At 31.1% G+C, this 72,089-nt stretch overlaps 1 protein-coding gene across 2 annotated transcripts; it reads left to right on the top strand.

Annotated features, from left to right (window-relative positions):
• The first annotated feature begins 36,508 nt into the window (after nt 1–36,508).
• Nucleotides 36,509–71,017, top strand: para (sodium voltage-gated channel paralytic). 2 transcript variants are annotated; one of them, XM_077429305.1, is made up of 37 exons: nt 36,509–36,651; nt 39,035–39,147; nt 39,346–39,452; nt 39,658–39,834; nt 40,338–40,370; nt 43,159–43,314; nt 43,400–43,605; nt 44,476–44,604; nt 45,512–45,603; nt 45,897–46,109; nt 46,193–46,253; nt 46,415–46,559; nt 46,882–47,046; nt 47,124–47,447; nt 52,748–52,825; nt 53,298–53,541; nt 55,169–55,383; nt 55,459–55,564; nt 55,651–55,719; nt 58,243–58,520; nt 58,595–58,768; nt 60,132–60,294; nt 60,444–60,631; nt 60,723–60,927; nt 62,917–63,081; nt 63,172–63,296; nt 63,479–63,620; nt 63,690–63,955; nt 64,042–64,215; nt 64,911–65,033; nt 66,473–66,595; nt 67,429–67,551; nt 67,628–67,822; nt 67,901–68,146; nt 68,224–68,494; nt 68,584–68,888; nt 69,061–71,017. In XM_077429305.1, the coding sequence occupies exons 4-37, from the start codon at nt 39,688–39,690 to the stop codon at nt 69,919–69,921; spliced, it is 6,510 nt and encodes a 2,169-aa protein (XP_077285431.1). In that variant the 5' UTR covers nt 36,509–36,651; nt 39,035–39,147; nt 39,346–39,452; nt 39,658–39,687; the 3' UTR covers nt 69,922–71,017. The 2 variants fall into 2 exon arrangements, with proteins under 2 accessions (XP_077285431.1, XP_077285432.1); XM_077429306.1 differs by lacking the exons at nt 40,338–40,370; nt 52,748–52,825; nt 62,917–63,081; ... (10 more) ...; nt 68,584–68,888; nt 69,061–71,017 and having other exon boundaries at nt 47,124–47,333; nt 58,270–58,520; nt 60,723–62,697.
• Nucleotides 71,018–72,089: the final 1,072 nt, after the last annotated feature.

Raw genomic sequence — 72,089 nt, 5'->3', positions numbered from 1 at the left:
ATACTTTGTGTGGACCTTTTTTGCGGTCGTGTCAACACGACAGGACGCCACTGCAGGCGGCGCCTATTCACAACCTCGTAAAAACCCAAAAAGGAAACGTTTCCTTGTCACGTGGCTCCCAAGGACGGACCAAAGTCGTCACTAATCCCCATACTAAATTTTCCTATTACGAAACAGTAGATTTTCGTCTATCCAGCGATGGCGAAAAATTAGCATTTCATTGTTTGGGAGACGCTGTGTTTCCATTCCCGCGGAATAATCCCTCTGCCTCGACTCGCCTGGAATCTGGAATCGCTCCGAGCGCGTCCAAATTATTTTCGCTGAAAAGCTCGCGAACATTCGAAAACGGATATTAGAAAAGAAGGGGGTGATGAGGATGAGACTAAAAGAATGGTAAAAAAAATCCGAGAAGTCTGCGCTTAAAACCTTTTCTTTGTATTATTACCGCTGGGGGCATCGAAAATGGCTCGCCGCCATTTTCTCTCGTGCACTTTTTTATAATGTGTATATACGAGTGGCCCTTACTTTGAAATCATTTTTTAATATTTCAATAAGTGAATAAAAGTTCCATGCTAAAAATTATTTTTTACTTTCACATAATAAGCTTAAATTCTTTATTTTTTTCGGTATACTTTGTATTCAAATCAACCTAAATACTTTCAATTTATTATTATTTCAATTTTAAAATAAATAAAACCTTATTTTTGATGGGCCTTGAGCGCAAAGATTATTAAAAAATTGATCAAATTCCGGTATTTTTTACCCACCGAATACTCACCATATCCACAAACTCACTTTTTTCATTTTATTATTTTATAAATAATTTGCCTCATATTTTACTAGTTATAACATGCTAAAAATGCCCGTCATCATTGTAATTGAATAACAAACATTAAAGTCTATTACTCAATTAAGTCGTTGAAATATTCAATGCTATTAATCGCAAGTCAAAATTTAAAAAATCATATTATACTTAACAGGACCTTATAAATGTTCACATTCAATCACTGATATGTAAAATAGTTTCCCTTTGAATTTCAATAATCATGATTTGTAGCGTTGCCTCATAAATCAGTTCCTTTTAAAGTTGACACAAACGAAAATTTTACAAAAAAACACTCACATTTTTACTAAAATTCCTACGTATTGACAAACTCTCTATTTTTCGCATTTTTGAACTCACACTCAATTTATCTCGATACAAATAAAAATTCTTATTTGTGTTTCCACTCGTCTCGATATTGTTCGCCCAGGATGTGGATCGGATTTGATTCGATTTGGTTCGTTATAGACGAGATCTTGCAGTTCCCTCTCGTTATATCCGCAATCACAATTGATTTCGACTAAAAACCCCTCAAATTTATGATATATCGAGTGAAGCTCGAGTTTTCCCGTTACTTACTCCTTTTGAAAATTGAATAACTCAATTACTTATGTATGTACATACTTGCGACGTATAACGGTTTAAAGTTTTCCTAGGGAAATTTCCAATTCAATGGAAAAATTGCTTTTCAACTTCCGATTGATGTTATTTCGCTCTCTTGCGCTGCGCAGTAAAATTGTTTTTACATTTTATGGATATGTATATTTATCGTTAACCCTTTAACGTCGTGCGTGTCGACCGCATGTATCGCATGTCACACTAGTGGAATAGAGTACGGTCGAATAAAATCGATAATGTCCGCGTTTCGTTTTAACAATTGCGTGTCAAACGCTTATGAAATCATAAAAAGCCTTACCGAGAAAAAGCTTGCAGTTATAGGCCATGCAGTGCCTCTGTGGCCGATTGCATTCTGTGTGCAACTACATATAACCACCACCTACTTTCCATCACCCCCTTCAACCTAATGCGGGCAACTATTATAATTATACTAGTAACCTAAATATGCTCACGAACTTCCACACGAAGTGAAGTATAGTTCTGTTATGTTGCGCCACAAAGAAATTTCGTTTGAAATTTATTTAAATATTTAGTATACGGCACCTCGAACGCTGTAGGTTGCACACTAGAGACCAGTGGGCAAATTGACTCGGTATAGTGCCGATTGCATTGTGGCGGAATAATTGCATTAGTCTGCTGCTACTTAACCCTAGGTATTGGTAATGCAATATTAATGTCTGGCACGCGTCGTTGCACTTGAACAAAAGGCTTCCCGGGAATATCCTGCACTTTGCCCCTATCAAGGTATCCTCACTTTAATTCATTTTCAATTTTATATTGCGTAAATTACAAAATGTTTCGTATGAAGCAGTCAATTTTAAGTTTTTTGAGCTGAAATTTTTGTTGAATTCAATATTGAAACATTGTAGGATTTAACTGTTAATTTTTAAGTTGTAAATTTTTATCCTTAACGTCCATAAAAGTAATACTTTTTATGGACGTTACCGAAAAAATTTAATTTTCTATGAAGACGATATCGATATCGATTTCAATTCCATTTTCGATTCATATTTTGATTCCGATTTCGATGTCGATTCCGATTTACGATTCCGATTTGCAATTCCCATTTCAGTTCCGATGTCCAGTTCTGATTTCAATTCCGTTTCCGAATTCCTTTTTCGGTTCCGTATCCGGATTTCTTTTTCATTTCTGGTTCGGGACTCCTATTTCAGTTCCGGTTCCGGATTCATTTTTCAGTTTCGGATCTCGATTCCTGTTTCAGTTCCGGATCCCAATTCCTTTTTCAATTACGTATCCGGATTTCTTTTTCATTTCCAGATCCGGATTCCTTTTTCAATTCCGTATCCCAATTCCTGTTTCAGTTCTGGATCCCAACTCTTTTTTCAGTTCCGTATCCGTATTCCTTTTTCATTTCTGGTTCCGATTTCCCTTTTCAGTTACGGATCCAGATTCCTTTTTCATTTCCGATTTCAGTTCCGATTCCCGGTTCCAATTACAGTTCCGATTCCCTTTTGTATTAAAAAAATCATTCGTTTCCGATCGGCTGTTAATTTTTTTTTTTTTTTGAGATTCTTTGTTCTTTATTCTGAGTCCTGGAGTCCTGGGTTAAACTCGATTGAAAATTAGTATTCCTGCAGTGCTGCTGGCCAGACTTGGATATTTGTGACTCCAAGTTGATCGTTTCATATCAGAGCTTGCTAATTTATCTGATTTCGTTGTTGAAACGGTTCGTCATCAAAATCGGCAAAACCATCCTATCTACTATTTGTCACTACTATTTGAATATGATTTCAAATTTACAATCTTTCAATTTGTATACATATGTACATATACAATTCAAGTCAATATAATATAATTTTGTCACGGTAAAATATAATTTTATCCCGTTTGGCAAAATTGCGTTCATTAATAATATGTATAAGCAATAGAAAATGAATTATTGCATATATTATTAATTAATTAGTTAAGTTGTTCAATTATCGCTCATATTTTGTGCTATATGTTATTTATTTTGTAAAATTGAGGTCCAAATACAGTATGTTTGATAGTATTATGATATTTTGAAATATCTAATCAAAATTTTTAGATTAAAACTAAATTTTAATCAAAATGTTTAAATTGCTCACGTTTGACGATCGCTTCTAAGTGGCCACTCGAATCGAGTCGCATAATAAATCGCATCACATTACTGAGAAGGGGATGAAAGCAGCCGTGAAACAATGCCGAGAGCGAGGGGCATGGGGGGAGGGGGACGCCAAGTGACAGGCAGAGAATTAGACCAGCGCTTCTCAAACTCTAATTTACGGCGGCTCGTTAAAAATAGCGTTGTCGCCGTTCATATCTTACGTCCGGTGTATATATTTTTTAACACTTTTTTCTTTTATTTTTGATAAATTCGGTGATTCTCTAGAGCTGAAAAAAGTGTAATATCGTTTGGCGCGCCGACGTTTTAATGCGAAATCGATATTTGTCTTAACGTGCGAAAAATATATTTATTTTTTGACGTACATACATATGTATATACATACATTAATCATAATGTTCAGAAATGGAAATTTTATCGAAAAGTGAACCAGGACACATTCTAAATTTGACTAATAAATTAATATCCAATTTTGGATGTAAAAGTTTCGTATTGAACGCGTGTTCTACTTTTTGTATGTGTCTGATGTACTAAAATAAGTGATATTAATAAAATTTCTTTATACCATCTTTTTTTTTATAAAAAAATTATATTTTCCCATGATGGCATTACGGGCTGGCTCTAAGTTAAATACCTATGGTATAAAACTTGTACATATGTATATAAATTTATAGATTATAAATTTGAAATCATATTTAAATAGTGGGTAGGATGATTTAGCCAATTTGATGAGAAACCGTTGAAGTTGAAACGGTTTATAATTAATAACACGTATTTCAAAGCAATAAAAAATCCCAATCAATAGAAAAAAAGCATCTGACTATTGATTACAATAATCACTTTTGACACAACAATATTAGATTTTGAATTAAAGATTGTAAAAGCCAATAATCCCACTTTTTAATCTCTTAAACGAGAGTAAGCTTATGAAAATTGTCATATTCGAGTTTAATGGGCCAAATTAAGTAAATATTGATTATCTTCCGTTCCGGTAATTTTATTTGTTGTTAAAGAATGTAGATTTAGATCTATTGCCCCTGTGCTGGTGAGTTCCATTAAATGGCATTATATAAAAAAAAATATCGATTTAAAAATAAATGACTAATCTCGAGTTTTTCGGGATTACGTTTACTAATCCCGGGATTCATTAGCATCGAAAAACGCCCGGGATTGGATTCCCTAGTATCAACAATTAAATAGGAAACGATCGACTCGAAGTCGCAAATACCCAAGTCGGACCAACAGCACTACAGAAATACTAGTGTGAACGAATAGTAGGTAGGACAGGTAGATAGGTAGGATAGTCTTTTCAAAAATGAAATTAGATAAATTAGCAAACCCCTGATATGAAACGATCGACTTGGAGTCACAAATATCCAAATCTGACCTGAGCAGCACTGCAGAACTGCGCTGCACTCTTTTGAATCGAGGTCAACACAGGACTTGAACCCAGAAACTCTTCGGTGGTTAACATTAACGCAACCACCGAGCAATACTGCAGATTAATTTTTGTTTAAATGTACATATATAAATTAACATATACATACATAATAAGTATATCATTATGTATAAATGTAAATCTATATATTAAAAAATTTAAATTTCTTTCTTTTCATCCTCTACATAAGACCGTATGTATTTCCACCCCTCCCTTGCTTGAAAATGTTATAGATATTGATATTATTGGTTATATAGAAATTTAGAGCAGATCAAAATTGGAAAACAAATAACATTGAACTTTTGAAATTACAAACATTAATAAATACAAATCAAACGGCGATAAATTGATTAATTGATGGGCCATTATAAATATTGGAATATTTCGAGTATCCGTTCTGTTTAATTTAACTTCGCCGACTGTTGTACTTAAGGTCGGCCGGAAGTTTTGTCTTCCTCCGTTCCCAGTTTGGAGATCAATTAATTAATCACACAGCTTTGTACGGCACTGAAGGGACGTAATGTGGCATTGAATATTGTCATTAAATAATCGGGAAAAATGATGTTTCAAGCGTCGGTAGAGGTGGTGTAGCTCGGAGTTTGTGGCATTCGAGGCACTTATGCAAATGCGATCGTCTGTTTAAGGGGCCGAGCACTGAGTGGACTAATTTGTTTGTACAAAGGGACCCCGGTGGGGTATCCGTCGTATTTTCGGCTTATTTGGCTTCCGTATCCGCATTTAACAATGGATTAATTTTAGACAACAATTCAATGATAAAGCGATTAAAGCGATCTCGGCCGTTAAACGAATTAAACCCTCCGCAGCTGTCATTTTCGCATCGATCATTTTTTATCGCCACTCTGTTCACTTTTATCGACACGTTTGAATTTCAATGATTTGTTTTTATTTTATCTACATATTATACGAAGTATCAACAAATGAAATATGTATTGTATGTAGTAGTGAGAAGATTTGAGCTCGAGTTTTGACTTATTTGTATCGAGCATCGATCCCTGATCACGTTTTCACGGTTTTTAAAATAATTTGTGTGTATGTTTGAATTTTGGAGGTGATTCTACATATTTATTATACTAAAACATTGTATTGCCTAATTGGTTCCCTCGTACGAAACGTTACGTTGTATTTTCTATGTACATACGTAGTAACAATAGATGAAGTTTTGTGATCATGCAAATATTCGACCTAGAAATATTGACTGATTTGAACTCTGAATCTATCACTGATTATATTTTCATGGTTTTTAAAAAATGTGTGTTTTGAAAATAATTCGAACATAGTTAATCTTATCAAACTGAAATTTAGTGTGTTATAATTTTATTTTTGGTTTTTTTTAAATGACGCTTCAAATATGTGATTGGTCAATATGTAATCGGTATTTATATTGAATCACATTTTAATCGTTTTAAAAATATCATGTCGTCTGTGTCTGTACCTTACAGCCCTACCAGAATTATTATCTCCTCTATAATTTGTATTTGCATCTTATTTTTAATATTATTTCAAAGTTTTGATTTTCATTTGTCCTGTGTATAGAAAATGTTGTAAAAACGGTGAAGTTTTTCATTAATTGGATGAATTTTCGTTTAGCAGTTTATTTGCTAAATAAAGGCAATAAATTAAATGGCTAGATTTTAAGTCAAATTTGAAATCTTAGTCAGAATTTTATTATTCAGGGTCAGAATAAAAATTTAATGGTAAAAATAAAAAAAAGCATATGGTCAGAATAAATGTAATGAATGCTCATAATAAATGGTCATAATAAACGGTCAGAATGGTTATAATAAATGATCAAAAATTGAGCAATCGGAATTGAATAATTTTTTCATAGACTGGATTATAGCTTGTAACAAATCATCCTAAACAGACAGATTGACCAGTTGTACTAATCTTCAACATTGCAGCAGTAACAGAGCGTTCAAAATAATTCTTTCCATTTGATGTCAATTATGACCAATCCATTTTAAATTCTGACCATTTGATATAAACTCTGATCAATCAGTATAAATTTTAACCATCTAATTTTTATTTTATCCATTTATATTCTGACCATATCATATAAATTCTGACCACAAACTTATTAAAATTCTAACCCGAAAAATACAAGCCGTAATAAATTAATAAAACAATGAGCAATAGTGTGATATATTTATTAAGTAATATAAATATATGTATTAAGTCTTTGCAATTACATATTACTACTACATATGTGCCAGCAACATATGTATGTACATTGTATGTATATAGCTCAGTTGTTAGCGTATAGCTTTCCACTGAATGGTCATGGGTTCGTTCTCTGGCTAGACCTTGGATATGTGACTCCAGGTCGATCATTTCCTTACCAGAGTTTGCCAATTTATCTGACTAAATTGAAATGGTACCACCAAATTGGCAACCTTTTCCCGCCTCTCGCAAAAACTCGAGTTTATGGCATTCTCGAAATTTGTTGATATATCAAATATAAAAATACAAAAATGTTTATCAAACTTCATCCATAGATGTATCTATGATGTAATTATTGTTATCGATGCTTGAAATTGGCTAGAAAGGCGCATTGGAGATCCACTAACAGGCTTTCCTAGCGGTATGCTCCGTTTTACCAACTTGCAATATCCCGAGACTCGTTTTCTCAACTTTTCATCTGCTTAAATAGGAGTTTGTATATTGTAAACAAACATGTATATATGTATGTAATATCTTAATATATAATTACGAAAGAGACTTTGTAAGTTTTTAAGTATTTTTGGTTGGGAATCAAAAACAAGTCATTTTCTATGACGACGATTCGATTGGTTGAATTTTGTTTTTTTTTTCGATTCAAATAAATTTAATAAAAAAACAATTGAATATTTACTATTAGATTCGCCATGTTTAAGCTGTATATATTACAAACACTGAGCGAAGCCGGGTAAAATAACTAGTCTTTAATATACGAGACATATTGTGATCATTCATAGATTATTAAGCCATTAATACATCTTTAAAATATTTGAATAAAAAACGTTTAAAAATTAATTCTTACTTAATATATTTTTTTAATAGTTAATATTTTTCTCGTAAAATAATTAATAATAGTAAAGCATTTTCTTATATGTGTTTTGTTTATATGTATGTATGTACGTATACAAACTCGACGATGAAATACACTGAAAAGGTTGGGAAAAACGAATTATTGCTAGTTGGTGGAACAAGGTAGAAACCCTTCCCAGTATATTTATGTATAAAAAAATTAATTGAATACAATTAATGATTAACAACTTTAAATTGTACAAAAATATTCAAATTAAGATAATATATTCATCTAAAAGCTTTGAAATATACATAAATATAATACACTCACGAAAACGATGAAAAAAGTCAAAATCAAACTAAATAAAGTAAAAATATATTTATTATATGTACGTATGTATATATATATGTACGGGTATCAGGTTCTTGTATGTATGTGGCTAAATTTTAAGTTACATATGTACATAATAATCAATATGCTAATTTTTAAGAATAAAAGTACTTTACATGTAAAGTATGCAATACATCTTAGCATGCTTTAAAGGCTCTTATTCTGCATGGAATAAATAATCGTGACGGAAAATTAAAACTGATTTGAATATCAAAAAGATTTACCATGGCGGAAAACGCGTCGTTCTGCGGCAGTAGGTAATAATGTAAACACCGCTTAACAACGAAGAGTTGTACTACGATATCGTAATAATTAAACGAAACAATGCGTTGTCGGATCCCTGTTGATTGTTGGCGAAATCCTTCCGAGGATTTGCAAGTGTAATTAAGCCACATTTCGCCATCGTGGCGGCAAAACTGAAATCGGGTGCGTTGAACTCGCGCACTTTCTTTGTACATTGTACATACGACATTAAATATTTCATTAGCTGCATGAAAAATTCACAACATCGTATTTTTTTTTTTTTGCGAATGCCGATACAAGCCTCTTGAACTCGCTCGCGTGGTTCTAAAATTAAATTCTGTCAAGAATTCACTCCCCGGCTCGGCATTTTCTATTATTGAAATTTCTCTCTAAGATGCAACTCTTGTCATGTTAATATGCAGCCTCGCGCCAGACGACTTTCCGTCGGAGATTAATTTGGAAAGCTTGGGCCGCATCTCGTACGTGCTCTTGCCTTTCTTTGTCTGCAAAGAAGTCAAAGTCAACGACATCGAACACTTTGAGCTCATGAAAAATCCACTCATTACCCCCCCCCCCCCCCCTCCCCCGGCTCGGAAGTTTAATAACACGTCAAGCTCCAGTGCGTCAATCAATTACCTCTGTATATTTTGTGAATTTGTACATAGGTACCTATATGGATGTGTGTATGAGTGGGTACATCAAAAGAGGCAATCGAACGACGAAAATAATAATTTACCGTAAAATTTTCCGCTTTTCCGTATGACGTGTTCGATCACAAATCAAAACACTCGCCATTACGAATTCATATCCGGGGAACGTTCGTCAATATCAATCGGAAAGTATATCACAAATGTTGCCATCGATTTTGACGGAAATAAAAACCTTCACCGTGAAATTAATCTAACGGTGGGTTGTATTATACATATATACACATACTGTATAATATATTGTACATATATTAAATTATTCAAAACAGTTTATCACGGTTCTGGTGGAGAACTCTATCTCTATAGTCTATATGCATACACATTGATTCATTTACTTTAAAATTGGGCCACAGTGGTTATACTTGTGTGCTTTACTACATATGTATGTACATTATGTAGGATATAAAGTCTGTTTGTCTGATCCTGAAGCCTCTAAACTTGAATTGAGTTGAAAAAGTTTTAGTGTGGTTTTCTTGGAAATTTTCATTAGTTATACGCACACACACACACATATTATTATATTTAGTACAACTTCAGAATAGTGAGCAATGAAGATAAGGGACGAACACAAGAAAGCATTTCAAAATTAAATTCTTTAAAATGAATACTGCGTCAAACAACGTCACTGCAATTACGATTAAAAAAATGCCAAACGTTCCTCAATTAACGTAGATTCATAAGCAGTTTTTCATTTTAGCTAGAACTCTGCATGAGTGAATTTTTTTTGCAAATCTTTAATAATATATATATTTATTTTATATTATTATACAACACCACGAAAAAGTCGGCCCCGACTATGCCGCGCCGGCATATCCGCGCAGGGCAAAAAAAAAATTTCTATAAAATATTATATTTTCTATCCAAATAAATTTAAACCATACTTATAATTAGACACCTGAGTCGCGTGAATGCAACATTAACAAAATAAGTTTTTGCAAGAGCCTAATTGAGGGCTTCATACTTTCCAGAAAATTATAAAATAATTTAAATTATACATATTTTTTCAAAGGTATCTACATAATATGCCGAATTACATTCATAGGATAGAATATACAGAAAAATGCCGACAAAAGACAATTTAAACATTCACGAGACCGTCATAAAAATTTATGACGATTGAGGTTTTAGCCAGATACATTGTTCAATATTTTTAGTAATTAAATTTTTTTTAAATATATATATATTTTAATTATTATACATTATATGTATGTATGTTTGTACGTATTTGTAAATAAATCATTGCGAAAAAAATTTAAAAAATAGTTGCATAAAATTAAAGGTACGCATCAGTGTCTCTCAATTTTTTTCTCCTATCCTCCTTTCTCTTAAAAATAACTTCTGCTTTATTAAATTTGATTTTATTTTGTAGTTTTTTTTTTCGTGATGTTGTCGGAGCGGGATTGTCGACAAGGCATTGATGGGGTCGTTCTATGCGGCATTGATATGCGCAGGTTTGTCGTGCGCGACTTTGTCAGGTCACTGTGTTATACATACATATGTATGTAATATGTGTAAGAAAATGTCTAGAATTTTATTCACTAGCTTTTATATTAAACTGAGTAGGGTGCGTGCTCAAGTGCCCAAGGAAATGTTGACGAAAAAGGAGTGTCTCTACATAACTACATACATATGTATGTACATATGTACATAGTAGGTAAAAGACCTATGAAGTGACCTAGAAGGCAAATGATCTCAATTTACCTTAGGATTGGAATTCACTGAAATTGTCCCTACGACAATTTCATATATGTGAACCTAATCAAAGTTTTGGGACACCAATTGACGTTGAATTAATTAATAAAATAAATTGAATTGAATTAAATTGAACACCAATTGAATTAATAAAATAAATTGATTTATTTAAAACCCGACTATAAACATACATATTTTGACCATAATGGTCAAAATATGTATGTTTATAGTCGGGTTTTAAATAAATCAATTTATTTTATTAATTCAATTGGTGTTCAATTTAATTCAATTCAATTTATTTTATTAATTAATTCAACGTCAATTGGTGTCCCAAAACTTTGATACTCGTATATAAAACTCAATCCAATACTTACATACATTATTAACAATTAAAGCACACAAATATCAACATAAATAAATTACTAAGCATCCAACATTTCATATTCAAAATTTCGCTGACGGAAAACGTTACCCCGCCGATAAGATTTGATTAAATTTCCGCATACCGGAAATGCGAATTTCCTTGCGAAAGTACAAACGCGGAAAACTATCGCGATCGTGATACCAACAGAGAATCTTCTTTATTCGAACATAAATAGCACACAATATATTATACAATATTTAAAGTATCTACAAATGAAAAAGCTTTGAAACTATAATAATATATCGATATATCGTATCACATTAAATGGATTATATGACGAAGCTCGCTCGAAACGGCATGGGGATAGTTTCGTCGACATTTACTTGAATTTTCATTATTATTACGTGAAAATGGCCGACACACGTGTGGTACTCAGATTGTGGATTCTAGATACCTTTGACTCAACGTGTGTTCAATGTACATATGTATGTATGTATGTTTGTATTTTCCCGCACATCCACACTCATCTCTGTACACTTGGCGTGAGTCTGTGGTGGTTTCCTACGTAAAACTTGGCTATTGATCCCCTGCAGGAGAAGTTTGGCGGAATCGTGACTTTGCCGCCATTCACTCTCGCACATACGCGTTTTATGTTTATTGTAGCTGGCCAAGATTCAAGGCTGGCGTGGACCACGAGCCCCAGTTTTGGCAACACACATACGGCATCTGCCCTGCTTGCTCTCTTCATACTTGCCACGACCTTGTCGAACGGATCCAATCGAAGAAGTGCCCTGTTTATCTTCAACCCCATCCCCTCTTTTCCCATACGCAAAAAAAAAACAAAGTGGAGCAAATGATGGAGGTCGTTGAAGATATCTGTTTGTGTGTGTGTGTGTGTGTGTTTTTTTGTTTTATTTGTTATCCGTTTAGGTCCTGTGATTAATTGATACAGAGGTTTGACGCGTTTGTTTCGATCCATCTTCTTTAAATTATATATAATTTAAATTGATTATTTAGTTGTTTGTAGAACGATTTTTCAACATATCCGGTATAAAATCGAAACAGAGTTCTTTTTATTTTTTTGTGACAAATCATTAGCCGTGTTGTTTATATGTCAATGAAATGGGGCTATAATTTATTGGAATAGTCTAACGGGCCTAAGCGAGTTTATGTAATAAGATCGATTTTTATTTCAATATCATTTTAAAATACCATTTTTTAAATTCAATTTTTAAAATAAAAATAAAATGTTAAATTTTTGTGAAATTCATAGCGTCGATATTTCGCCTATAACTTCATAAAACTTTATTTTTTATATATGTACATACATACATATCTATGTATATGTGTACATACGTATATATAAATAAATATATATAAGGAATAATTTGGACACGTTTTTTAAATGATTTCTATAAAAAATTCAGAAAGTTTTATGGCGAAAAAAGATTGTTCGCATTCATAAAATTCATCTGGAATAGTACCAACAAATATTATAGCTATATAAAAAATACAAAATTATAAATGAAAACTTTTAATTAATCAGTTCAAATTTTATAAAATTAATCAATTCAGTTCCATTATTTAGTATTGAAAGTTATCATAAAGTACATATATGTATATTATGTACCAAAAACTTCAAACTTCTTATATAATATTTATAATCTTATCCAACTTTGATCTTCGATGAAATTTATGTACGAGACGTCTTCTTGAAATTGATATATTATTGACATATTGTTTTCGTTATACTTTCAAGGACTGTTTGTTTCTTGTGTGTACGTTGTATCTCTCGATCTTAACCTTACCTATCAAAAATTAAACCCAGAAACTTCATGAATCTATTTTTAAATAATATTTTTTTTCTACTTTTATTGTTGACAACAGATAGTATTTGCTATAAATAAATTCTATACGCGAAACGTAAGATGATAAAATTCGCGTCAAATCGATCTCGTTTGCGTGCTTTAAAAATAATGAAAAATTACAAAAAATTTTAATTATTGTGACCACTTCTACGTCGACGGTCTTCAAACACATTAACCGCCGGCGTGCACTAAAATTTATATCATTCGGGTTTACTGTCGACGAATTCGATATACTTTTTAATGGGATATGAACCTTAAGAACTGCGTGTAGGTACGATAATATACAACGAGCCTGTTTTTGGATCGTTTGGCATTTTGTCACGTAAAGGACAGCATAAACTAGACGCGTGACTAACCGAAAAACGGTCAATTTACCATCGCTATTTATCCCGGGAAATAAGCTTTAAATTCTTCAGAGAATTATGATTTTTACGCGATATATCAGAAGAAATATACATAGAAGACATATATGTACATGTATATAATTTAGCTCACCGTTTTATTTCAAAAACGTACGTTTATATTTTTGCGGATTCCAGCTGAAAAGGTCAGTGCTCGTTAGCAATTGGGATTCGAATTTAGCTTTTTAATGTTATGGGTATATTTTTAAATACGTTCAAATTTAGAATAATACGTAGTATTTAATTCTCTTCTCGGAAATATGGTTTTTTGCACTATCTTTATATTATAAATTTAATTCTTTCGTCATTTCTCTTTAAACTCACACTAATAAAGCAAATAAATAAATAATCCGCTGAAATTCTATTCTCGCTTTTAAAATATGAATGTATTCGTAAACTGTACAATATGTTTGAAGGATTTCGCCAGCCGATGAGGATTTATTTGAAACGACCCAACTGAAGATGATGTGGAAAATAATAGATTGAAGCGATGCTGTATAAATCTACGTTCAATTTCACTCAAACTTTAATTAAATACGTTAAGAGACTCTTCATCAAACCAACCGAAATCAAAACCAGTATCAATTAGTATCTAACAATTTTTGATAGGTGTACTTCTCAAACTGCACTTGCCCTTCCTCTCTGCTATTCATTATTCAAAATCTTAAATCCTATCGTTTATTGTTAACCTTTTTTTCTTATATTTTACGAGAAGCAAAAAACTTTCTAGGAAAACGTTTCTTTGGTTAAATTTGATTAGAATATTGTTGTAACATTAAGTTTCCTTAAGAATCACTCGCAAAGATCATAAATATTATTTCGTCAATAAATGGAATTGATGTACATATTGCTGCAGACGTAAACAGTAATCCACTGCAGTATTTTCCCAAGACAATTATGGGTCTTCATGATGTTAACGATACTCGGGAATGAGACACACGGCTTCTGAATTTACATATCGAGAAATACACTCGGCGAATTATTTAAACAATTAAATGTGGAGCTCATATTAACTCAAAAAAATCTACCAGGGGAAAAACAACAGCCCCACAAAATAAGAACAATTGTATTTCAATTATAATTTATTTCTCTTTATTAGAAACAATCTTAGTTCTGACAATCGAAAATTTAAAGACCAAATTGCACATATTTATTTTATCTCTTTGGCAAGCATGACCCATTATGTACACATGTATGTACATATATATATTGTCTTTCGGTAAGTTTTCCTATGAAGAATTATCTACAAACTATTTATCTGCTGCTTCCTTTAAGAGACATATGAAATAAGTTATTACTTTGCGAATATGAATATTCTAAATAGCAGATAATATTTCAAGGTTTTTGAGCTTAGAAACTTCCATTGTGATTCTACGGTCGCTTAAAAGCCCACAATATTCCATAGTATCAACAAATAGGGTTTTATTTTAATTGATTTCAAAGAAACACACACCGATCTGGATTGCGTTTATTTTCAAACAAGGCATACGAGCGTGTATAAATGGGTCGACACGGCATTGTAATTAGCAGAACAATAGGCCAAAACAGCCGCGATGCGATGGTGTGCCGTGCAACAGCAGCAGTTCACTGCTGAACGATTTTCCACATGGATTGGATCGTTGTCCTCGAAGTGGACTCTCCCTCTGCAGTGAGGTGGTGGAGGGGGCGGTTGGCTTTTCCGCCCGCTTTTCCGACCCCTACCCGTCGCCGCTACAATACGAAACTAACCCTCCACCCCTCTACGTCTCTCACCGCACAGTTCAGCCACATGGCCAGTGTCCTCTTCACGCCCCCGAAATAACCTACCCTAAAGCCGGGGACTCGTAGTCGTCCAACATCCCTTCGGGTCACGATGCCGAATCGAAGTGATACATTTTTAATTCAGTGAAAATTTCCACCGCCTGTTTGTATCAAATTAGTTAAGTGTTTCGATTAACCTCCTTTCGAAGTTGAACCGTCAAGGGGACGGCGTAACCCAATTTTTAAAGTTGACGATGATGAGTGTTGGAGTACAAACTTTTCGCTGTGACTTGTTTGTATGAAAAAAGTGATCTCGAATTATTTTACGGTGTGTTTTGTATAAGTTAAATACGTGTACAAAATTAAAAGTTACGGTTAGTTTTTTTTATTTTATTTTAAAAGTGGAAAAAGTTAAATTAACTTTCATCGAGGTGAGACTTAAACGTCGTGAATGGTAAAATTATTGCGTATTTTTTCAACGAATTAAAAAGTAATCAAAATGAAAGTGTATGCATGTATAGGTACATATTTATTTATTTATTTATTACAATTGCAATAATAATAATAATAACAATAATTAAAGACCACTGTGACCTGACAGGTTACCCCAATGCGTCACAGCGGTAATATATGTATGTAACATACATATATTATTGGATAATAATCTATTATTGGACTCGGATGTTACATATATTATTTATTTACTTTTTGTTTTTTTTATACCTATCTCTGTACATCCTGTCTGTTGATTTTTCAATTAATAAAATAAATAAATAAATAAATACATATGTATGTATGTAATTTTTTTTTTTGCAAATCCATTAAGTTCGTAAAATGAATATCTTTTAATAAATATTATTCTTCAATTTTCATTAGGTATTTATAGATATTTATCATACATACATGTGTTTGAATGTTGCATATATACAGTACATACATACATTAGGTTAAGTTACATTATTCTTTTGAAAAGTTAAATTGATCTGATAACAACAGCTAAATAAATTGCTTTCTACAAATAGATATGTATGTACATGTGTATTTAGTATATGTAAAAATATGTATATATTATATGTACATATGTATAGGTACAATACATGCATTCAGATCAGTGACGTCCAATGACTTTTAAAAGATCGGATCAAACAAATATATTAAAATTTAATTTTTGAAATATAAATATGTTATCTGTCTGTCTATAATAATTTAATCTGTCTAAATAGGGTATAATTCTTCATTTTTGTGCTAACAAAAATATCCCAAGTACCCTATCTTTCTTAATAACATCTTGCTTTTCTTAATAACATCTTGTTTGTCTTAATATTTCTTGTCTTAATAACATGTTTTTGTCAACTCACGCTTGTCTTAATCTGAATGATTTGCCAAACAATCGATCGAGAATGCAACATTCCAAGGCCTCGTTATTTGTTTCCATGCGCTCCGCACTGATTTGTTCTGAGGGAATCGTTTCGTGAACCGAGTCTCTTGCCATGTTTGTACTCAAAAAGTTATGTGTAAATAAATTTAATTTAAAAATAAGTTAATAAATTTAATTTAAAAGATCGCCTATACATATTAAGTCGCCAGTACGGTGAAGAAAACAAAATTCAGACGGTTAAACCGTACAAGCGAACGACGCGGCGAACCATACCATAACAAGCCACTACCACTACCTCAATAGGGCTGATTCCGGTTTCTGAATATTGCTAATCCAAGTGTCCGAAAAATATTAACATGGACAACGATTGAATTTATTGTAATTGAATAGTTGATATTTTTAAATTTTAGGTAATAAATTTCAGAGGACTAGCCTGGTCCCACTGATGAGGCCATGCCACTGTTTCATACATATAATACATACAACTCTTACATATAAATTCATAAATATTATATAAAAACCCTTACCTATGTACATATAAATTCATAAATATTATATAAAAACCCTTACCTATGTACATATAAATTCATAAATATTATATAAAAACCCTTACCTATGTACATATAAATACATAAAGGTAGATAAATTTACACCAAAACACGTATCCGTAATTTAAATATCATTATATTTTTTGACAATTTTATGAAGTGCATTTAATATTATGCGAAGATTATTTTTCTCAGTAATACTAAATATACTGTAATATTTTTTTAAAAATTCATACATGTGTTTTGGCAACCAGGAAAAAAGTATAGTTTTTAAAAAGTTATTTTTATTTATTCCAATTTTCTTTTAACTTATTCTCAATCGATGTAAAAATTATTATTTTTTTTTTTTTGTAAAATAAAGTAAAATCCAAATTTTTAGAAAATGTTCTTTTAACTTCAGCAAGTTAGTTTGTTTACTAAGAAAAAAAAACATTTTTATCGTATCGTATACAATTTTCTATGCCATCAAATAGAGAATAAAATATCACGAGCGAAGGAATGCACTTCGTATCGAATGCGGAAATATCACATCGCAATGGTTGGCCATCGCTGTCGATCTCCTTCCGGCACCTTGCTCAGCCAAAGTGTCCATTATTCGCCATAAACAATGTTGACACACGTATACTACCCCTAGTGTACTATCCCTGTACATCTTGTTCTCTTCTCCACCTCTGCCACAATCCATTCATTATCTTGAGCCATTCAGAAATTACAACCCGCACGTACACAACTGACCAATTCATTTCACTCTCTTTATCTCATAATTCTCCCTTTTGACGTACAAATCAATACAAACCAAATTTAAAAAAAACGAACGATATACAAATATATGTACATATGTACATAAAATGATGGGTAGATATATCGGAACGTTAACAATATCATACTTGTCAAAAGCGCATTAAACTTCTACTATAATATGTACATCGGTCGTTAAGCTTCTGCTTAGCGTCGAGAGGCGCCGAGTTCGATCCCATGAGCTGACCTCGATTGAAAAGAATTTTTCTGAGTATATCTGTAGTGCTGCTGGTCAGACCTGGATATTCGTGAATCCAGGTCGATCGTTTCCTATCAGAGTTTGTCAATTTTCTCGGATTTCATTGTTAAAACGGATTCCGGTTAAATTGGCTAAATATCCTTCCTACCTACTATGTCACCACTATTTCAGATGGATTAATTTACAATAAAATTTATGAAAAATTCATAGATGTCTCGTTAATTTGCGAGTTTTTCAGTGTCTCGTAATTCAGCGACGTGTATAATAAAAAAAATGCTGCAATGTTTGTAATTGGCCAGGAAGGCACATTGGGCCTTCCTGGTATATATGTAAAAAATAATAAATAAATATGTATGTACATACATATATACTTCGATTCTAGGTATATAAAAAAAAAATATATATATATGTATATACATATACATATATATATATATATATATATATATATATATATATATATATATATATATATATATATATATATATATATATCAGTGGCGTGCGGTCCATGGATGCGGTGGATGCGGCGCATCCCCTATAACTTTAAAAAGCCAAGAGTATTTTTAATAAATATTTGAATTTCGCTTCGATGTATTCTTAGTGATGTACGTGATTATGATGTAGTTTATGAGTATATATATATATTTCACATATCACGTGTTTTTTGTTACATGATGCATTATATAGGATCTTTTGATAATTTTTATTAACGATTCGCATAGGCGGCCGGCCGGCCACAGGCGAGTGACGCTGGCGAGTAGACGCTGACTGAAGTGCGCCCGCGTCATGGATTCGGAGTCGATACCGATCCCATTTGCGCATGCGCACTATGAGGCTGTCTTATTCGCGCGGACGCGTTGACACTTGTTTAACCTCTACGGTGGATTCGGTTTCTCTGTTTGCTTATCTATTGAGTTTCACTTGGAAGCCGCTGTTGATCGATATTTCCGCACGCTACGCCCCAAGTTATTTATCAAAAAGCTAGCCGATTCATTTCTTTAGACGAAGTTAATCATTTATACTGTAAGTTGGTTATTTTTTACTTTTGAATTAAGTTTTCATTTTAATTAGTTTCGTCTAACTTTATTTTTAGTTTACTGTTCCACTACTTACGAGTTTTCATTGTTGCCTTTAATATGGATATCGAAAATAACAATGAGAGTGGACTTGTCGTCGAGATCAATAATAATTGCAATTGTTTAATTGAAAATGTGCTGAAAAGAAGATTTGCTTCTCTCCCATTTAATGAAAAGGAGATTATTGTTAAGAGCCCCAAACCCACACCAATATTAAATATTCAGTCTAAAACAAAAACATTTAAAAGGTATTTTAACACAGAAACATACGAAAAAATTTCATGGATTTGTGGATGTGCTCACTTAACGAAATTATTCTGTTGGCCATGTATTTTATTTTCTCAAGAAGTGAATGTCTGGAGTAAATTTGGATTTTCTGACCTAAACAATTTAAGTAAATCGCGCAAGAGACATGAATGTTCTCAAGCTCACATATGTTCTGCTGCTCAATTTAAAAAATTTGGAAAGGGACCTCGTATAGAAAATTTTTTAAGTGCTCAATTTAAAGCAAATATTGAAATGCACAACAAAGAAGTTACTGCAAATAGATACATTTTGTCGAAATTAATAAGCGCGATCTGTTTTTTAGCAAAACAAGAACAACCTTTACGAGGACATTTTGAACACCAGGAATCGTAAAATAGAGGGAATTATATTGAATTGCTGTATCTGTTGAGTGAATCAGACATAAAATTGAAAACTCATTTAGATAACTCTACGGTGTTTACTGGATTATCGAACCATATACAAAATGACTTGGTATCCGCAATATCAAAAGTCTTGCTAGATGAGATTAAAACTGAAATACGTGCATCAAAATTTGTTTCCATAATTGTGGACGAATCTACAGATATCAGTCGCAAAGCTCAGCTATCTACTATTTTTAGATATGTAGATGAAAACAATGAAATTCAGGAGAGATTAGTTGGATTTGTCGATGTTAGTCCCAATAGAACAGCTAATTCTCTTTTTCAGCACATACGTGAGACCTTGGAAGAATTTGGTTGTTTGGACAAATTAATTGCACAAACGTATGATGGAGCGGCTGTAATGTCCGGGGAGCATAATGGAGTGCAACGAAAAATTCGAGATATTTGTCCTAATTCTTTATTTGTCCATTGTTACGCTCAGAGATTGAATTTAGTTTTGTCGCAATCTGTTAAACATTTATCCGGATGCAAACGTTTTTTCAGCCGTATGTTGTCATTTTCAACTTTTTTTTGTAAGTCTTCAAGAAGAATTTCCCTTCTCGATTGTCAAATAAAAAAACGATTTCCCACTGCTGCCCCTACACGATGGAACTACAATAGCAAAATTTTAAATATGGTATTAGAATATCAAACAGAATTAATGGAAATATTTAATCAAATAATTAATGATGAAGACGAATGGGATACTGATGCTGTCATAAATGCTGAAGTCCTTCATCGTTATTTAAAAGAGTTTGAATTCAATTTCAATTTGCATTTATTTTCTGCAATATTTAATTCGGCAGATTTTTTATTTCAAATTTTACAAAAAAAAACCTTTGACATATCGTATTGCGTAAGTGAAATTAAAAAATTTGTAAAATATTTAGATAACAAAAAAGACGATTTTGATTCATTGTGGAACAAAGTAATAACTAAAAATTTTAATAGAAAAAGAAAATATGCTGAATGTGAAGAAGATGTGAAAACAACGTATAAACTTCACTATTCTGAAATTTTAGAAACTCTTTCAGTAAATACAACCAATCGATTTCGAGATATCGAAAATTTAAAATTTCTTTTAATTTTTTTTAACGTCAAAAAATTTAAAGAATATGAAAATAATTTTCCAGATATCCTATTTAAATCACTCCACCTAACTTATGGAAAATAATTTGATTTGATGAAATTAAAAAGCGAATTAATTTACATGTACTCAACGCAAGATTTTCATTTGAAATCTATAAATGACGTAAAGGAATTAATTGTGAAAGATGATCTAATAGAAGTTTTGGAACAAGTATTTAGTTTAATACAATTAATTTGTACGATACCTTCCACGAGCGCATCGGCTGAACGATCATTTTCGACTATGAAAAGAATTAAAACGTTCACCAGAAGTAGTCAAAGTGAAGAAAGACTCTCTGGTCTTACTAAAATTGCAATCGAAAAGAAAATAATGTCAAATTTAAAAAACAATAAAAAATTCTATGATGCGGTTATCGATGAATTTTGTAAAAAGGAACGAAGAATAAAATAAAATTTAAAAAAATAAATTGGTCGGTTTTTTTTTTCAAACAAGAGACAGCATCCCTTGTTTGAAAAGTCACCGCACGCCACTGATATATATATATATATATATATATATATATATATATATATATAGCCAGCAGCGTGGCTCGGTCGTTAAGCTTCTGCTTAACACTGAGAGGCGCCGAGTTCGATCCCTTGAGCTGACCTCGATTGAAAAAGAATTTTTCTGAGTATATCTGTAATGCTGCTGGTCGGACCAGGATTTGTGACTCCTGGTTGATCGTTTCCTATCAGAGTTTGCCAATTTTCTCTGATTTCATTGTTGAAACGATTCCCGATTAAAAATTGGCTAAAAATCCTTCCTACCCACTATGTCACCACTATTTGAGTATGATTAATGTAAATATTACAATAAAAATGTATGTACAATTCATAGATGTCTCGTTAATTGTCGAGTTTGTCAGTGTCTCGTAATTTAGCGACTTATGTATATAATAAAAAATGCTGTATTGTTTGTAATTTGGCCAGGAAGGCGCATTGGGGTTTACCTGTAATGCCTTCCTGGTATGAAATAAAATAAAAATAAATAAAATAAAATAAAATATATATATATTTATTTATTTATATATATATATATGTATATATATATATATATATATATATATATATATATATATATATACATATACAATATATTATATATTCTATGCGTGGGCTCGATGTCGTTCCGTTTCCGCTTATTATGGTGAATCGCCTCTCATTTTACATTCTTCGACGATTATTGGATTCACTTCAACTATCGTAACTATAGATAAACATAAAATACAATATATACTTTTCTTATAACGTAGGTGACGTATTAAAAGGCAAACGAAACGAATGCATTTATGTATGTATATTAACTTAAAAAAGCAGTGTTTTTTTTTTGCCCTTGCAATCCCATCATTCAGCTTATTACGGTTTGTCAACTAATTATTTCCTTTTCACTTCTCCCGCTAGCTCACAAGGTACGTTTTTGTATTCTGAAACACATGTTTGTTAGAATGAAATCTTGACCCACTGTTCTCATTCTTATTCTTCCCGTTTTAGATCGATTTTTTATAAAACCAAACTCACTGTAACGTTTTCATGTCGTTTGCACCGCACGTCCGGATGATTTAAGTTGTTTAGAAATTTATATCTATCTCGGACCTTGAAAATCTATTAAGACAATCTAAGCCCTGTTTTATTTACTTGATTCGCGTATTTGTGACATTTTTCAATGAAAGATGAAATAAGATTTTTCAATAAAATAAGATTTTTTCATTTAAAAAAAACCGAAACCACTTGTCGAAACACTGATTTGTGTAAAATGGACAATTTCATATATTTTTTTAAATAATAAACATCCAAGGAAGAAACAGTAGGATAAAACAATGGAGGAATTCCTAGTAAGATGAGATGCAGGTAGTGGGGCTGTTTCAAATATCCGAGTATTTAAAGTAGTTAAAAGCATTCTTTTGTATTTGCCTAATATATTTGTCCCACTAAACCCACTAAATTGGTGGAGAAATACTGCTTCATTTGCCATGTAATATATATATATATATATATATATATATATATATATATATATATATATATATATATATATATATGTGTGTGTGTGTGTGTGTATATATATATAATATAAAATTCGTTGATTAAACTACATATATGCTGTATTTATTATGTCATAAACAATTTTAATTTCACATATTGTTTCACATACTATATCCCTTCTTCAAACACTCGCTTCAATTTATGTAATGATGATTGAGCCACATATTCAGCTTGAACTTCCCCTTATTATTAAACCCCATAGACGTTCAATCCTATCATAACATCGTCGCTACGTCCTCCATTGACACGTCCTAAATAAATTTATTCGCGTTCAATCTTACGCCTCAAATTCATTTTCAATATATTTCACAGCTGATTTGAATATTTTCAATATGAACGTCACACGACGGGATACAAAACGTACACTCCATTGTGTGCCGCGTATTCTATTCGTATCGCACACAGTCAGCGATGATTTGCTTTCGCGTCTAACGAAACTTAATACGATCGCATTGAGAAACATTACAAAGTGAGTTCAGCTTAAAGAGATTAATACGGCGAGATGTGTTCGTGAATAATTGACGTGGAAAATCTCCGGGAAAATTCCCGAGTGGCGCGCATTCGCGATCGACGAATACGTACGAGATTTTCCAATTGAAACAAATATGTTTGTGCGAGAATTGATCGCGATGAAAATAAACCTGTGCGGAATTAACGCGTGCATGTTCGTTTTATTCGGGAATTTCCTCCAAAATACGGCGCCTTTCGCCTTTCTAAAATCAGTACAATATAATCGGGCAGCTCTAATAATAAATTGCGATCCTCGACTTGATAAACACTGACCTATGCCATAATACGCTCCTCGACATGACGTAATCAGTTATCGCGCAGCAGGCATCTCTTACATATTTTATATTTGGATTTTATAAGGGAGTTGAAAAATCTTACTACTCATCCAAATTACATAAGTATGTTGAGGATTTGATTGGACGGAATTGTGTTTTTTTTTATCAATATTTTGCATTATTTTAACATTATATATTAACATTATAAGTATTTTTAGTTTCCATTAGTTCTAATTACTTTAAAAATTAAGAATAATTCTAAAATAATTTCGCCCGTTGTTTCATCTCAGTGTCACGGCCTTCCAACTTTTAACATCTGAATAATCCTTCTATATTCATCTAGATTTTTACATCAGAATTAAACGTCAAAAATCATAAAGATTATGTCCGAACTTCAAGTTTTCTTATGAAATAATATGATACGAGTTAATTGTATTATCTAACTTTCGTGAAATATTTTTTAGAATAATTCAATTGTGCCCAAATGTCTTTAGTTTGCTATGTAACTTGGAATGTTTAATAGCAGTGTTTACTTGTTTTAAGTTCTACTTTTGTGACACTAAATGACCCTTGACCTAATTTTTGTTAAACATTTTATTTTATTTCGGCTACTGTGATATTTCGTTGAGAAATGTATCAACTTTTAATTTATTTTTTATTCCTACAATAAGTCAAACTGTGTATAAAACAGAAATTTATACAGTTTTTCATAAAATTATATTATATATTAAATTATACTGAATGTAAAAAACTTAGCTCATTAGCTCCTTGGACATATTCTCTAAATTTTCTGTATTTTTTTAATTTTATTTCTATGAAAAATAATTTCGTTTCTTATTCAAGATCAGGTTTCTAAGAAAACAATTTCCGCATTCATTTATTTTTAGTTACAAATTTTTTTAGGAAAATTGAAATATATTTTTTAAGACTAAAAAATAGTCTCAAGTGTAAAAAAAACGGAAAATATTTAAATATTCCTATTATTCCGACAAAATCAAGCTTAGCCTATCATACAAGTTTCTTTCTGTAAACATATTAAATTAAAGCTTAATTTCAAGAAAAATTGGTGGGTTCTTTCTAAATATGTAAAAAACTCGAACTGTCGTTAAACAAAAAAATGGTATTAAGTTAGCCTTTAAGAAAATAAATAAATTTTAAATAATATATCAAAGAAATTTTCAGATAATTGACGTTGTAGCTATGTATATCAGAGTTCATTTATATTGGCGGTTGGCAAATTCTGTTTGCTGTAGAAGGAACTAGGAATCCACTGCAGGCATCTTATGTAGTTACGATCCTCAGACTAAATACATATTATATAACCAAACTCTAAATCTCGATTCCTGAATGTCTCTCGACCTCTAAATTTGCGATTCCCATTGCTCGGAACGACTTTGTATTGCGAATTTTTATTCTAACCGAAATTTTACATATTATTTACTTTTTGTAACATTACGGATTATCGCGACACCGAGTTGTGGTAAACACTTCCCGAGTTGAGTCACGGTGAAATCCAATACCGTACAACAGCGTCAAAGACAATACAGCCATCCTCCTATTTTTGGCAAGTGTAGGAAACTGGTTGTTTACAAGAGGGAGAAGAAGGGTTGGAGTTGGCGAAGGTGGGAGAGGGTAGGTTCGGTAGGTTTCGATCGCTTCTCGTGGTGCGGCGCCGCGTGGCTTACGCGACCGTATCATTCATGGCGTGGGCGGCCAGCTCGAGGGGATGGGGGCGCCAAAAGGGGTGAGGGGCGGCGTCCGGGGGCGCCGGCGCCTCCCGCCGCGGTGGGGCGCTGGCGCCGGCCGCCGGTCGATACCGGCCGCCCCCCTCGCACGCCCACCCACCTTGTTTATTTCAGAGCCGCTGGATCATTTGGATCCATCGACACGATCCATCAATTGTCCCCTCTACGCCCCTGCTAAAAATCATCCGTGGAGGATGTGTTTGTATGTATGTATGTACATATGATGTGTGGTGAACTGACCTATGCTAGTTTCTCCGCGTATATGTATGTAGGTTTTGTCATTCTACACTAAACCTATATACTATGGGTAAATATTTTTTCGGGAAATTCGAAACAGTCCGGAAAATTGTCGTAGAAACAATTGCATGTTATTAATTACGTGTGGATTATTCTATGGGGTGAATTTTGGCGCTATATGTGTGCATATGTATCATTTGTATGAATATGTTGTACCGTACGAATTATTTTTTTAGTCGTGTATCCTTTTCAAAAGTATGCAGATGATGTGTTAGAATTTACTGTTTTATTTTTTTAAAGATGATGATGCTTTGGGCTAATTTTTAATAGCATGAATTGTTTTTTTACAGTACGTTAGTATGCATTTGTTTATTAAATACTTGTGTTTTGCTCGTTGAAATTTCAACGGGTGGTTTCGCAAACAAATTGATACATGATTTAAAATAAAGTTACAGCACGAATAGTTATAATTAATCGGGATCGGAACTGAAACAGAAATCAGGAATTGGGAATCGGAACTGAAAAAAGGAATCTGGATTTGGAACTGAAACAGGAATTTCGATCCGGAACTGAAAAAGGAATCCAGAACTGGAACGGAAAAAGAAATCCGGAAACGGAACAGAAAAAGAAATCCGGAAACGGAACAGGAAAAGAAATCAGGAACCAGAACCGAAAAAGAAATCGGGACCCGGAACTGAAACATGAATCGGAGTCAAAATCTAAACAGAAAAAAATATTGAAATCGATATCGATATCGTCGTCATAGAAAATTAGATTTTTTCGATAACGTCACGGATTCTACACACAAACCTTACATACATACATTAAACCTTACAAAGTCGCTTTTGAAATTATATACTAGAATATTAGATGATTGAATGGTATGAGAGACGACAGTAATTGTCGAGTAGTCGGTTATATGAATTTTAAATCAAAAGTAAGTTTTATATATTTATTATAAATATATGAGCTGTTTTATTTGAAAGTGGCGGAAATCCAATTTTCAGTTGCAAAAACACTATTTTATTATTTCTGTTTGACTTAATTCACAAATTGTTATCACTTATTTTAATTCAATTTGTCCAGAATCTTGGAAAAGTAGAATAAACGTATTACAGGCCAAGATTATTTTTTTTATATTATTAAACGCAAAACATTATATTGAAATGAAGAAAAGTGGAATTATGCAACTTTCAAGACTAAGTCTTGTGGGAAAAAATGTGAAGAATTGTATAGACCTATACATAGAACATATGTATGTATGTATAACAAAAAAATTCACGTCACAATAATGTATAATTAAAAAATATATATAATTAAAACACCCACCCTCACCCTCCCCCACTTCCCCACAAAGTGAAGAGTGCTTTAGGTGCTTTCTTTTCAAAATCGATCGAAAAATAAAATTATTTCAAAATAATATCATTATTAGTTAACAGTAGATGTGAGAAACGATGTAACATCGATAATGGACTGGAGACGCGCTAATATGTACTAGCGAAATCTCATAAGAAACATCCAATATGAGATTTTTCAATGTAAAATTATTCCATTTGGATAAGTCGTAACTACGGCTAAGCAAAAAAAAATATTCATAAATAAATAAGGATATAAAAAAAATAACAAACAAATTTGAAGAAAAATATAAAACAAATAAATAAATCTAATATATAATTTCGAAAGAGACTTTTTAAATATGTAAGTAAATATGAAATGTTGGTTCGTAAATCCGTGACGTCATCGAACAAATAAATATTCAAATAAATTTAATAAAATTTTTACTATTAGATTAACCATGTTTAAGCCGTTTATATTACAAATACCGAGCAAAGCCGGGTAAAAACACTAGTATATAATATAAATGCAAATAAAATATTAGAACACATTTACGATCTCAAATCAAACAATTCCTCAACCTAATCAGCATATTTTAGATTAAACAAATCTAAGCTTCTGGTTGAGGAGCTTGATTGGCATTGCAATAGATGACAAAACCATCAAATTGGTACGTATCACAGGAGAAGATAATCAACTGGGTCATCGATATGAGGTTTCTGAATACATATCTTACTTTTATTAAAATATCGATTATGATGGCTATTTTTCGTGTTCATGGAATAAATATGACAGTTCAAATTGATTATATCCATATTTTCCATGGAAACTTTGACTGAACTTTATGTACATACTACATAAATACATATATATACACATAACATGCGGAAAACTCACAGAGAGATTGACCCGGAGTGACATTTGAATTATTCAAATAAAAAATTTGATGATTCCAGATATATGGACATACATTTCTTATAAAATCTAACACGATTATGTTTAGATTCAATCTAGCTAAATATTTTATACAGACGTACGTTTATATGTACATATCTGTACTTGCACTAGATCCAAGTGTGCATACATACAAATAGGCATATAAATTTAAGAAACCTACGTTGACTTAACCTCCTTCAAAATCCAGGTCATCTGGAGCCTCGTCTTGAAAGAATTACGACTACTTTTACTCCATTGAAAAAAGTTTGACGATCCCCGTTACATATACATACTTGTATTACCCAGTTATGCGTGAACTCAATATTATATTTTTAGATCAGATCAAGGTCGACGTTTAACTTTAACTTTGCATATCTCCATTATCTACTCCACTACTTCTTTTATTGCCTACTTTCATCGAAGCTTTCTTTGCCCTGAAGCTAAAATAAAACACTTAAAATTAATGTACGAATAGATAAAAGTCTAGTCTGCGTTTTAGCTTGAATAATTAATAGAATAAATCTTACACTTGACAGAGAAAAGACCTTTACTGAATAATGAACGATTATACATACATATGTATGTACATTAATTTTAGTGACATTTTTTTACATACATTTTTTTACATGTGAGTGCGTTGTATGTATGTACATATTGCGGGAAGAAATAATATTTGCTTTTTAATCAACATTTTTAAAAAATGTACAAAAATTCAATGTTATTTTCATTATCATAACAATAATACGAGCAATAATACGACGTTGTTTTCTTCAGCTTATCGTGTATAATATTATATATGGAACAGTATGTATGTATATGCAGATTTTTATATCAAAATATGTAATGATCCAACATTAAATTTCATAACCGAAATTATTATATCGAAATTTCAATCGAAAAAGTCTTTCCTCTTGCGCACATTCCGAAATGTTCGAAACGAACAAGCAAAAACGAAAGCCTCGACATATTATAAAAACATCAACAAAGTTAACAAACAAAAATAACGAAAATAAATCTTGTTTGATCACACTTTTTTTTTAATATTGAGAAATAATAATGAGAGCCTCGTTTTAATTGAGACACAAGGCAGGGGTGGGTTTTTAACGTGTTTGATTAGCTTTATGACGTGTTTGTGGGGTTAACGAGCCCCGCTCAAACATATCGTATGTCACGTCTATATACCCACTAAATTGTCCAGACTCTCCTTTCGCGGGAGTTTTCCGTAGAAAATTGTTGTTTTTCCGAAAATATAGAGTGGCGGCAACAGTTCTTCGGGGCAAACGATCGCGTCGATTGTATCACTCAATTACAAAATAATCTTGAAAACCATTATACAAAACGAAATCGTTTATCACTCGGGTTGAATTTAATTTCACTCGGTTAGATTCCTTGATGTAAAAATCATCAAGTGCGAATAAAAAGGTTGGTAAGTGTAATGTGAAATAATACAAAAACTCCTCGTGCACACCCAAAACGATTCTGGGAATTTTGATACGTACATACGTACAATGAAAATATTTTCAGAAATATCATCCACTCAATTTAATTCCGCAGATGTGTTTCCGGGAAAAACAGGCGAACGTTTTTCAGAGCACATTTGAATACGATGTACTACAGCGATATATAGTGAATGTTTCATTGTGTTTTCCCGAGTGTCCATATTATACCGACATACATACATATGTATATGATATCTATAAACTTTCCACAATACGTTTAAGTAGTTCAACCCTCCAAATCATTAGATTATATAATTATTAGACCATATTATTATAATTCTTATTATTATAATTATTATATTAATATAATTATTAGACCATAGCCAGCAGCATGGCTTGGTGGTTGCGTTTATATTTAGCCCCGAGAGGTTACCAGGTTCGATCCCGTGCTAATCTTTAATACTGCTGGTCAGACTTGGATATCTGTGACTCCAAGTCAATCGTTTCCTATCAGAGTTTGCCAATTTATCTAATTTCATTGTTGAAACGGTTCCTCCATCAAATTGGCAAAAACTATCCGACCCGCTATGTCACAAATATCCAAATTTAATTTATGTACAATCAGTGCCGGTCTTACAGCCGATGGCACCCTCGGGCAATTTTTTCTAAACACCCTTAGAAATTACTTTGCCTTTGGCGCTCTAATCTAAAATTTTGAACGGCTTTTGGCGCTCTAATTTTAAATTTGAAAGCGCCTTTGGCGCATCGTGCGGCGCCCTAACTCATTTGGCGCCGTTGGGCGCCACTCGACCCAACCCCCCCTAAAATCGGCACTGTGTACAATAGATGTCTCTATGGATTGATTAATTAATTTGTAATTTCGTGTTCTTCAGCCTCTCGAAATACGTCGATTTATGTAATAAATAAAAAAATGCTGCTATGTTTGTAATTAATTCTCAAGAAAGGCGCATTGGGGTTTACCTGTTAGGCCTTCCTGGTATATATCTATGTAAAAATAAAATAAAATACATACATTGAGCATTTAAAATACATATTTTAAACACGTTAAAAACCCACCCCTGCCTTGTGTCTCAATTAAAACGAGGCTCTCATTATTATTTCTCAATATTAAAAAAAAAGTGTGATCAAACAAGATTTATTTTCGTTATTTTTGTTTGTTAACTTTGTTGATGTTTTTATAATATGTCGAGGCTTTCGTTTTTGCTTGTTCGTTTCGAACATTTCGGAATGTGCGCAAGAGGAAAGACTTTTTCGATTGAAATTTCGATATAATAATTTCGGTTATGAAATTTAATGTTGGATCATTACATATTTTGATATAAAAATCTGCATATACATACATACTGTTCCATATATAATATTATACACGATAAGCTGAAGAAAACAACGTCGTATTATTGTTATGATAATGAAAATAACATTGAATTTTTGTACATTTTTTAAAAATGTTGATTAAAAAGCAAATATTATTTCTTCCCGCAATATGTACATACATACAACGCACTCACATTTTATAAAGCACATTAAAAAAACATGCTATTTGCTGTAATTAAGGTTACCACTACATAGAATTTATTATCATCGAGTGAATTGAACTTTTCACCCGATAGACTTCAGCGAATCTAACAGTAAAAGGTCATCAGTACAGACTTCATACGTACATATACTGCGCAAAATTGTGTATACACAGGTTTTTTTTGTTTTTCAAATAATAAATAAAAACATGATATAACAAACTTCTACCCAATACGTAAACAATACAATTTCTCAGAAGTGTATGTCATAATATTGTTTATACTCAAGTCAGTTCAACTTGTTTTTATTTATTTTAAAAACTAATTAATACAATAAATACCTGTTTACATGTATATTTGTAGTGGATATTTTAATAATTTTATTATAAACATAACCCTGTTTATTTATTATTATAAGTTTAAGTAATCTAGTGATCCACGTTCAAAAAGTTTTTTGTTATTATACAACATCAAAAAAATCAACTTAACAATAAGTTAGATGCGGAAACATACCAAAGCATTTGAAATGTATATTTTTTCATTATCTTTGTAGGATGGTGAAGGCGGCAGAGTGAGCTGCTGCCCGAGATGAGAGCCCGCCACCCCGCGGGACGCCACTGACAAAGCCACTCCTGCTAACCACACTGACTTCATGTATTTCAAGTGAGTTTAATTAAATATTTATCATATAACTGTCGCAAAATCTTAATTAAATCTTGCATCGTGAAACTTAAATTTATAAGTAACTAGTGGTTTTACTCGGCTTCGCTCGGTATTTGTAATAAAAACCGCTTAAACACGACTAATCTAATAGTAAACATTTTATTAAATTTATTTGAATAGTTTTATTTCATATAAATTTATTTGAATACTAATTTGTTTTTTTTTTGTATTAAATTGACTGTCACGAACAAACAAACATATATACTAAGTCTCTTTCGAAATTATATGTATACCAGAATCCGGTGCATTCGCCCTCGGGGACTTCGAATCCTTTGAATCGAAAAAAATCGAATAGGCGCCTATGAATCTAAAAAAAAAAAAAAATCGAATGTGTTGTCTACGAACCAACCAACCAAGGTTACATACATTGTATATGCAAAGTCTCTTTCGAAATTATATTATATATTAGATTTATAAAGAAGGGTGGGATATTTTTATTCAATTCCTTAGACTTTTTATAATATAATAATATTATCTTTTGATTTCAAACAATTTCACTTACGACGCGTCGTTGTTTTCATAAAAGTATTTCTTGATAATTTTATTTGAAATTCTCTAAAGTCAAAATTGACTGTTAACATCCAATTATATTTACTTTATATATGTTTTTGATTTAACACAGCGTTCAAAATTAAATCATGTTTGCGCCTGTTGACGATTGTATGACTTTATTTAATAATTGATAACAGTCGCTAGGTTATAGAGTATATTTGAGAAAATTTTTCTATAAATTACTGGTTGATTTGGTGAGCAATCCTCAAATTCTTGCAGAATTGAGCTGTATTGTTCCCAGCCTAATCCGCCGCAATTTGTTCTCTTCTCCGGTGGCACGTACCAATTTGATGGTTTCATCGACTGTCGCAAGTGGATCAAGCTCCTCGACTAGATTTCTGTTAGCTCGGATTTGTTTAATCTAAAAAGTGCTGATCTGGTTGAGGGATTGCTTAATTTCAGATCATAAATATGCTTTAATGTATTTTTTTATATGTTTATTTATTTGTTTCATATCATAATCTTTGTTTATTATTTTATTTTGTTCTAGCATTCATATTTATTCTTGTATTCTTTTTTTGTTTAGCCATAAAGGCGACTTTTGTGTAATGTGTAATGAAATTATGGCAAAATTGTAAATAAAGATAAAAAATATGTATAATTTTCACACTTTTTATGCTATGGAACCAATTTACAATTTTCCTTTATGCACTTTATATTTTACACGGATGTAAAAGTAGTTTTATGTACCTACCTCGATGTAAAAGCAGAATTTGGTGTATTTTATTTGCATAGATTCCTACTAAAATGGAACGCTATTATTTTTAATCCTTTTTATTGAGTAGGGGGGGAGGACTTTGGCATAATTAATTATAATAAAATACTTCGAAACTGTTAACATTCTGCGACGCCGAAAAGGTTAGAAATTGCTGCTCTATTCTACGACCTTAAACTCGTATGTATGTTAAAAATAATACATACGAGTGCAATGTGGAAGTTTATTTGTACATATTTACATATGTATGTATCGAAAAGAGTTTCGTATGATTTATTTTGTTGCACGTTTCATATATTATATTTAAAAAAATCATTTGTAATGTGATAATACTCCTTTTACAGCATCAAAATACAATACTAATGTACAATGCCGTAGCGAGGCTATGGCAAATGAGCGAGTGCCAGGGGCACCGAAGGCTCCCCTCGCCTATTTTATTTTATTTTTTTAATAAATAATAATAAATTTAAAAATAACATTCGGTTACGAGATACGGATGTTCATAATCGAAACTAATGGAAGCAGTTCACGATCAGTATGAGGAAATATGTATGTATATACATACATATGTATGTACTTGTTTAACTATGTTTTGAACGTATGTATGTAACTATGTTTTAAACATTATGAAATACGATCATAATTTTGCTAAATCACATTCACTTGCGAAACTTTCAAATGTGATAAGTTTCTTGAATTTTTAAATCTGTGGAATCTCATACTTGATAAATGGAATAAGGTCAAAATTGCAGTTCAACAGAAAGAACATGATATTTAGAGATCATCGTTATTAATTCAGGGGCTCGATAATGATTTTAGGAATTTTCGAGAAAATAGTTTATGTAAAAGTTCATGAACATTGCACTAAATTGAATTATAAAAAATATCTAAGTATAATAGTATAAAAAATATATAACAATATAAATTGAATTAGCAAGTTATATAAATTTTGATAATAGAATGACAGACTTTACTAACACCAAATTCACGGAAAATTCGTCTTTAGTTTTTTGTATCTGTAATAATTAATAGTTGAGTTCGGAAAAAATCATCGAAATTTCGGAAATAACTGACTCTTACAATCGTTTGAATTCCGAACCATCAACTTTCGTTGTGAATATATACTAACGAATATTACTGAAAAACAACCCTCGTGCATATGTACGAGTAAATACATACACACATACATAGGTGTATGCGAAAAATATACCTAGGAGTAAATACGTATATGTATGTACGTGTACTGTAGCATACAATCGTCTCAAATGTACATACATACATACATATGTATGTATGTATGTACAGACGTCTGCACGTTCGATTCAAACACTAGCAATGTGTAGGAAAATCTAATGGAAATAATAATAGTCGCGGTACATTAGTAAATTAGAAATTCAAATTAGGTACCAATAGGTTCGTTTCGTTACATTCGTTTAATTATTCCAGTTCGTTTTTCCTCCCCTTCATGACAATAGACATTTTTTACGTATTATAGTGTAGTTTCGAGTACCGTTTATTTTGATTACATAAAACAATTGGATTTGTTGCGTATACTACTGGCTTTTAATAATAATCTGATGCCTCTATTTGTATCCGAATACGTACACTTGGATGTACCCGTTCGTGAGTGCTATTTTGTTTACAAAAGATGGTGGAATCGTGTAATTATAATGTTATTAAAAAAAATTCATCGTTATCTCGTGTGTGATATTCTGCGAAAAACTGGGTAGTTCATTTCGTACGCTAAAACTATAATTGAATAAATATGTATTTCGAGTGTGTATACAGTTTAAATTAAAGGTATATATGTATACCCAAAAAAAGCGCTCAGCGGCTTTTATTTTCAAAATAATCTCGGGAACATGAATAAATGATTTTCTGAAAATAGCGCTTTACTAAATTATCAAAATATTATGTTTAAATTTTTTTTTAAAAATGGGTCATATATAAAATTTCATAGAGATTTTTAATATCTTAACATTACGTTCAAATAACATTTTAATAATACTTGTAGTAAAGATTTTATTTTATGTAGTTATTGAAATGATTTTATGCAAAATTAGTACGACCAAATATGTACATCATTCTTTCTCCCACTCTTCATTTTGTTCCTTCCAGAAGGTAATGAAAAACTGTACTTTAAAAATACTCTTTTCGTCACACTCGTAAAAAATCTATGCAGACCAAAATTTTAATCATTTTAACATTCACAATTTATAATAGAAATATTTTTTAAATATTCCAAAGTACATATACATAGTTTGCTTTTTAAAATCTTTTTTTTATTCATATATGTATAGTGCACAATTTAAAAGATACTAATTCAATGAAAATTATCTATGTATGTATTTCCTTGTTAGTATTTATAATGTTATCTTATTTTTATATCAATTTTTAAAGGCATAAAAGGAAAAAATCTTAAATAATTATTTACAATTCTTATAAAATGTTCATAATAAATTTTACATACATGTATTATTTTCAACTGAGTCTCTTTAAAGTCGACGATCTAAAGCAAATATCTTTTACGTCATCTTTTATGTATGAGCAAATATGAAATAATATTCAAGCATTAACGCATTATGTAATAATTACACCTACATACATACATATGTACATTGTAAAATATGATGTTTTAATTGTGTTTGTATGTGTATGCGAAGGTTCCAGGCAAAAAGGCCAAATGTGAGCAATAATAATAACCGAACGAATTCCAATATCTGAACGAGCTGGAAGGCAAAAGTCACGATCGAAAATCCTTCACGGCTATACATACATACATACATACGTATGTATTATGGGGATGGAGTCTAGATAGAAAAACATGAGCAATGGCGTTACTTTATCAAGTCAAAGGTCAGACGCACAAGTCGCATAGCGTTTTAGGTCTTTAGGCAGACATGAAGTCACTTTATACCTCCACACGTATAATATAGTATAATAGATTCACGTGGAAAAGCTTAAGTTTCCATTCTCGTGCACGTCCGCGAGGTACAATTTCCCGGAAGTATTCCCGCCGTTCCGGGACGGGTGGGGTCGAATAGGGTTTGGGAGGATGAAAGGGGTATCTTTCGCGGCAGCCAATTAGGCGGATGTCTGCGTAATTCTAATCCGTTGATATTTCAATGTGTAAATAAAGGTGGGGGGGTTGGTCGGCCGCTTTTGAACCACCCACCTCTGTGACGATGCGGTGCGAGTCGTGTGGACCTACGTAACCGCTTGTTTATATAAGGGTAACTATCATTTACGTCGATCAGTTATATTGGACGACACTCAGCAGCTATTTTATTGTGCATTTTATATTCATATTTGTGTGTGTGTGTGTTCTTTTTTTATATATTTTGAGTGAATTTTCGCAATGTGTTCAGGTATTATTTTATTTTTTTGAAAAATGCTAAATTTTTGTAGTGTGATTTTTTTCCGAGTATGCTGGAACACTTTTCGACAGCGTAATATAACATAAAATAGCTTTTTGTATTAAATATCCTAATCAAAGTATTCATTTTTCGTTTCTGGCCTTCCTCCATTGCTTCCCATCGACTTACTAGTCTTCCTATATATTTTTCACCTTCCCTTTTCCTCTTTTCAATCCATTTTCTAATACGTCAACAAAAAACACATTATTTATATATTATTAAATCTTCGTTTTATCTACGTAAACATATGTTTGCAGCCTATTCAAGACACACACACACAGACATTCATTTTTATATATATAATATAGATTCGGTCTCTGTGACGGGCCCGAATGTGAAACGCCCGAAAACGCAAATATCGGAAGGCAAAGATCGAAAATCGAAAGATCAAAAAAAAGGGAGCATAGTAAACGGTACATACTTACTTAATTTGCGCGAGCAGGATACAACAGGAACAAGAGGAACAGGCTTTTCCTCCCGTATTAATGTGCACTCGCAGAATACGGGAGGAAGAGCATGTTCCTCTTGTTCCTGTTGTATCCTGCTCGCGCAAATTAAGTGAGTATGTACCGTTTACCATGCTCCCTTTTTTTTATCTTTCGACTTGAGATCTTTCGATTTTCGATCTTTGCCTTCCGATATTTGCGTTTTCGGGCGTTTCACATTCGGGCCCGTCACAGAGACCGAATCTATATTATATATATAAAAATGAATGTCTGTGTGTGTGTGTGTCTCGAATAGGCTGCTAAACCACTGAACCGATTACGATGAAACTTTCAGGATTTGTTGTGTGCATGTCCGGGAAGATTACTGTGAAAAAAAAACGGGAAAAAACGGGAAAAACGGGAATGAGTGTCATTGCAACGCAATAATTTCAAATGTGTTCGCTACCTGCGTTTTTCCGACAAATGGGAATGGGAACGAAAATTTAAAATAAATTTAATATAAATGAAAATATCCTAAAGTTATAATATCTTACAAACTCCAAAATGATTAGTTATATATTGTATATACATATGTACATATGAGCGTCTATATTTTAAAGTGCACTTTTCTTCATTTCGATAAATATTTAGCGAAACGTTGAACATAATGTTTTACGTTTAACAATATTTAAAAAATACTGGTGACCTGTAGTCAGAGAAATGTAATAATAATAGAAGGGCCCTTACGAATAAATAATTGTTGTCAATATTACGCGGTACGTCTCTATAAATATGCTACAACGTACGGAATACAATCGGATCAATTTACTTATAAAAATGTATCCCGTGTTGTTTGTTGTGTGTTTTTGAATGCATTGTGCAATCTCTACCGATGCTTGCCCATCTTGCGAGTAATATAAACAAATAGAGAAGTTTTTATCGGACATACATACGTCGAGCACCAAGCATCAAATACGACTGATGCTAAAATTATTTAGGATTGTCTGTGGACAATCGTCACTTGACAAAAATATGATGCCTAAAGCCACTTCTATTAATATAACATTTCTCTGCCTGTAGTGCGTTTATTCTGATTTTCCGTGATTCTGGACATATCGAATTAAAATAAGTGATAACAATTTGTGAATTAAGTCAAACAGAAACAGTGTTTTTGTAACTGAAAATTGGACTTCTGCCACTTTCAAATATAACGGCTCATATATTGAATTATTTCGTTATTAAATGTATTTTATATATGTATGTATATTAAATGTAAATTTGTGATCTCGTGTATAGCACACATGTGTATGTTTGTATGTATGTACTACTGTTTGACCTCGTTAGAGTAATAAACAATTCTTGAATTAATTTATTATTATACTACTAATGTGCCACTTTCATTTTGTCAAATATTCAATTACATACAAAAGAATATTGTACTACCTACATACATAAGACCGTACATACATATATGCAATACAATATTAACTTAACAACTAAATTAAATATCGTTCCTAATTTTATACGGATTGTTGAAAGACGGTAATTAACGTCATTATTTGCATAGCAGGCAATATTAACAATTATGATATTACAAAAGGTCAATGCGGGTCGAACAGAGAGATATTTTCATATTTTGATAAACGTATGAAGCACACGTGATACAAATTTTTCATTTTATGAAATGTACAAGACTTAATCGCTATAAAGAAACCTAACACTGAGATTTAAGCTTTTTATCGGTTTATGGGGAAAACGCTTTCAATAAACACTTTTTAAGCAGCTTTGTGCGTGTAAGAGCTCATGTTTCAGTTAATCCCTTTTTAAATTATTTCATGGTATTTTTTTATATATTATGATGATTTTTTTATATATTATGAAATTAAATGAGTTATTTAAATCACTTTCAGGTCGGTCATGAGAGATCTCGCCCTTCCGTTGATTGTTCCCTTCTACGATCACATTATAATAACTACGACAACGCTTATCATCGCAGCATTCCTACTTCACCTGACTACGACAGGTAAAATCATTCTGAACTATATTTTATAAAACAGCGTATTTCAAATACATAGTGATGATTTAATTGATACAAAAATTTCATTTCAAAAGACTTTTTACTATACATACTCACATACTATACATATTCACATACATAAAACTTAATTTTAATAAAAAGTGACGTATTTGGTAATGATTATTAATTGTAATAATCATTTAGGTATAGAAAGGCACGCTGCTGAGTGGTCGGAGGGAGTGAGTTTGGGGCGCTCCGTGCGAGGCCGTCTGGGCCCTTCTGCCGCCGGACCGCCCCTCCGCTGTTAGCAGGTAACATCATCATCATCATTTATCATACTTTTATAGGTGTAATGATAACATAAGCTTAGTACAATTAATTTACTACAGAATTATTCATGTTGGTATAATATTACTGTAGCAGTTATATTAAAAAATATTTTCCATAGATTAAGTTGTGTATTTTGAGATGCACAAATGTTGCAAAATATTGAATGATATTCTGTTTACTTTACAGGCTGTCTGCTTGTCCAGAGTCCATTAGACAATGTCCGCGGACTTGGACTCGCTCAGTGAGGAAGAACGATGCTTGTTCCGACCCTTCACCCGAGAATCATTGGCTGCCATACAATTACGAATAGCGGAAGAAGATGCCAAACAGAAAGAGCTCGAAAAGAAGAGAGCGGAAGGAGAGGTTTGTCCATGCATGATCTCTTCAACAATCTATATGTAGTTTTAGTGTTAAATATATATGTATATTTATATATATATTTTACACAAAGTCGTAACAAATGAGCTATTATTTCAAATATAATTACAATACTGAAAAATATATTTCTTATTTCATTTCCATTTTGTTCCACATAACAGAAAAATATTTCTATTATATATATTATACAAACAAAACATTATATAATTTGCTATTGTACACATACAATTTTATGTGAAAAATTAAATTGATATACTTATTTCAAACCAATTGGGGTAAACTGATATCGATCCAAAAAACTCTATACACAACAGAAAACAATTTCCTTTTTTTCTGTATTCTTTGATATTTTCGTTTCATGTAAAAATAATAGCTTGTTTTAATTGATTTTTGTTTTAAAAAAATTGTATATGTTTATGTAGTTGTTTCTTTTTCTCTTCTCTATCTATTTTTTATGTAAACCTCTTTCATATTTTCACAATTTTCAGACCGGTTTTGGGCGGAAGAAAAAGAAAAAAGAAGTAAGAAATGCTCGTTTGCCCCAAATATCCTATATTATATCTTCCAAGTTCGTTTTTTAATAGATATGTAAGGACATGAATAAAATCAGTTATCGCCAATTAAATAATATAAATACAAAATTAAATATTACACACGACTACATTCCAAATTTTTTTCTCTATTTAACATTAACATATGTATGTATATATAATTATTTATAGAATACATATATACAATATACACGTTTAATTTAAATGATTTTTCATATCAGATTGGCACTTACAAATATATTTATACAGTTTATTCCCAACGAACTGATTGTGGTATAATTAGCGATAACTCAAATCAGATCTAACTTTAATATTGGTTTTGTCCCATTGCATTTTTAGTGAGTAAACTTCACGCTTTTCAGCCAATTAAGCAATCGAGTTTAGCTGGAGTTTGTTTTCCTTTATACTTGAAAAATCAATAATATAAATATATATTTGTATGTTTACATTAACATATACATACGTATATATATATTATAGTTTTAGTAATTTGTAAAATAGTAAAGTGAACGTCCTGTAAGCGTATTTGTGTACACGTTGTGTCGTCACAACACGTCACATAGACTTTTTTCGTATCAAATACCATTTATTCGTTTGCATTAGACTTTTAGACAACACAGCTAAACTTTAAGGAATGGCGAAAGGCATACAGCCAAAAGCTTTTCAAATATATTTTAGTTTGCCGCCTTGCTCAATTGATGATAATAAATATTATTGATACGTAGTGGATTTTTCTCTAAGACAATGCCAAATATAGATTTCTAATTAGATACAACTATATATATATATATATATATTGTATTTTTAATTCACCGAAGGTTTTTACTTAGTTTTTCTTGGATTTTGAGCTGGATTTGGAATGATATATGGATCATCTAGAAAAACATCATTCATAAACTTTAATTTGTTATTAAAATTTAAAAAAAATCACGAAATGAAATTTTGCACAATCATATAGAAAATTTAATATGAATAATGTTACGTATTATCGATGATATGAGCAATTCGTTCAATTTTTAGCAACAGTTAAAGGTTTGTAAGCAAAGCATGAAGCCAATAAAAAATGAAACATTAATTTTCTACAGGTTAAAAACAAAGTGCCTTCCTTAATAATGAAATTATCAATATTTATTTTATGAAATGCTATTTTATATAAAACTTTTGTATATTTTCTGATTAAGCACAACATACTATATATATTATTTTTACTATTATTACTATTACTAAAAATCTAATACTTCACAATGATTAATTATACTCGCTGATTTATTGAAGTATGACATACAAAAATTTATGAATATCATAAATTCTTGATATTTACATATGTATACCTGTATTATTTTTTCTATTCATAATAAACAAACAAAACAAATATAATCATAACATAACTGAAATTAAATCATGATTTGTGTTCTCCAAACATATATCTCATAATCGAAATATCATGGAACGACAAATACTGACACGTTCGACTCATATCATTTTCACCATAACTGCACATAGCCTACTCTGTAGTATCTAGCATTTTAGTTTTAAAAATATATTAATTAATATATTACAGTATGCTAATGATTGCACGATCACATAGAAACAATAATCATTCAATTAATTAATATAATTAGGTAGGTATTATATTGCCAATGTAATTTGATGCATTTTTGGACACTGCCCTTTACATTTTTCCTGTTCTAGATTCTTTTAATGTGCATAGATATTATACTTATATTTTTTATTTTCTATGCACCTTATTGTTTTGTTATTATTTTCTAATATTGTTAATTTTAGGATATTTCGTCATCGATGCTATGAATGTTATACATTTTCATGCTAATTTTACAGTCACTAAACAATTTTTACTTTGTATAAATGTATGCGTGGATTATATTTATGAATAAAGTGTGCAAGTAGAGTTGATCGGTTGCTTACAGTAATAATATAACCAATTCGTTTATATCAATAATATTACAAATTATGTAAATGCTGGACACACATGAGAGGTTTATATGAACATGCAAAGTGATATGTAACGAAACGGGGTGGTGAAATAGAAATGGTGATGAGCGAGGGAGGGCGAAACAGAAGATTGGAGTAATTATCTATTTTCAATCAATGCTTTCAATTGAAAATTATTAAATCAATATATATATATTAAACTGCGCTAGTAGTTAAAGCAAATTGTAAACTACATATATGTAAGTTTACCTTACGATTTTTATCTGGTGAAAGCTCTAGCACGCTCAAACTTTCATTAAAATAATTATCATAAGATGTACATATATACTTCAAAGTTCATAATTTGCTTTTTCTTTCACACAATAAATTCAAAGTAATTTAATAAATTTTTGAAAAATGATTTCAGTAGCATTTAAATATAATTATAAACAATAGTCTAAATTGAAATTTTGTACAAAGAGACAATAATTTGTTTTGATATATTTTTTGTGATGTCATATTTCAATGCAGTATTCACAGCTTATATTGAAATTATGATTTTATTTTTGAATGACTTTTACTTTAACCTATATACATATTATATATAAGGATTGAAAATTTGGTATTTTTTTAATGTATTTTCACATAGTAAAATGAATCATTAATATTTATTATATATTATTGAAAAATAATATTTAGAAAAAAAAATCAAATATCAATCCAAATATAATATTAGCCTATTTGAAATGCTTTATTGTTAACGATTTTTAATATTAATTTGTGCATAGGTAAATTCGCATATTAAGTTTTGACGTTGATCTTTCAGGTACGTTATGAAGACGAAGACGAAGATGAAGGTCCACAACCCGATCCCACCCTGGAACAGGGAGTACCCGTCCCTGTTAGACTCCAGGGTGGTTTTCCACCTGAACTTGCCTCCACACCACTCGAAGACATCGATTCTTTTTATCACAATAAAAGGGTGAATTTGAAACTCTATAGTGTTATAAATTTGCGATAAAAACTGTGAGAGCGTGTTGTTAATTGATTATTTTGTGAATTTTCAGACATTCGTAGTAGTTAGTAGAGGAAAAGATATCTTCAGATTTTCGGCCACCGATGCAATGTGGATATTGGACCCCTTCAATCCTATTCGGCGCGTAGCTATCTACATTTTAGTTCATCCACTGTTTTCCTTATTTATCATCACCACTATTCTTGTAAATTGTATCCTCATGATTATGCCGACCACGCCTACAGTAGAAAGCACAGAGTGAGTATTGTAACCTTTTCTTAAAAATCATTGTAAATATACACATACATACATACTCTCGAAACACTACCATAATTCAAATTTCACTTGTATATTGTGTCTATTAAAACATATTTACCCGTTATTTTAGATTTCATTTGGATAGAATTTTATAAATTTTTGTAAAACATAGCATTATACAAAATAATTATTAAATTGATAGCTTGATTTCATGTGTAATTTTGATTCTTAATATTTATTATACATATGTATAGATTAGGTACCTTGTTTAATATATATATTATATTTAACTTTTTAATATTTTATTGCTTGAAAAATAATTTAATTTAGGATCAATATCATTGTTTTTACTTATTTCGACTCATCATTATTATTTATTTTATAAATTTAAGATAATAAAAAAATCAATAATATTTTGAAATGTGTGCTCTGATTGTTGTACCTTCCAAATAAAAACATATCTTTATATTTTACAATTCCCTTAAACGTTTTTGGACATGTGTTTCTAAAAAAAATTCAAAGCACACATTTGTTGTGTAATTTGATATTATGAAATATTTTACTTGTGGACGAAATGCCTGATACATTTTCGTATACATTCTGGTGTTTTTATTTTTAAATATGCACCTCCATACTAAATGAATTTAAAATGTACTAAAAAGTTTTCGATGAGCATGACCACTGAATAATACATATGACTGTGTACATATAATATATACTTTTGTATTATATTTTTATTATTATGAATGAAATGACCCGTTTTTTGCTTACGAGTAACAATGTAATACCCATTTTTTTGCATAAATTTGTATTTTTGAAAAATATATACTTTTTTGTTTAGATTCAAATCAGTAACATTTGATTTTCCAGAGTTATATTTACTGGGATCTACACGTTTGAGTCAGCAGTGAAAGTGATGGCCAGAGGTTTTATACTTCAGCCATTCACTTACCTTAGAGACGCATGGAACTGGCTCGACTTCGTAGTAATAGCATTAGCGTGAGTAGTAGACCAATAGTAACATTAGAATTTAATGTAGACTCATTCGTAGATAGCTCTTTCTATTTCAATTTAATTGACCGTTCCATAGAACTTTTCTTCTCGTGTTGTGGGAAATCTTATTTTACTTTGTATATACGTACGTATGTACATTATATGTTACATACATACATATGTATATAGTAAAAAGATTAGTTCTTATGAACGGTTTTCATTTAAGTAGTGTTTTTTTGAATTTAGTAAATCTGAAAATACTTCCTGAAAGAATATATGAGCAATCATTTTCTTAGAACAAAATAAATGGTTCATTTTTCCCTAAAATTATATATAAACGTTTTTTATATTATAAATAATATTTGTAACATTTGTGTATTTTTTTGTGATTTTTTTAAAAAAATACGAGTAAAATTATTGTACTCTAATTATATTTGTATATATTTAAATATGCTTGCCTTTTTAATGTTGCACTTAAAGCATTAAAATTATTTTCTAATGTAAATGGCAGTATGTAAAAAATATGAACTATTTATTGAATCTTAAGATTCCCTTCATTAAAGGGGTAAAATTTTCCTTATCAGGATTTGCTATTAAAATACATCCCTTTGAAACTCAAATTTAACATATGTGTGCCCACATATGGATATAAAAACTATTATATACATACGTACATATACAAGACTTATTTTTAGTATATGTATGTCTGTGTTATTATTATTATCAGTAAAACTATTAGTGATCGATTTGTGTTATATCGTTCATTGTTATATATTTTAGATTATTAAATATTGTTAAATCAAACGGTAACTTGTTCTTTGTAAAGTCCAAATCATAGTTACATATTTAGATTTATATATTTAGAACTTAGGAGGATTACTTAAATGTTTGTACTCTAACAATTTCTTTACAGTTACGTAACAATGGGAATAGATCTTGGAAATTTAGCTGCCTTGAGAACATTCAGAGTATTAAGAGCATTGAAAACAGTTGCTATAGTGCCGGGTAAATATATTTCATGCATGTGTAGCTAATATAGTACTAGAAACAAATTAATCTTAGAAGTAAGGGACATAGACATAAGTTTGCATTCATTTACCATATTAGTTTCACAAAATATTTATTACTTTTCAAAAATAAATTTTTCACCAAGTAATAATTTAATTTAATTAATTTTTTATTCTTATACGAATCAAATTTCGCATACATAATAAATAGTGTTCAATTAAAGATTTGAATTTGAATCATTTATCATTTTCCATGACCAAACTATTAACAAACGTTTTTACTTTCACTAGGTTTGAAGACCATCGTAGGTGCCGTCATAGAATCAGTAAAAAATCTCCGGGATGTAATTATTTTAACCATGTTTTCACTTAGTGTATTTGCCTTAATGGGTCTTCAAATTTATATGGGTGTTTTGACGCAAAAATGCATAAAAGTGTTTCCAATGGATGGATCGTGGGGAAATTTGACTCACGAAAACTGGGATAGATTTAATAAAAATTCTTGTAAGTCAAAATACGTGTGGAAAGTTTATATTATGTATAATACCTTAGAATAATAAATCTCATTTTATTTATTTATTTTTTAGCAAATTGGTTTTTTAACGGTTTTGTAGACCCACCATTATGTGGCAATTCAACTGGAGCAGGGTAATACTTTTTTACACTTTTTATCAACTTTAATGCTTTCTATTTTTTATTTTTCAAAAGCAAGCATATTATATTATCAGTCGCTATGTAACTGATATTATATTAACAAAAAAAATGATTTTATTGTTTTTTAAGCTAATTAATATTATTTCTAATTTCAGTATGTGTGGTCATGGATACATTTGCCTACAAGGATATGGTGACAACCCAAATTATGGATACACCAGCTTTGATACGTTTGGTTGGGCATTCCTTTCTGCCTTTCGTCTTATGACGCAAGATTACTGGGAAAATTTATATCAATTGGTAATTGCTGTCTTCATAATATTAATTTTGGTTAATAAGATTTGAAAACGACATAATATTACAATATGTACATACATATATCAATTACATTATGATACAATGAATGTATGATGCTTGAACAATTTACATATAGAAAAAAAAAATAGGGTCTACCTCACGGGCCCGAATGTGAAATTTTAGCCCGAATTTGCGTTTTCGGGCGTTTCACATTCGGGCCCGTGACGGAGACCGATAAAAATATTATTAAGTTTCTTTTAATATTGTATACACATTTATGTTTGTATATTGATACAAAATGATGACTTGAAAAATTAATTTGTAGGTACTTAGATCAGCAGGTCCATGGCACATGTTATTCTTTATTGTAATTATTTTTCTGGGATCATTCTACTTGGTTAACTTAATTTTGGCCATTGTCGCCATGTCATACGACGAATTGCAAAAGAAAGCTGAAGAAGAAGAAGCGGCCGAAGAAGAAGCCCTTAGGGTATGTGTGAACGATGTTGGTATATGGATTTGAATGTAAGTATTCTGATTGTTGATCGAGATTGTACATAATTGCAGGAAGCGGAAGAAGCAGCGGCAGCGCGCGCCGCCAAACTGGAGGCGCATGCAGCGGCTGCTGCGGCTGCAGCTGCTGGGATAGCTGAACCCATGGCGAAATCTCCGTCAGACTTCTCGTGTCACAGCTACGAGTCATTCGTTGGACAAGAAAAGGGCAACGACGACAACAACCGGGAGAAGATGTCCGTGCGCAGCGAGGGTCTCGAGTCGGTGAGCGAACACCACCACCAACACCAACAGCAACAACAGCAACTGATGCATCAGCACCAGCTGCAGCAACAGCACGGCTATCATCACCACCCGTTGGGCCGCAAGGTCAGCGTGGTAAGTACGCGCATGTCACGCTGCTGCTCTATATTTGCCACATGCTACCACTCCACTTCCATACACTCCACTTCTACTAACCACACACCACACACCATACACCATACACCATACACCACATGGAAATCGAATTTGGCTCTATACTACAGTAACAACAAAAGATTTCCATTCTCTGAGATACATATACATATGTATCATCTTGTAGAAATTAAGTATTATTCACACCGTAGACTAAAAACAATACTCCTAGGCTATATATTATACAAATATATGTATAGCATGGTTACTTAATTAAGAGGGCTGGACACCAGCGCCTTGTCCATACAAACGTATTAGACTTCTCCCTTCCTCAATTATGGCACTAGATAAATTATTTTTTAATATGCTATGGATATCCACCATTGGGTTGCATCTATCGTTTTATTTTTTTGATTAGTTATTTTTTATAGGAGCTAGGAGCCGCCAAACATCAATAAAATCGCCTCTTTTTTATACCCACGAAAAGAGTCCAGCGTGCTTATTTAACGGTCGATTTTAAAAAAAATACGCACATAGTTGCACAGAAAATATCTTTCTTATACCGATGATGAAATTTTTTTTAAAATTGGTCCAGTTTCAGAGGAGAAAATAGGAGAATACCAATCCTCGATTTTGTCAATTTAAAATACGTTTTATCTGGTCGAAGCGCAACTGTCGCATTCACTCAATATATATATTGATATATATTGTCGTATTCACTCAATATATACATTCACTCAATATATACATTCACTCAATATATACAATATCGAAGAAAGGAACGGCAACAAAATTAAGATTTCGGGTGTACAGCCCTCTTAAAACCGAAATCAAATTCTTTTAATTTACTTGACAGTGTTTTTACACAGTTTTAACATTCAACTAATATGGCGATTTGCATCAATTACTGATACATAATTCAAAGTATATGTACACCCGCTCTTAACCATTTAAATAATATTTTATTGGAGCTTTGATTGCGGTGGCTTTATTAAATTTTCCCAAGAATTTGGCATAATAAATTATATCAATGTACAGTTATATGTTATAAATCAAATTAATTTCGAATTTTTCTCAACGCTCTGGAATTATAATATTATTTAGAGAGTACAAGGCATCAATAGATTACTTGTTTTGTCGTTGTGTATATGTATTTATTTATAAAAGCATGTATTCACAATGGGTATGTGCTTTGTAACTAATTTTTGTAAATTCAGATAATTTATTTGAGCCACCTCTGCATATACATACATATACATACATACATACATACATACATACATACATTCACAAACAACATTGACAGATTTGAATACTAATTCTTACATCAGATACACTAATTCATAAAAATACCTGGCTTTTATATTAAAATCTATTCAAAATAAAACATTTTTAATGAGAGGAAAATCTAAGGCGATATTCATATTTAGATTTAAACATCGGTGGATATTTCTACATATTCGAACATCTTCTATATGATATTAATACATTTTTCTAGATCTTTTTCTAAATTTAACGTAAACACTTCTTAACAGATACAATAAAAAAAAATACCAAATAATAGCATTAATTTCACGGCTTTTTGCAAAACCTATTTTCATTGACTCTCGGTGTTGTCTTTAATATACATGTATGTACTTACATATTATTCATTGTTCAGTAAATTCGTTCACACACACACACACACACACACACACATACACACTTGCACAAATATAATATCATACACCAAAAACATCAACCTAACTTTTATAAAATATTTAAAACACAAAAAATTTTAAATCATAATTTTACAATTTAATATTGAACACCATAAAATAATAATTAAATTACTAATCTTATTTTAAGACTCGTTATTTTTTAGTTTATATTAACAAAAAAAGACAAAATAAATTTAAATATCTTCTTACAAATTATAAAATTATACATGTACATACATACATAGATGTACTGCTTGTTTCAAATTCCTTGAAATATTTTATTAAAAACGAAATTACTTCAAAAACAAACATAGATTTTATTTTCCACGTGGAAATTTATAATGTCGGGAGAACAATAATAATTTTAAATTTTACAGATTTTTCTAAAATTTACCGTTATACTAACTCTTACACTTAATATACTTTTCATTTTCCCTACAAAGTTTCTTCTAAATATATACTTATAAATATATATATATATGAACGTGTGTGTGTGTTTGTATTTGTTATTTGTATATAAAATATATGTTTATTGCTACGTTTATATCATAGATACATAAATTTTCCGATGACATACCATTACTAGCAATGCCTTGGCTTTTCACCTACTTCCATTTTCTCTATATATGAAAATGACAAATTTTGCAAATTGCAACGACCACTTGCCAAACTTTTATTATAACATTTTATTCTACCTCATACAGTTTTTATTTTAGTTATTTTTTCTCCATTCACTGATAAATCATTTACCAGATCCTTTATCTTTGTAATTAATTATCTAAAATATACTATATTTGTGTATTTTTATATTTATTATAAATAGTATGTATATACATATTATATAATATATAATATTAACTTCAATATCACATTACGGTGACTGTTTCATTTCAAGTTAATTTTGAAATTGCCTTTACAAATATATATAAATACATGCTTACGTTTGTATGTATGTTGTTGTATATGTATATTTACAATAGTATCTATACGATATTCGTGATTAAAAGCATGCATTTGAGAATGCGAATGTGTATGCGTATATATTTATCTATAAATACTTCATTTAGATTTGAAAGGAGCCATTTTTTTATTTTATATATGATTGTTAAAAGTATTTTTACAACTAAAAAATATTCATAATTAATTTAAATTCGTATTAAAGCAAAATTATAATACACAACTAAATAAATAATGCAAAATTATCGAAAAGTTTTAGTTCATACATAACAGCTGTAATATGATTTTTCAATTATTATTTATAATACAAACACCTTTTTCTATTATTTGGTGATTAAAACAAATATAAAATATTTTACATATATTATAATATAATAATTACAACGTTACAACATTAATCGTATTTTAAAATATCACAGTAATACATTATTACAAAAGTGCGGAATTTATTTGAAGAAAAAGGTACACATTGATAAAAGTTACACTTATTTATCGTTAAATAAGCTTTTATATATTTATACACTCATTTTAAAGCTTGTAGATTTTCATCGATCATTCCTCTTTGACTTCATATTGTAATTTCACGAATTTTTATGAACAATCACAATTGCTATTATAATAATTATACATATCTACATTTTCATACTTGTAAAACTGCTGGTAGCCTTGGTTTGAATTTACATACTGGGTTTTAGAATACATACGGAACATTTTTTACATTCATTATATTGCACATTCACTAAAAAATTGACATTTCTTTCATATCAATAGGTCATCGGGGTTTTTGAAAATATCTTCAATTTCCAATATACATGCATATATATAATATATTGTATATATGTATATGTAATTTGATTACTTCGATCATGAATATCAGCTAAATCTTTTGTTCAAATCGACAATTGAGAATGAAAAAACACTTACAATATATTTTTCAACGCGAATATGGAAATTTTAAATTGGGCTCTCTTTCATAATATATAATATATTAGTGTGTGTGTGTGTGTGTGTAATATTTGTCATTGATTTGTGTCTATTTAATCTTAGAAGATCATATTTTTTATTTCACGATACATGTACGTTGTCATCTGTTTTGATTTGTTCTAAAGATCATTCATTCGTAGTTAAATATGTAGAACTATTTACAATTTGAACATCCTTTGCATGTTACACATAAACTTTACTTGCTAGAACAAAGACGAATGCTTTCGTATTGCATTTTTAACTAGATTTTTCAAGTCTTCAGAAGGTATATATATTTTTTTCAATACGGAATTAACCGAAACAAATTATCCAAAATATTTTTGTTATATTTTTACTTTATTTTTAATTAAATCAGATCGGAATATTTGAAATCTTCTGAAGAATTTTATGTTTTTTAATGGTACAAGGGTATTTGTATTAGATGACATAATCATCGCTAAAGGTAGGTTCTGAATTTAATAACATCCATATACTAATTAATGAAGTTATATAGTCATAAGCAAATTTAACAATGAAATTTATAATATTTGAGATCCTTTATATGAGTTATAAGTACATATTATACATTAACAGTGACTGTAATGAGCCATTGAATAAAATACAAGTTATAACATAATGCACGTACCATCTTGCACGGCATTATTATTAAAAAAAAATTGATGGCATACCATATTTTCAGAGTGGCATGTTTGTAATTCATTTGAGTATTCAAACAAATTTATAATATAGTAAAGTCCTTATAGTAAAATTGAAAAATTTTATACATATAATATTATTATATAATGTTGCTTTGTTAGAGCCTTTTAGTATTGTAAGGACATTTTCTAAATGCTTTGTTTTTGAACTGTGGTTCGATACTATACTCTCGGATATGTAGAATGGTGCATCGCATTGTATGAAGCATGCAGTTTATATGTAAAACAGTGGTTTTGAGCATTATACATATTTATATATTTATATGTATGCATATATATGTATGCATATATATGTATGTATATATATATATATATATATATATATATATATATAATATATGTATGTATATATTAGGTATAAATATATATATATATATATATATATATATATATATATATATATATATATATATATATATATATATGTATATATATATATATATATATATATATATATATATATATATATATATATATGTATGTATATATATATATATATATATATATATATATATATATATATATATATATATATATATATATGTATGTATATATATATATATATATATATATATATATATATATATATATATATATATATATATATGTATGTATATATATATATATATATATATATATATATATATATATGTATGTATATATATATATATATATATATATATATATATATATATATATATATATATATATATGTATATATACATGGTAACTATATTCGGTACAGATCAGTGTTCTTTTCCTAACTGATAAATTAATGTGATCGATGTTGTGACTTCCTAGCACTTACTTAAAATTACTATATATATTTATATAGCCGCTTGCTTTTGACACTCGATGTTATTAAAATAACTAAATAAAAACTACAATTATTGTACAACATTCCGTAAATTGAGTGTAATGATCGATTATTATGTCTTAATTGAAGGTTCCCCATCCTGAAAGACTAGCTAAATATGGAACTAAAAGCCAGATTTGTTATGCGTTCTACCAGGATAGCTCGCAGGTATGTGGAGCATTGTAAACCTCATACATTGGTGTTGTTCCATAAAAATTAAAATTTTAGGATGTTCTCTTCATAAACTTGATTTGAACGAAGGCGATCTTCTTTCTCTCTGTCACTGTATTTATTATATGATAACTTTAGCTCAAAAATTACTTTGTGTTTGCACCATTCTGCATGCTATGAAACGTTGATATATCTATATATTTTCAGTTAGAATCTAATACGCTAGTTTTAGTACATATGAAAACTCAAGAAATAAAATTTATTACTAGATTGTATATTTAATACTATTTGGTGCATTTTATTATAACTTTTGTATATATACATATTACAAAAGTTTAACCGTTATACAATTTGTTGTATATCTGTATCTAGGAGACTACAACTTGTGTAGGATTTGCTTAATTAATTTGAAATTTGTTCTAATTAAGAGCTTATTCGAGCTGGCATCAGCTGAGATTATTTTTTTCAGGCAAGCTTATCGTTGCCCGGCTCACCATTCAACCTGAGAAGAGGCTCGAGGGGATCCCATCAGCTCACACTAAGGAATGGCAGAGGGCGATTGGTGCCGCCGGGAGCTGACAGGAAGCCTCTCGTCCTATCAACATATTTAGATGCTCAAGAACACTTGCCTTATGCGGACGACTCGAACGCTGTCACACCAATGTCGGAAGAGAACGGTGCCATCATTGTTCCTGTGTATTATGCTAATTTAGGTCAGTTTTGCAAGCAGATAAATCTAGCCGCCTACATACTATCGATTCGGAAGTTCTATTCGCGCACTGAACACAAAAAAAAATAATGATGAGAGTTGAAAATTACTGTTTTTAATATACATATGTTACATATAGCTTGCTGAACAATCTAAAGTAAGAGAATTTAGTAAGAGAATCTATATAACGTATGTACATATGAGTATTATGTATGTGCGCATATTTTATTTCTCTCGATTTTCTGTAAGCTATGTATTTTTAAACTCAGTATAGTTAATAACATCAAAATTTAAATCATTTTAAATTTCAGCCCTAAAAAAATGTATTAAAATTTCAAAGCACGCTTTGTTTGCCTTTGGAAATTCATTATTAAAGCATGTCATTATTATGTTTAAAACAAAATGCATTAATTTTTTTTCAATCAATAGCACTTCCGAATATTTTCATTCCATAAAATTAACATTGTGGAATTTTCATAGGTAAAGTAGTAATTTTTTACATTTGAAAAATCTTTTTTATTTTATCATTATTAATATAATAATATTTAAACTAATTGTATATGTGTAATAATTCTAAGAATAATAATCAATATTTAATTTCAAACTCGAAACAAATTCAATGTAAATAACAGGTGATATAGATTTATCTGTAGTTTAAGTGCTACACGTAGGATTATTTTGAAAGCCGTTCACTACTTATGATTTTTATTTCAAGTTTCTGTTATTGAGTTCATAATAAAGTACTCAATTTACACGCTTCAGAACAGACGCATAAACACGTTATTAAAACACACAATATTGATTTTATTATGGCTTGCAAGAAATATAAATTAACTTATGTACAATATATTAGACATACATTTGTGTATATGTATGATATAAATAAACACAAGCACGCGTATATCACTCACTAGCTATAGAGACAGAATATAAAGTACATATTGCAAACTGAATTGAATTTATTAAATATTCATCAGATTTTTAATTATATCGGTATGAAGTTTGAGTGAACAGTTCAAAAAAATTAAATCACTTTTTTTTTAATTCTTCACACATTTTTATCAATATAATACACAAATAAGCAGATATAAATTCAATTACATATATATACTTATTTATTTAAGTACATGTATGAATTTCAAAAAAATCTAAGTCAATTTTTGAATTTTTTCATCATCCCATGGTCTTATTAGATTTTTTTTTTATTTCTGGTCGACTTTTAAAGACCTACTTCATAAAATCGATAATATAAAAACGAGTGTTATTTGCACCGCTTGAAAAGCTTGTCTTTACAAATAATATTTAAGCAACGTTGATTGATTAAATAACAACACTTTTTTTTAAATATTGTACTATACTTTTAAAAAAATCGTTTGGTTTCAGGTAATCGACTCAGATCAAAATTGACTTCCTATAAATAATAGTTAAAAAAATGCATTTCATCATTTTCAGACTTTAAATCATAAATCATATTTACAGATTGATTACGACCGTTACAAAATTCATAAGTCTTATTAAAACTATCAAATTTCGCATCGATTTTGATCATTTCGCTCGAGACTTTCCCTCAAGCTTGATTTTGTCGTCCGTCGCGAGCTTGCTTTAGAACTATTTTTTGTTTTGTTTGATAGGTTCTCGGCACTCATCATATACCTCTCATCAATCTCGCATATCCTATACATCACACGGTGACTTATTAGGCGGACTGGGAGGAAAACAAATACCACAGACCAAAGAATCACAGTTGAGAGGTAGATCAAGTCGAAACCAAAGTCTGACGTACCATCCGAATGGTCATCCATACCAGGACACAAATCACAAACCAGCACTTAGAGAATACCTTAGCGTGAGTAAAAATGCCTTTAGCAATACATTATAAAACATACAATTCATAGCATAATATTTTCGTATAAAAATACAGGAAATGAGTTCAGAATGTACTGACGAAGCTGGAAAAGTTTTAAAACATTCAAACGACAACCCCTTCATAGAACCAGCACAACAGCAAACAGTAGTTGATATGAAAGGTATAAAATGCAATGTTTTAATCACTTAAATGAATAGTTATAATATTTTTTTATTAATTTTGAAATATTTTAACTGTTCATTTCAGATGTAATGGTTTTAAATGACATCATAGAACAAGCAGCAGGTAGACAAAGTAGAGCTAGTGATCAAGGAGGTAATTATCATCGCATAATCATTAAACTATTGAACTATTCAAACAGTAGTCTTCTATATATTATATATTATATGTATATGTTCATTGCATTTATCCATTTGTTTGCTTGATGTCCATGAAATGTGATGCATAAAATAACTATAATTTTATATTATTATACATATATACATACATATCATACATTGCGTAGTTCATTCAAAACCAAAATATTTTATACCAACTTATTATTCAATAATCACATCGATCATCTGTACAGATACACTCTGACTTACATTATAAATACATAAAAATGCAACATGTTGCTTGTAAAAAAAAATATTTTGTAAAATATCTCGACTACATACATTTTTTTAACATCATCATATTTCATTGATCATTGTTTAATGTATGATATGTTAAATATTGAAATCCGTAAAAAAATACTTGTTTATGTTTATTGCCATGTCCTCCGTTGTATAGTATTGGTTTCTGAAAAAAAAATTACTTTACTTAATAACGTATTTCTGATTTAAGTTGGTTTTGTTCAGGGGAATGAGATGTTACCCTCTTCCAATGGTGAAATATATTTTGCATTTAAAATTTGCTTCTTGCTTTTATTTTCTATTTTTTTGGTTTCTTTTATTGACTATTTTATATTGTACGTTTTTGCATTAGTGCATATCACCTATAGATAATAAACCGATTTCAGATTTGATAAGTACTCCTTATAATTTTTATTTTAAAATTAACCATTTTTTGAAACATCGCAAGCATGCTTTTTCTTTTCTATAAGTTTGTGTGTGTGTGTGTCTATATTTATGTATATATTATATTATATTATATATCCATATTTATGTATTTATATATTATAGTAATTATTGCTTTTATCATACTATTGCACGCAAAATGTCATAATCCAATGATTTAACGCTTATATTTTCTATTTCATTTATAAGACTAATAAAATAATCCAGAATTCATACAAAAACCGTAATGGAAAATGGAAAAATAAGTGTTATCTCAGATTTCGTCAAAACTTAACAACAAATTAGTATAATAAATTACACAATATTGGGATTTTATAATTCATTATATTGCATATATCTTAAACAAATTTTATAAAAGTGGACTGGTAAATCCACATATGTATGTATGTACATGTATAATATGTATGTATGTACAAAATTGCTATTGAAAGAAGCATTGGTATAATTTTTGAAAACATGCTTTTATAAAAATTTATTTTCATTACTGTTAATATTAATTACTATCTATCGAATCCACACTGAGTATCCTAAACCAGCGATGAGTAACCTAATTCATGCGATGATTTTCAAATAAACATTTTGATGAGTTTTCATTAACAAAAATTTAAATGTACTTGCAAAAAAACATTTGCAGCCATTTTTAAGGGAGGGGGGAGATGCTATGAAATATTCTTATTTGGATACAATTGTGTAGCCCTCGTTAAAAAAGGTTGAGTAACGCTGGATTAGGAAATAGGTAATGATTTTTATACTGCACGCGGCACCTTTTCAGACTTCAATTTTAGATTTTTAGGCATGGGAGCTCAAAAAAGGTTCGCCATTGCCGTCCTAAACTTGAAACTACAATGTGATACTATTTTTTTTTAATTATGAAGAAAATGTTTTAAAATTATATATGTAGATTTTTGTGAGGCTTCTTGAATTTTTTATATAAAGTGATAATATTTATTAAAATTTTGATTTTATTTACAGTGTTCAGGGCATATTTAAAGTAAAATCATTAAAGGTATTAATTTTGAATGCATGGATCTGTAATATGAATTCCGTCACAGAGGCTTCAATAATGTTGTGTTATTTATACATTTATTTATCATAAAACGTGCACACTGCATTTTCAATATTACATTCACTGAATTTTATCTACATATACAATTTGATTGTTTGAACTGGTAATTGTAAAACACAATAGGAATATAGAAAAGAAATACACGAACAATTTCTTTATAATTTGCAAATATATAAAAATTTTATATGATCGCAATTTTTTCAATTAAATAACTAATTATTTTAAGTACTAAAATAATTAAATTTATTACACAATTTTTACTAATAAATTTAATTGGAAGAGTTGTGAATTTTAAGATTTTAGCAGTACATTTACATAGCACAGAGATTTGCAATATGATGAGGCACTTTTTTTGAATCAACAACATGAAGTAGTACAAATTTGTATCTGATTTATTTTAGATTTAGAATTATGAAACATTTTATTATGTAGCAGTCGAAGATGTGTCTTAATAAAAAAAAATATTATTCCTAAGTGAATAGCAAAAAATGACAGATTAGATGTGTACTTAAATTTGAAAATGTAAGCAACATGTAATGAGAGATATCTTCTTCTGCTAAGAACTTGACTGAAAAATATTTTTTTCAGCTTTTTAGCCAGCTTTCTTAAGAATTGGAAATCTCTTTCCCCTTAAATTGTGTTTTTATTTTGTGTTCTCTCAATAAGAGTAAAGTATATTTTAAACCAATACTAATATGTGGGAATTGGCAGTTTCCATATACTACTTCCCTCCGACAGAGGATGACGAAGATGGACCAACGTTCAAAGAAAAAGCTCTGGAGGCTATCATGAAGGGCATAGACGTATTCTGCGTATGGGACTGCTGTTGGCTGTGGCTCGAATTCCAAAGATACGTTTCATTGTTGGTTTTCGATCCGTTCGTTGAACTTTTCATCACACTTTGTATCGTTGTCAATACGCTATTCATGGCTCTCGACCACCACGATATGAACAAAGACATGGAGAAAGCCCTCAAAAGTGGCAACTATGTAGGCAGCTTTCACCTCAAATAATCCTATTATAATCTAGTTGTATTTTATATGTAATATTTCTGTTTTTTCAGTTTTTCACCGCTACTTTTGCAATAGAAGCGACACTCAAATTAATAGCTATGAGTCCGAAGTATTATTTTCAAGAAGGCTGGAATATATTTGATTTCATAATTGTAGCGCTTTCATTGCTAGAACTCGGATTGGAAGGTGTACAAGGATTGTCCGTGTTGAGATCTTTTCGATTGGTAATTTCAATTTAATATTTCTGATACACATACATACATAAATTGACATACAACTTAAATAAATCTTTTTTCAGAATGAATCTTATATTTATTTAATATTGAATAAAATATATTATGTCTTCATTTTTGTTATATAAATTTAAAAGGTTTCGAAATACGTCATAGGGTGAATGCTACAGTTATTGGTTAGATAAATAACCTAAGCTAACGAATGTAATGTTTTAATCGACTTGAATATTGTATAATAATTTAAAATAATATATTACTATCAGTTTGTACTGAACACGGGCGCCGTCGCAGGTACAAAAGGTTCTTATAGGTCTCTTCTTATTTTTAACTTTAAAATCCACATGGCCAACAATTGTAGCGTTTACCCTGAATCATACACAACATAGGTAATTGACAATATGTGACAAATTCTAAGAATTATTTTTATGACATTCATATGCATTTATTTTTAATTTGTTTTAAACATTTTCATTTAACTTAACAATTACACAAAGTACATATATTTGCAGCTTCGTGTTTTCAAATTGGCCAAATCATGGCCAACTCTCAACTTGCTAATTTCAATAATGGGTAGAACAGTGGGTGCCTTAGGCAACTTAACTTTTGTCCTTTGCATTATAATATTTATATTTGCCGTGATGGGAATGCAGTTGTTCGGAAAAAATTACACAGGTTTGTCGCAATGACATACCCGCCATAGTAAAAGTTTTTCTCTATATACAACTGCTAATTTTTAACAATATTACAAATGAATCTAGCTTCATATATCAACGCCGGCTTGTAATTTATTAAATTACAATTATTTCACACAATACTTGCACAATACAGTTAATTTTTTTTTTTTTTTGTACACCATTGTTATCAATTTTATCTAAAATAAATAAAAACAAAAACTTGTCAACTCCATTGAAATATTAAATAGTAAAACATTTTCTTATTAAGCACTCAATATACATATGTATCACAATGTTGTATTTGATAACAATACTCATTTTTCAATGATATTGACAAGGTTTAGTTGAAATATATTGCTTTACTTTGGAATATATTTTGCATAATCTACAAAAATAAGCTATTGCTATTTTATGTACATACATATGTACTAACTTAATTATTTTGAAATTAATAAAATTAAAATTTACAAATACATACACTTTGCTGAATGACATGACAGCTTCAATTATGACATTATCTAATTTTTAATGTACATATATTATAATTATTTCCAATATGCTTTAAATTTCTGTTTTAAATTTAATAATACAATACACACAGACATGTCGAATGACAGAATATTTTTATCGATTCTGTATTATGAAACTACTGCACAAAAAAATTACACTTGCTATTGCAGCTTCGAGTATTCAAGTTGGCAAAATCTTGGCCTACGCTTAATTTGCTTATATCTATCATGGGAAGAACTATGGGCGCCTTAGGAAACCTGACCTTTGTCTTGTGTATTATTATATTCATCTTCGCCGTAATGGGAATGCAACTTTTCGGAAAAAACTACTGGGGTAAGTCGTACAAACCTTTTTGAGCTTTCTATTAGCATCAACTTATTTTCTATTCGATTTTTAACAGTAGTTTATAATGTCGTATGTAGAATGAAGTATATTTTCAACTATTGATCGTGTACTTATGTATTTTTCCTTGGTACAATTAGATAATGTTGACCGGTTTTCTGATGGAACACTACCCAGGTGGAATTTCACCGACTTCATGCACAGTTTTATGATAGTGTTTCGAGTGCTATGTGGAGAATGGATAGAATCTATGTGGGACTGTATGTTAGTCGGAGATGTATCCTGCATACCATTCTTCTTGGCGACTGTGGTCATAGGAAATCTTGTGGTATGTACTTTTAAATGTATAAATTTATATACCATATATAATATTTTGCTGAATTTTTCTGATGGGATCCTCTGTTTGTTATAAAAAATAGGTGCTCAATCTTTTCTTAGCCTTGCTCTTGTCAAATTTTGGTTCATCGAGTCTTTCGGCGCCAACGGCTGATCAAGAAACGAACAAGATCGCCGAAGCGTTCAATAGAATATCTAGATTCAATGCTTGGATCAAACGCAGCGTAGCGAATGTCTTCAAATTTCTGCGCACCAAGTTGACGAATCAAATAGCTGACCATGCTCCAGGTGAGGGCCCAAGCCCGAGTTGGAAACAAGGTTCATATTTTGGACAAAAGATAGCAGATAGCTTGGCTTTTCATATAATATAATTAAACATATATTCACATCATGTAGCTTCTCGAAAATGTTATGTTTTTGTTTGTACTAAAAGTACAATCATTACAAAACGATTAATCATTCGAGTATTGTTTTATTTTTTTTAAACATGTAGTCAGTGCGTACCTTCGCGAATCGAACAGATCTACTAATGTCATTGTAAAGAAAATCGGTTTGATAATATATTATGTAAAAATAATTTGATTTGGAAAGTTGTGCCAATAGCTATCTCATAATAAACATAAAAAATAAATACACATGCTATGTATTTTTAAAACAACAATTAGCTATTAGCTATTTATTTCAAAGCTGAATGTGTATTTATTTTTATGTGGTTATGTATAAAAAAAAATTCGTATATAAATTTTAAGTATTGCATGCTAAATGTTTATTATTGTCAATGTTAATAGTGCCAATGCATTAAATCTCTGCTTTTTGTATGATTGATTTAAATATCAAAATACGATCTTTTGCATTGACAATATTGATGTATTCCATGAATCAATTTCAAATTCTCCCCTAATCGTCGCATGTTTTATTAATGTCGCTTGATCCATGTCTTTTATCCATTTCCTCTCGAAATTCATTGTTCCTGTTTTTTGTTTTTTTAATCTACAACAGCATGTTTCTTTCAAACGATTTGTTTACGATTATCAAGCGTAGAAATTATACAGCTGGCTTGTCTTTTTTAATATAACAAAGCACTTGTTAGCGGTAATTATGAAAATCTTATCTTCATTGTATGTATTTGGTGTTTTGCATTAATATTTTCAAATATACTTCTGATTGAAAATTAAATTGCTATACATTCTCTGTAGATATATCCATTAAAAAATCTTTTGAAATTTCATAGACACTATGTCGATTAAATATGTATGTATATGTTGAAAACTCAATAATATGATTGGTCGTCGATATTTATCATATTTTTAAAAAAATTTGCGATTTTTAATCGAAATTTTTTGTAATACAACATATTTTTTTTATATATTGACTTTCAACATACATACTTAATCAGCAAAAAAATTGATAAAACAATAAAAAGATTCATAAAAATTAATCCATATAATGAATAATATTATTGAACTTGAAAGATTCTTATAAAATACCAAAATTTTTATCATTTGGTATTTGAAAATTTTTCATAATAGAGCGATTCACAGAATTTTGTAAATTTTGATTAGGATTAATAGAAGTATTTTCGTTCCACTAAGAATTAAATTTCTAATTGGAATAAAAAATACACAACATAATTTCTCAATACGTAAAAATAGCATACGAAATTCTGTCAATCGCACTAATATTCTATCTCTATTCAAAAAATTCAAACAATTTTTTTCCAAACAAATATTTCAAATACTCCTCATCAGTATTTTTACCAATGCTTTATGTGTACGTATATTTAAATTGATGTTATTTGAAATATTTGTTGATGTGTTGCGTCGTTGTTTGTTTGTTTTTTGTGTTGTATGTATATAAGACAGAAAACACGCCCCCTCTCCTGTTTGCGTATTCAGATGTGTTTGTTTGTGAAACCCTCTAAAATCCGTTGCACGTTGGATGTTGTTCATAATTATTGTATCTGTATATTAGCGTAACGTCAGTGTTGTCATTATAAATATCATAGCTGAGGTCATGCATAAATTTTATGGTCAGTATATTATTTTATTAAAACACACACACACATAACAGAAACATTTTTAATTTACACACAAATTCAATGAAACGTACCATGTGAGCACATAATCTGACTTCAGTTTTTCGAAATGTCGAAGTAGTGTACTATAAAATTTGTGCTTCCCCTCATGTGTTGTATCGATGTCGTGTTCACTTAAAACGGATGGTTTTCTAAAATTGGGATGTGGCGTGATTTCGTTTGCCGGCAATACGGGCGCCCAGGTCTAAAGGCAGCTCTCTGTGGCCGCTGTGTGTCCTCAGAGCGTGGTGTGGACAATGAACTTGAGATGGGTGGAGACATGGACGATGCAATTATATACCGAGATAAGAAACACAAGGATCAGCTGGAAGTTGCCATCGGTGATGGTATGGAGTTCACAATTCATGGTACGACCAGCGCACGTTCAAACTCAAAAACAATACAATGGGTGATTTTTCATATTTTTAATGAAACAAAACTATTATTTTAAATTTTAGGCGATCTTAATACAAAGATGAAAAAAGGAAAAATGCTAATGAACAATATAAACTCCATTAGTGGTAATCATCAGGATAATAGATTAGAACACGAATTGATGAATCATAAAGGACTGCCTTTACAGGTAAAATCTTATATCCATTTTATTTATAAAACTTTAAGTTATGAAAACAATCATAGAAACCTCTCTCCCTTTCTTCCTAGAATGAGTACCAAAAATTGGAAATAGATGTAATAGCTTTAACATATTTTCATTTCCGTATTTGAAAATAGTTTAAATAATTGACTAAATGTTTTGCGTTATAGGATGACGATACAATCAGTCAAAAGTCTTATGGTAGCCATAAAAACAGACCGTTCAAAGACGAGAGTCATAAAGGATCGGCGGAAACAATGGACGGTGAAGAAAAACGTGATGCTAGCAAAGAAGATCTTGGTCTTGAAGATGGTGGGTATCATTTATGTTTAAGAAATCAAAATTGTATTGACGGTGATATTGTATTTTTTGATACTGTAGACGACGATGGCGCCGAAGATGAAGATCTCGACGGTTTAGGTTGTCCACAAGTGGTGGCTGCAGCCGACGAAGAAGTGATTGAAGACTCGCCGGCTGACTGTTTTCCAGACCAGTGCTATGCACGCTTTCCGTTTTTGGCTGGAGACGACGATGCACCTTTCTGGCAGGGATGGGCCAACCTGCGCCTCAAAACTTTTCAACTCATTGAAAACAAATATTTTGAGACTGCTGTTATTACCATGATTTTATTAAGTAGCTTAGCTTTGGTAAGCATCCCTCCCAATTTAACTTCAACAGGTGCAGTTTATGAAATTATTTATTGTTATATATTTTTTTTCATTTACTAATGCAGGCCCTTGAAGATGTCCATTTACCACAAAGGCCAATTTTACAAGATATTTTATACTACATGGATCGTATTTTTACCGTAATATTCTTTTTGGAAATGTTGATCAAATGGCTTGCTCTTGGATTCAAAATGTATTTCACGAATGCATGGTGTTGGCTCGATTTCGTCATTGTCATGGTACGCTACCGCTATTTTTATATTATAATAGATTTAATGCATTTCATAAAAAAACAAATAAGGTAAACTCGCCTAGTAATATCAAAATTAAAATTAACGACAGCTAAAATAAAATTTACACATATTATTAGAAGGTATTTGAATAACCAGTAAAAAGGAGCTTCATTGATTAGTTGAGTTTACCTTAGCAAATAGTTTTTAAGTAGATTAATCAATTTTTATATTTCATTTATATGCAAAAGATAATATTTCCGGATATATACATACCATGTATTAAAAAAATAGGTTATTGTACTAAAAGTTTTGAATGGAGGAAGGAGAAGAACACAAAAAAGGTGGTAATGATTGAAGGACAAGAGAAGAAGTACATAATAAATATTAAAGGAGCATTTTTCCTCCTAATTTTATCACCTTGTGGGTATCGTTTATTGATAGTTCAGGGTTGCAATAATGTAATAATAAAAAAATCATCTACAAACACCATCTACCTTCAATTTTTTATGATTAAACTTATCTTTCACTATATTATAAAATTAAAATGCTTATTGACGTGAACTTTCATAACTGATACATATTAAAATGGTTATTTCCTAAATATGTATGTATGATAAAATACAAAAGAAGCCCATGTTAATAGTTTCTCAATATACTTTATGTACTTCGACGCTGATTTAACAATTCGAATCTGGATGTAGTTGTCTATGATAAATCTGGGTGCAGTTTGCGTCGGTGAGGACAGCATACCGGTGTTTCATTCCATAAGAACGCTCAGAGCCCTACGACCATTGCGAGCAGTGTCTCGTTGGGAAGGCATGCGAGTGAGTAAACAAACACTTTCCCGAATCAAGGAATTAAACGTCAAACCGCTAAATCAGCAACTCTATATTTATATATTCTGCGTCCTCCTTCCTATACAGGCTTTTATGGGGGTATTCGTGGTGCTTTTGTCTGCCGATACTATAATCTTTTCCAATTCGAGCTTAGCCAAAATAATCAGTGTGTCTATGAAAAATCTGAAATTCGCATAATAAACCGTTAAATATACAAATATACATTTTTCATAAACAACTACACATAAGAGAGCATAAAGGCAGCAATGTGCTTAATATACTATATAAATAATATTAATATATTCTTACATATATTCCCATATCTATTAACCATATATATATATGTATTGCTTTCAGGCATTGTATGCATATGTATGTGTTTGCTTCGATAAATATCTACTACATACAATGTGTGTTTTATAAAATACAAGATCCATTTTTTTTCCAAAATCCATCGAAACATTATATACATATGTATTCATAGTAACGAAATGAATGGTTTATCTGTATAAATAATATTTTTCAGCAATAATCCTATGCTTGTCCTGAACAATAGCATAGGACCATACTCTATAAGCTTTGTCGTCGGTGTTACGTGTTGCACTTGTTTTTTTTTTTTTGTTTGTTTTTTTATGTATATTACAGATGTTTCAAAAGGTTCGGTGATTATTCCGCACAAAGCGATCTCGCGCAAGTCACTAAAATCTCGATCACGGAACATCTTACACCCGAAAGTTCTATCAACCGAGAGGTACCCACGCGAACTATCGAACTAGCGAGAAATTTAGTTGTCAGATATTTCGTATTCGCGATTTTCGGAGCAACTACTTTCGTATGTGCGATAGCAATGTGCGAAATAATCCATTTAAAACTATAAAGCACATTGCTATAGTTATACAAGTTGCATGTTATGTATTTATATACATGCGACAGCCATTCAACCCCTACCTATTAAAAAATGTGGCTTCAGTTTTGAAACATTTGTACTTTCAAAAAATTATATAATTTATTTGTGATGTGGTGTGGTATCTATAAAGCTATGTGCTTTAATTCCTACTAAGGGTACACTTTATCAGCAAGATAAGTGTGTCTTTAGTTCGATTTATATTTGCTATGAAATTTTCAGGTTTTATTTTATTTTCTTATTGTTGTAAAACGTTCATTTTCAAATACAGAACTGACTGTTTTATATTAAATTTATGAACTTATTAATATAATATTGTGATTCCTACAAACGTCATATTTGTAAAAACTGTTAGTTCTGTACTCATGATAGTTTCGAGTACAGTGTTTGTTCACTCAATCCTGTGGAGTCACAGAAATTTCATCAGTGCCATCAAAACATATTCAGAATAAAGGTCAACATTAAAAAAAATGTTTTTTTGAATAAGAGTTCAAGTTGCTTGTGTCATTTGTGAATTCGGCAGGTGTCGCTTATTAACTTCGTAGCCGCGTTATGCGGTGCAGGAGGTATCCAAGCATTCAAAACCATGAGGACTCTGCGTGCTTTGAGACCTTTAAGGGCAATGAGTCGTATGCAAGGCATGAGGGTATGTATCCCTCCTTATAAACCTGCCAAAATTTTAATTACTAAAAAAACATTTTTATTACTCTATTCAGTAGACTTTTTGATCAAATTTTAGTCTTGAAAAGTAGTAGTGCACATGTGATTATATAATATTGTATAACTAGAGTTCAACATAAGTTATATTCAATTATACTAAATACATATTTATACCATTTAATTACTTTTAACATCACAATTTAATTTTCGCATATCGAGTTAGCATGCACGCTCAAATATTGCATGTTTCCAAAGACAAACGGCATGTAACATGTTACATCATGTACACCAAGTATAACGTATAAAGCTGTAAATATCCAAAATTGAGCTTATTAGTATGCCCACCTAGTTTTTTTTCATTTGAAAAAATAATCATTTAAACTTTGTAGAAAATCAAAAACATCAAAACTTTGTAGAAACGAGATTTTTATTTTATTTATTTATTAACATTAATAAATAAATTAGCTAATGAGGCATTGATGGTAACATGAATTATAAAAGATTACTTTATTTTATTGAGTTGATTCAAATGCATGTTTGTTCCATTTTGCATTGCATTAAGTATTATATTTATTTGTTTTACATGCATTCTATTAGCTTACTGATTTCTGGCTTTTTTGATAATATTTATTAGTGTTGAATTGTTTACGGATTTTATTTTTTAAATACTTCCAGTGCACTATAATTTATTAACGTAAGTACTGTTAATGTTACCAGTAGATCAATAAAATATTTAAGAAACAGACTTCTTTACAATTTTTCAAATACTATTAACTATAATAACATTATACCGATTTAATATCGATGAATAATTTTCAGGTTGTAGTCAACGCTCTAGTACAAGCTATTCCATCTATCTTCAATGTACTGTTGGTGTGTTTGATATTTTGGCTAATTTTTGCCATCATGGGAGTCCAACTGTTTGCTGGAAAATATTTTAAGGTTGGTTACATTTAATTTAATGACATAAAAATTCAGCCACTTGAGTAATTTTATAAAAATTAAATATTAATTACAGTGCTTAGACAACGAAGGAGTTACATTGAGCCATGAGATCATTCCGGACAAAAATGCCTGTATAGCTGAAAACTATACGTGGGAAAATTCACCGATGAACTTTGATCATGTAGGAAAAGCTTATCTTTGTTTGTTTCAAGTCGCCACTTTCAAGGGATGGATCCAAATTATGAACGATGCAATTGATTCACGAGAGGTATTTAATCACCAAACGATTTAATACTAAAAAAATGAATTTATTTCAATTAATTCAATGTGTTTCAATTTATTTCAGATTGACAAACAACCCATAAGAGAGACCAATATCTACATGTATCTCTACTTTGTATTTTTCATTATATTTGGTTCATTCTTCACTCTCAACCTATTTATTGGAGTGATCATCGACAACTTCAACGAGCAAAAGAAAAAAGCTGGAGGTAGTCTTGAAATGTTCATGACTGAAGATCAGAAGAAATACTATAATGCGATGAAGAAAATGGGATCAAAGAAACCACTAAAGGCTATTCCCCGTCCTAGGGTATATTATCATACAATAAATCTGGTGCATAAATCTTTTTACAATATGTAATGTAAATTTAATTTATTTTGTTGTAGTGGCGTCCTCAAGCTATAGTATTCGAAATAGTGACGAATAAAAAATTCGACATGATTATTATGCTTTTCATCGGTTTCAATATGTTAACGATGACGATGGATCATTATCACCAAACCGAAACCTTTAGTTTTATACTCGACAATCTCAACATGATATTCATCGTCATTTTCAGTTCTGAATGTCTCATGAAAGTGTTCGCTTTGCGATATCATTATTTCGTAGAACCATGGAACTTATTTGATTTCGTAGTCGTTATATTGTCTATATTAGGTAAGTGGGTGTGACTGGGGTGTTGTATACATACATATGTTCTTTACAATACATTTTGTATACATATTTCAATGTGTGATTGTTTTTAGGTTTGGTCCTCAGTGATATTATAGAAAAATATTTTGTATCTCCAACTTTACTGAGGGTGGTGAGAGTAGCTAAAGTAGGTAGAGTACTTCGCTTAGTGAAAGGAGCCAAGGGTATAAGAACGCTACTTTTCGCCCTCGCCATGTCGCTACCGGCATTGTTCAACATTTGCCTCTTACTTTTTCTCGTGATGTTTATCTTCGCCATATTCGGTATGTCGTTCTTCATGTACGTGAAGGACAAGAGCGGATTGGACGATGTGTACAATTTTAAAACTTTTGGCCAGAGTATGATTTTGCTCTTTCAAGTGAGTGCACACCATCCGATAGTACACATATAAAATAGTTTCATACGGAACGTTCCAAAAGTCTCAAAAGGGGTTTCGTTCAACTAGATTCAATGTATTAAATGGAACCTGTACGAAATTTTTAGAATGTTCCGAGTTTATGCAATACTATATTATGAATTTGGTGTTTCAGATGTCTACATCTGCGGGTTGGGACGGCGTCTTAGACGGTATCATCAATGAGGAGAATTGTGCGCAACCCGACAACGAAAGAGGAATCACCGGGGACTGTGGGTCGGCGACGATAGGGATCACGTACCTATTGTCGTACTTGGTCATCAGTTTTCTAATTGTGATAAACATGTACATTGCTGTGATTCTCGAGAACTATTCACAGGCGACGGAGGACGTGCAAGAGGGTCTGACGGACGACGACTACGACATGTACTACGAGATATGGCAACAGTTCGATCCGGACGGCACCCAGTATATCCGTTACGACCAACTGTCGGACTTCTTGGACGTACTGGAGCCACCGCTCCAGATCCACAAGCCGAACAAATACAAGATCGTCTCGATGGACATTCCTATATGTAAGGGTGATCTGATGTTTTGTGTGGACATATTGGACGCGCTCACGAAAGACTTCTTCGCGAGGAAGGGTAATCCCATTGAAGAAACGGGAGAGTTAGCCGAAGTGAACACGCGTCCTGACGAAGTGGGCTACGAGCCGGTGTCGTCGACGCTGTGGAGGCAGCGCGAAGAATACTGCGCAAGACTCATCCAGCACGCGTGGAGGAGACACAAGCGGCGCGAGGAGGGAGATCCTGACCCGGATGAGGGGGGGGATGATGGGGCGGCGACGGACTCTGGGGCCGGGGGTGGCGGAGGCGGTGGCAGCGGCGGCGGCGGGACCGACGGAGAGGTAGCCGGGGGTGCCGACAGCCCGGTGGGGGCTCGCGACACTGCCGTCTTGGCTGCTGCCGGGGGACACCGCGTCGTCCTGCACCAGCGCTCACCCCCACCCTCACCAGACGACCCCAGGGACGTCTGACCCAGCCGCAGCCCCAGCCGCAGCCTCAGCCGCAGCCCCAGCCCCAGTCCAGCACCGCCACCCCTGCCGCCGCCGCCCAACCACTAGCCCAACTGTGCTTCTTCTTCACCACCCAGTTAACTCAAGTTCGTTCGCGCGTTTCGCACATATTGAACAAATTTTATATATTACATTATACATAAATTAACTTAATTTAACAAAAAAAAAAAAAGAAAAATATATATATAAACATATACGCTTCTCTTCAGTGTGTCGCCGGTTGAGTGTGTGACGATTTGTTTGTTACTATTGACGATATGTTTAATTGAACAATTTAAAAATTATAAATATACTTAATTAAAAAAAAAAAATACCGACGGAGTGTACCTGAGCCGACCGTTTCCGAGATTCCGTCGATTAGCTTAGTGTTGTTTTGCCCCAATTCCACCACCCACCAAACACCATCTCCACCCGATCCTTCCTAGTTGGGATTACCAGACCTTCAGCGAAAAATTACAGATTTTGTCTCACTTAAACTTTCTGTTTCTGTAAAATTTTACACTAAAAAAGAAAATATGTACTTTTAATAAAAATCGCATTTTATATTGTAAGACTTTGTAAAAGTTTGTGTAAACTATACATACTTGCAAATGTATCTCAAAGAATTAATTTTGTATTATCGGTTGTTGCAGTTTTCGTATCTCAATAACGTTGTCGTTTTGTGTATTATTTTTGTCCAGAATCTTACCCTCCAGAAAAATTTTCTGAAACTACATTTTCATCTTGAACGACATGTATTTTCATGCTGAAAAATTAAAAATGAAAACATTTTATTTAAACTTCATATGGAATAGTACAAAATATATACATACATATATTCTAAACGGATCAGAAGGTCTGGCGATCCGACAGTGTCAGTCCGTGTGGAGAATTGGGAACGGCGGTGAGAGTACCGCCCCGTCGAGTTTTAGATACGACAACCCAAGTGCTGCTTACTGCCTTCCCCGAGTCACGCGTCTAGGACGACCAGCGCTAGCCAGCCCAGTTTTAATTATTAATTGTTGTGTACGTGTGCGTGTGGACGATTTCATTTTATCAAAAAAAATAAAAATAAAAATTACAAACACACACACACACACACACATAAGCAAATAACAAAGAGAAAAAAATGTCATCGAAATGTTGATTTTTGTACAAACTACACAACTCCAAGTCATGAATGAATGTGTGTGTGTGTGTGTGTGTTTATTGTCCGTCTCAACAGATAGAGCTTTCCGCAAGAAGACACGACTGATACTTGGTTCACGTTCCACTTGTCCTGATGCAGAGGACGCGCGGTAGCTTTTGTACGATTTTTCCGGAGAACGGGCCGTCGGTGTACGAAAGCGCCGACAGCACGTTTCCTCCGGTTTATTCCGCTATTTTACTTCTCGATTCGATATTTTCGATAAGGTGATTTGAATTGCGTCTATCTCGACGAGGACTAACTACCTTTCCAATGTTGTAAATATCTCTTACACTTCGACACGGCGTTGAATTTGGAAGGTTTCTAGATCGGGGTTATAAACTAATCTAACTAACATTGTAAAACAAACGGACATTTGATTCGTTAGTTTATGTTGATTCATCAAAGTGCATACGTTCCGCTTCCCCTTCCACCAATTTCCAATTATATTAATTACATATATATGTATTGATTCAAAGATTCCTCTCGGTAATATGTATATTCGCCTCTGATTACACCTTCTGAATTCAAATCTGGTTTTAAATTAATTCAAGCGTGTTGGTCACGTACGTCAATTCGTTAAATATTCAAAATATAAATTTTCAGTTAAGTGTAACAAAAATAAATGACCCAATATTTTAAATACCAATGAAATTGGAAAGAATTTTGTTTCTGTGAAGACAGCGTTTCTCAAATTCTTAGTAAATTATCAATGGACAGATTTGTGAGATTAAAACACTTATACTAAAAGAATGTATCATAAAAAATTAGATATTTGTTCGCACAAAATTTTGAACAATTAATTGACTGTAAAATATAAAAAAAAATGTATTTATTTTTACTACCGGAGTTTCGTTTGAATATGACCATTTTCACAGAGAATACCGAAATAGTTTGAGAAACGTCGTATTAAGAAAATGGTAAAGTTTAAAAATCACCTTGTCAATACGTTTTCTTTGTTGTA

The sequence above is a fragment of the Arctopsyche grandis genome, chromosome 4, assembly GCF_051622035.1.
Source record: "Arctopsyche grandis isolate Sample6627 chromosome 4, ASM5162203v2, whole genome shotgun sequence".
In the NCBI taxonomy this organism is placed as follows: domain Eukaryota; kingdom Metazoa; phylum Arthropoda; class Insecta; order Trichoptera; family Hydropsychidae; genus Arctopsyche; species Arctopsyche grandis.
Note: the sequence above shows the minus strand (reverse complement) of the source record. Positions and strands in the feature narration are given on the sequence as shown.

Bases quoted from the DNA above. Each gene is read 5' to 3' on its own strand.
- para (XM_077429305.1), top strand. From the start codon at position 39,688: ATGTCCGCGGACTTGGACTCGCTCAGTGAGGAAGAACGATGCTTGTTC. The intron at 47,047-47,123 runs GTATGTGTGAAC...ACATAATTGCAG, and splicing joins CCGAAGAAGAAGCCCTTAGG to GAAGCGGAAGAAGCAGCGGC. The intron at 55,720-58,242 runs GTAATTATCATC...GGGAATTGGCAG, and splicing joins TAGAGCTAGTGATCAAGGAG to TTTCCATATACTACTTCCCT.